The sequence below is a fragment of the Lissotriton vulgaris genome, chromosome 1_1 (assembly GCF_964263255.1).
Source record: "Lissotriton vulgaris chromosome 1_1, aLisVul1.2, whole genome shotgun sequence".
In the NCBI taxonomy this organism is placed as follows: Eukaryota; Metazoa; Chordata; class Amphibia; order Caudata; family Salamandridae; genus Lissotriton; species Lissotriton vulgaris.
Window position 1 is genome coordinate 1582703287 of NC_141685.1, and position 72089 is coordinate 1582775375.

Genomic DNA, 72089 nt, shown 5'->3' on the forward strand with positions numbered 1-72089 from the left:
TGGGCATTAAAGGCTGCTTGTGTTCTACACATCGCCCTGTGGTAGATTTTCATTTTAGCAAGGTAGCAAGCCTTTAGTTCAGGATCAAATGATTTTCTCCATAGCCTTTCAGCCTGCCTACAGGCTCTTTTAAGAGACGCTAAGGCACTGTCATACCAAGGGCTGGGCTCTTTCGAACGACATTTGGACCATACCGAAGGGATCAAAGAATCGAGGGCACGGGAAATCCACTCGCAGAAGGAATCATATCCGCGATCAACATCCGTAAAGGGGCCCAATGGTGCCTCCTCCAGCAAATGGTAGAAGCCCTCCAATTTCAGTTTGTTCCAGTGGCGTTTGAAAACAAATCTGTCCTGGGATATAAAAGGAGGTTCAGCTATGGGTTATATTATTTTCACCAACCTATGGTCTGTCCAGACCATCTGGGTAGGACAGAGTGCTCTGATTCCCTCTAAATTAGTAAAAAAAGGGTCAAGGATATGGCCATCTCTATGAGTGGGGGAAGTGACCAGCTGGGAGAACTGCAAGGCCTCTAAATCAGCCAAAAGGTTCCTGATAAGGGGCGAGGACGGGCAGTCAAAGTGAAGATTAAGGTCTCCGAGAACATTAAAATTAGCACATCCTAGTGCCTCCGTGCTAATTAAATCCGGAAGAGCAGCCCTAAAAGCAGAGTCGCATCCCGGAGGACGATATATTAATAGGCCAGAAAGGGTAAAGTGATGGCTGAACGAAATGTTGAAAAGGGCACTCTCGCATCCTGGGATTTTTAAGGCCTTCCATTCACATGGATAGCACAGCTTAGTGGCCATTGCGATTCCACCCCCCCTAGTAGCACAATTAAGAGTGAAGATAGAATAATCTGGGGGGAAAGTCAGGTTAAGTATGGAGGAATCCGAGTCCTGCAACCAGGTTTCGGTCAAGAAGAGCACGTCAGGTGACTCATCTTTAAGAAGATCAAGTATCTCCTGATGGTGTTTTACCAGTGATCTGACATTCAGATTCAAAAAGGTAAGATCACATATTCCTGCCGAATTTTTACGCAAAGATGGCGAGTCCAACGATCGAATGCGAGAAGGAGTATCTAATGCCCAACCGCAACAGGTACAGCGATAAGGACCACATACCGGGACCATAAGCGGGAGAACACAAGGAGTAATCCGACCCCGAATGGCCAGCAGATCCTCCCTTTGATACCTGATGGTAGGCGGTGTCAAAGTAAAAAGACAGATGCTTAGAGTCCTGCCACGACCTGCGCTTCCTTAGCGCTGACGGGCGCAGACGGGCAGGACTCAGGCACAGGGAAGGCACGCCCGCTGCGCGATCCCGCTGCGCGTTGAAGGGAGCTTTATTTTATTTTATTTATTTATTTATTTATTTTATTTTATATGCTTGTAAAGCGCCAGACTAGACCCCCAAAGGGGTATCTCCGCGCTATAACTGCAGATGGAAATGAGAGTAAAAATGTGTCCAGGGATGGGAAGACAATTAATAGCTGGGAAACAGATGGGTTTTCAGGTTTTTTCTAAACGCCATGTGATTGGTGATTGACCTCAGTTCGAACGGCAGTGAGTTCCATAAGGTAGGTCCGGTGTGGGCCAGTGCACGGCCACCTTGTCTGGTTTTCTTAATTCTAGGTATTTTGAGTAGTTGCTGGTTGCTAGAACGCAGAGAGCGTCCTGGGATGTAGGGCTGAAAGATGTCTATGAAATACTTAGGGCCCATCCCCATTAGACTCTTGTGTATTGTGCACAGAGTCTTGAACTGAACTCGCTTCTTCACAGGAAGCCAGTGAAGCTGAGACAGTAGGGGGCAGGATGGCGTCCTGGGAGGAGCATTCATGACGATCCTTGCGGCAGTATTTTGAATGACCTGCAATTTCTTGATTTGCTCCTCATTGGCTCCGTGGAGCAATCCATTGCAATAGTCGATCCTACTGATAACAAGAGCCTGCACCAGAGTTTTCCTATGGTGATCCGGGAGATAGGGAAAGACACGTCTTAGCATCCCTATAGCCCGGAAGCAGGTGCCGGCTATTTGATTGACGTGGTCCTTGAAAATGAGTTGTTGGTCAAATAATACTCCCAAGTTCTTGACCTTACTTTTGGGGGTGGGAACAGGACCAAGTTCCAGAGGCCACCAGTCTGATGACCAGTGTGTCGTCGCTTGACCGAACAACACAACTTCAGTTTTCCCGACATTGCACTGCAGACAGTTAGATGACATCCAGTCTGCAATGGCTCTCATGCCATCTGCAAAAGATCTTTTTATTGCAGGTGTAAGAGTTTTAAAGGGAAAAAGAAGTTGGGTGTCATCAGCGTACGATACAGGGGTGAACCCGAAAGATCTTGCTAGGTTGGCAAGGGGGGCCACATATATGTTGAAAAGTGTGGGGCTCAGACAGGAGCCCTGTGGCACCCCCTTATTGAGCTCCCTGTGGGTGGACTTGTGGGAGCCTAGCCTAACCTCTTGGGAACGCCCGGACAGGAAACTCTCCAACCATGCCAAAGCCTCTCCCTCTATTCCCACCTCCTTCAGGCGATGGAGAAGCACCTTGTGAGACACCGTATCAAAAGCGGCGGAAAGGTCCAACAGCACCAGAATCATAGAGCAACCATCATCCAGTGCCATTTTGATGTTATTGGTCACTGTTTGAAGTGCTGATTCTGTGCTGTGGTTTGGCCTGAACCCAGATTGGGAATGGTCCAGGCCTTCCGTCGCTTCAAGGTGTTGAGAGAGATAGGTGTTCACGTGCTTCTCCGTGATCTTGCCTAGGTAAGGTAGGAGAGAGATGGGACGTAGGTTGGATAGGTCTGTCCAGGGGGATGATGCCTTCTTTCTTATCGGGTTCACCACTGCCTTTTTCCAATCTGCCGGGACTTGGCCTGTTCTGAGGGAGATGTTTACCATTTCAAGTATATGGGGACCTAATAAAGGGATCAAAGGACCGACCATTCTAGCTGGTACAAGGTCATTGGGGGATCCTGTTTTGATATGGGTACAGAGAGTAAGAAGCTCTGTGTGAGTGATGGAGGGGAAAAACGTCAAGGAAGGTTTATTGTCTAAAGCGGGAGTTGTGGTGGGGCAGATTTTAGTTTGATTTTTGCTGGAATTGTTGGCAGCTAATATTTTTTCATAGATAATGTTGATTTTATCCTCGAAAAACAGCAAGACTTTGTCGCACAAATCCTGTGAAAAGTCATCTGAACTTTCACACGCCGTAGGTTTTATAAAGTTTTGCAGGATATTAAAAAGTTCTTTAGGGCTGTTGCCTGCTTCTGCTATTTGTTGTGTCAATTGTAGTTTCCTCGCTGACTTAATATTTTTGTAGTATTCTGATTGGGCCTTTAGGAAAATCAGTCGATTGTTTTCAGTTTTGGTTTTTCTCCAGGCTTTCTCAATACGTCTACATTTTTGTTTCTCTGCTCTCAGTTCTTTTGTATACCATTTTTCTTGTTTTGACACTGGGTGTTGTTTATGTCTTTTTAGAGGAGCAATGGTGTCAATGGTTTTTTAAATAGATTCATTCAGCTTGGCTAAAGCAGTGTCTGCTGTATCAGATTGCAAAAAAATAGGATCTGTCCATGCCGCTTGAGCCGTATTGACATTAACTTTGTGCCATTGACGTCTCCAAGAGGGGGGGGAGGGGACATTCTTTATGGGTCTCACAGGGGTTGGTAGTGTGAATTCCAACAAAGAGTGGTCAGTCCACGATATGCTTGTAGCCAGGGAACAATTTATTTTAGTAGAGTTAGAGAAAATAAGGTCGAGCATGTGTCCTCCTATATGAGTAGGTCCATGATTTTTTAATTCCAAGCCCAGATTCAATAAATCTGTGATTAAAGCCGTGGATTCGGTCAACATTGGCTGGTCAACGTGTATATTAAAATCACCTAGAAGCAAAAAATCTTCTTTTGATTTTATATGTGGGGCTAAGATTTCTTGAAGAGTGAGTGCAAAATTGGGATCTGCTCCCGGGGGTCGATAAACCAGGGCCCCTTTCCAGGTGAAATGATTAGTTAGGTGAATTTTAAAAAGCAGAGTTTCTAGTTGTGCGTTTGAGTGTTGTTCAATAATTGTACATTGTATATGATCCCTATATATAATTGCTAAACCGCCTCCGGTTTTAATATCTCTGTCAAGGTGTTTAATCTTATACCCAGAGGGAATCCCCATTGCAATGGCTGTGACAGTGTGGGGTTTTAGCCAGGTTTCCACAAGGAAACATATATCCGGTTGGATAGAATGTATTAAGTCCCAGACCTGATGCTGATGTTTAGGTAAGGAACGTACGTTTAATAGAAAGCTTTTCAAACCCTTGACAGAGGTGTGAAGGTCTGGGGGGGACACGTTGTTGTTGGATAGGCGTCGACATTCAGGGCAGGAGTAGGCAGCCTCAATGCGATGCCAGGGTATGACTGTACTACAACATGTGGCAGGTCTAAGACTGCGTAACAAGAGGGATGAGTAGCAAAGGGATAGGGAATCCTTACCGGTGACGATTTGAGGAATAGGACCAGGGTCCATCGCCCCTCGCCCCGTCCTGTCGCGGACGGGCGCAGACGGGCTTTTCTTCGGCGCTTCTTAGGCGCGCTCGAAGGCGCCCCCTGCGCGCAACCGCTGCGCGCTTATGGGAAGGGCGTGGCTAAATAGCCCGGAGTGAGGCAGCCACTAGAGCGCTGACCTCAGCTCCGGGAAGCTCCGGGGAGCTTTAAATAAGCGTCCCTCTACTCATCCGGAGCGCTAGACCGCTCGCCAATGTCACCCACTGACAGTCCACACCACTCCAAGATGGCGCCGAAAAATTCCCCACCCCAAGAACCGGACCCGCTAAACAGCGGTGGAATGCCGATTACAGTGCAAGTGAGGGGATAGAATGAGTCCCAGTTAAAACCAGGGTAAAAACAACTAATAAAAACACAAATAGCAAATAGGTAGCTTTAAAATATAGCAGTGCGGCAATTAAGGCGCAGAGCGCAGTGCAGCGTGCAGGTACCTCATCAAGGCAATCCCCAGGACTGGTCGCCTTAAATAAGCGTCCCTCTACTCATCCGGAGCGCTAGACCGCTCGCCAATGTCACCCACTGACAGTCCACACCACTCCAAGATGGTGCCGAAAAATTCCCCACCCCAAGAGCCGGACCCGCTAAACAGCGGTGGAATGCCAATTACAGTGCGAGTGAGGGGATAGAATGAGTCCCAGTTAAAACCAGGGGAAAATACAACTAATAAAAACACAAATAGCAAATAGGTAGCTTTAAAATATAGCAGCGCGGCAATTAAGGCGCAGAGCGCAGTGCAGCGTGCAGGTACCTCATCCTAGGTCACCCAACTCCAGAAGCATGGCCATATTAATCCCATAGTGTGGCTGAAAATTTGACTGACCTGATCTCAAGAGGATGCATTGATCAGCAATGGCTCTTTACAAAAGAAGATGGAAGAAAATAGTAGTTTTTTCCTGGTACCCCCCTAATTTTTGCTTAGTTTTATTGCTGGTTTTAAGACTTTGCAAACTGGGGCACTGCTGTCCATGTCCTGTGTATGTGCTCTGACCCGACTCCTAAAACATGGAGGGATTAGCTAACCCCTGATTAGCATATTAAGCTTTTCTACAATGTCATAGTTTATGGTGCAGAAATGCACCCATGGCATGACAAGTTAAAAGTCACCTGCGGACTGTAGCATTAAAAACTAGGGCTGCTCCGTTGGCTACTTTGTTGATTTCTGCCCAGAATTTCCTGTTGTTGTTGGATTTACTGGCTTCTATTAGTTGTTGCCAGATTTCTGTTTGATATTTTTTCTTTAGAGTCCATACTTCTTTTTTGTATATTTGCCTTAGATTATGTATTTGCTGCCTGATGTGGTCACCATTCTTGGGGTCTTTTCCTTTGAGTTTTCTAAGTTCCTGATTGAATAACCTTTTTTTTCCCCTATTGCACCCGAGTGAGCTTGTTGTGACTGACAGGGTTTTCTTTTGTTAGTTTGTTTTTGTTGACCAAATTTGTCGGTTAGGAGTGCAGTCATTTTTTCCCAGTTTTCTTGATATGCAAATGGGTTTGTTGCCTCGTCTTCTGCCGACATTAGTTTCACATGAACCATGATTTCACCCGCGTTCTTTCCGTTCCATGCTAATCGCTTAAGATTATAAAGGGTCGGAGTTGTCATCAGGTCTTTTGTTGCTGGGGCCTTGGAGTGTTGCAATCTGAGCTCTATTGCTTGTAGACTGTGATCGCTCTCCAAGTTGTGGATTATTCTGTAGGTATCTACTATTTGGAATACTTCAAAGTCCACCATGGTAAAATCCAGAATTGATTGGGCCTTTTTGACAATTCTAGTCGAGGATGCCGGCTGATCCTGCAAGAAACGGCCATTCAAAGTGATCAGTCCGATATCGGCCAACATTTGGGCACACATCTGGCCGCGTTTGTCTTTTTTCCGATGGTTTGTTATTGTTGGTGGTATTCTTTTCCCGTGCCGCTTTGTACGTTGGATGTCATGAATGGGGTCTTTTTCTAGTAGAAACATGTTTAAATCGCCAGAAACCTCCAAGCCAGCCTGTTGGTAAGTGGCTTGCAATGATTTGAGAAATGCTTTTAGGGACAGAATTTTCTGTAATTTGTTCTTTATTGCCGGATGAATATAGATATTACATATAACCAATGAGCAACACTCTATGGTAACGTGTTGTCCTGAACTGGTGTCAGTCGGGAGATTGATTTTGATGCATTGAATCCATGATTGACCTGACTCAATTGGCTCAACAGACCATGGGATGCTGGTGTTTAGATAAATCGATAGGCCTCCCGCTGCCCTGCCGGTTAAACCTCTTTTGATGGAGTGTTGTTGTATTTCTTTAAAGCCAGTTATGTGGTCCGATGCAATTGACCAAGTCTCTTGGAGTAATATAATGTCGAATTGTTTGAGGAATGCTATTAGTTCAGAGTCATTTGTTTTGCCTGCCAGTCCATTTATATTCCAAGAGCATATCTTCAGGTTCGGCTTTCATGCTTCCTCCCTCTTGATGTCCACTGGGGTTGCCATTGGAGCTAGGACTTTCCGCACCTGGCTGACGACTCCCGTCCCTCCTTGTCGGATGATCCGTAAGTTGGACCATCCTCCCTTGCTGCTGTCCGAACGGCCTACCGCGCCCCGGAGTATTCCACTATTAAACTCTGGGCTTGCGTCTGCCAACATGGATAACGGGCCCGGGTATCTTTCAATTTCGACCGGTCTGATCTCGATTCCCCATTTTGCAAACACTTCCCTCTGTTGCCAGAATTCTTTGGCCTTCAGATGACCATTCCAAGTTACCACTGTCATCTCTCTTCCGTTTGCGTTAGGGATTATTTTGAATTTGATGCTTTCGATCTGGATGGTCTTCAGAGGTTTCAATGTTTCAATTGAATTAATAAGTTTTGAAATGGCGCTCCGGTTAAGAATGTCATGCTTACCCCTGGAGCTGTAGTGTGGGATAAGTTTGTGAGCAAGTACTTCAGCTGGATATGGTACCTCTGGATCTTCTTTTGGCCCCACCCACCTGATTTGGCTGTTTTTTTGGGTGTGCTCTCTATAGCCCTGATATAGAATATTTGTGTGAGCTACTGGTTCGTTTTCAGATCCTGGTTGGAAGGGACTTGATTTATCTACTCCTTCTGTTGGGGTGCTTTGTTTTGACCCTTTATCCAGAGGATTTTCTTTTTGTAACGTGATCATCTTTGTAAAATAATGTGTGATGGTTTTTTGTTCTGTTTGCGGAAAGGGACCAACCACCTGATCCGTTTTTATCTTTTCTTGCACTTGATGAGAAACTTTATGATTACTTTGGATTTTATTTTGGGTTGTTGACTGTGGCGGTGTTTGTGGGGAAGGGTGCAGACATAATACCCCTTGGTCGACCTCTGCATTGGACATTGATTCTTTGCCTTTATTTCCATTCTCTATTAGTTCTGTTTTGTGGTTTTGAATTGTGTTGTTGACCAATGGGGTCTCTTGGTAGTGGTGCCTTTTCAGTAATGTTGCTCCTTTTTTTCCTTGTTGTTTGTTTTGTCTGGCTTTCCTCAAGCGTTTTCGCTCGCGTTTTGTTAAGGGGTTAGTTTGTTTTGGTTGCTCGTTTATTTGAGGCCCTAAGTTTTGGCTGCCTTGATTGGCCGGATTGTCAGTGCCAGTTGAGTAAGCTTGGGAGTTTTTAAAAGTTGCTGTCTCGGTGTGTGCGATGGTGACTGTAATGGTTTCTCCCGATGGATCCTCTGATTTTTTTCTCACTTTTTGGGGTATCCCCCCCGATGATTGCGGAGATAGCTTGGGTGCTTCCTCCCATTTGGGCTGCAGTTGTGTCCTCGCTAGTTGGGGTATCCCTGCTGATGGCACTTGTTGGGGGATGAAGGACGTTTCCTGTACATGGATCTTCACGCATTGTGTGGGGCTTATTCGTGTTTTTTCTAACCTCTGACAAAATGTCTGATAATATATTTTGGCAGTGCTGCAAGATGAACCGTTGTTTCAAGGCACTGGCATTCATGGAACCTTGTGTGCGGGTCTTTCTGCACCCGTTCGATAAGTGAGTTAAACTCGTTAATTTTCCTGTCTATTCCTGCTACATAGGAAGCCTATGTTGTAGTAGCGCTGTTGAAATGGTTTCCATGATGCTTATGAATGGAGGCCATAATGGAGCCTGTTGTGGGGAGAAAAGGTCTGAATGGTTATTGCTGGTTTGAGGACTGTAGCAAGCTTTTACCTCTGGTTTGTTCCGATCGGAATCTAGTAAGACCCTTTCCGGGCCTGGTCCTGGTGTTGGTGCTGGTTTGTATGCTAGTCTCTGGGACTCTGTTCCTTTTGATGAAAATTCTGTATTTTGTGAAATGATAGGGTGAAGGAGATGGACCGCTCCTAATGTTCCTTTTAAAGAAAATGCTGTGTTTTGTGAGATGATGGAATGATGGGGGTAGACATCTCTTGGTGGACTTTTTGGAGGTTTTGCTGTCACCTCGCTGCAAGATACTTGGCTGGTCTCACTAGGGCTGTCAACAGCTGGCGATGATCCGGGGCCTGCTAGGAATGTTGGTGTGTTGTCAAACTTGGTTGGCTCCTTAGTGCGAGTTGTTGGGCTATCCTGTGCCCTGTGATTTACCAAGTTTGTATGGACGTAGCCAGTCGATGGTGCTCCCTCTGACCTTTCTGAAGAATCTGTGCTTGTGATACCCCTGTCCCACAAGTCACTGTTGGCCGTTCCTGTGGGTGTAGGAGGGACGGCCGTGATACTAAATGAAGGACCCTGGTTTGTTGAGCCCTGCTTTACTGACAGGTTTATGGTTTTTTTCTCTGGTGAGACTGAAGTGTCTGTGTGCCTGTACCTTTGGGCGTTGCGGTTGTTTGACGGTTCTCTATTGATTTGGGCTGTTACTGTTATTTTATCAGTTGTTTTTTTGGGGGTAGGGGTAGACCATATGTTTTGGCTGCTGTCTTTTGGAGAGTTACTCTGTGACTGCAGGACTGTCGTTGTGATGCCAACTGCCTGAGAGAGTCTTTTGTTGCTGGTGGTGAGCTTGGGTGTCTGTGTTTGCTGCAAGGAGGAAGTCTGGAGCGTTGAGGATGCTGGGGATGCAGAAAGTGTAGACGGTAGGGAGGATGAAGAGGGAATTAAAAAATCTGTGATCTTGGCGTTTGTGAGGCCAAGGCGTTTTTTTTGGATCTTGTTAGGGGGGGAGAAACAGTCGAATCTAGCCCATCTGTTGGATCCTCATCGAATGGGTCACTAGATCCTTCACTCATATTTCTGTGTTTCTGTTGGCGTCTTTTGTGTTTGATCGGCTCTGTTCGAACTCTGCCCGATCTCATGTTGGGGGGTTGAGTGCGAGGTGAAGCAGGCCTGGCACAGATGGAATCAGGGGTTGTTGGATTGTTGGATTGTTGGATTGAAGTGCCAGCGCCCCCTTCTAGGTTCTCCTTTTTCCTTCCTGCCGCCTCGCTGCCTGGGAGCTGGGTGTCCCCCCTTCCCCCTGGTGCTGCTTGTGTCCTTTTCCTCTAAAGCGCCACCTAGTGCCTCTGCACTCTATGGGCGGTGTGCTGCAGTCTCAGGCACTGGCAAGTAGGGCATTGACAAAGTTCAGGCGTGTGTGAAATAATTGCCTCAAAGTAAAGTAAAGTAATGTGGCCTTTTTTTACTTAGCTGTGGATGTCGATCACTGACCTGACCTGACTCCTCCCGGGCTCTCCTGTGTTCGGCGGTGCGATCCTTTCCTCTACAGGAAGAGCCTTGGGGTAGATGCCGTGGCTCACCGCTCCTCCCCTGCCTCCGCCTTCACCTTCGCTGCTCCCTCCGCCTTGATGCCTCGATGCTTTCCCTTTCGGTGTTTTGTCGAGCAGTCGATCCTCTGAGCCTGAGACTGAGGGGGCTGAGAGGACTGGCAGGGCGGACTCCTCTCTCTGCCGCCGCCGGGATGCCGCAGGGGATGCCTTTTGATTGTTCTGCTCCTTGGTTCGGTTCCGGTATACAGGTGTGGCACGGTGTTGTTTGTCGCTGGAGCAGGGCGACTTGGAGTACTGGGGGGGGGGGCCACTGTGGGTGCAAGCGCGGGAGCAGGCTTCTGCTCTTACAGTCTCATGTCTCAAGTCTGCTCGCAGGCTAGGGCTAGTGCAGCGCTGACCGCTGACTGCTGCAGCTACTGCTGCTCCGCACCTCTCCCCGCACTGCTTGCTGCTAGCTCACTGCTCGTAACGTGACTCCTCCTCCGAATCAGAATACTGCAGGGATCTGTAGCAGTTATTGTACCATTCACTAATGTTACAAACGAAACCATGACTTCCGGTCTACCATTTGAGCCTGACTGCTGGGGTGTAAAACTTTCATTTCGACCTGTAAAACCTCCCTTTAAAATATTAATAAGCCACTTCTATGTATGGCGTGTAGCCGACAAGGTAGTGTGCGTGGTATATAAAAGTTGGACATGCAGCAAATAATGTTACCATGTCCCTACAGTGACAAGCCCCTACAAGATATTTTCCTTCTAGCTGCCCTATGTAGAAAGCCAGAGTACATATTAATATACTAAGAGCATATTTCACAAAGGTAAACGTACACTTTTGTGTACGTCTACAGTTTTTTTAGTATTCGCAAACCACACGTTTAATTTTACAAATAGTCAGTTCAGAGAACTCTGTACATAGACTCCGTGCATAGAAGGAAAGATATACCTATCTTTTTATGTGCTGAGTCTCTGCCGCGAGTGCAGACATTTGCATTCATAGAGTTACTATTAGGAATACCCAAAAAATTGAAAACGTACTCAAAAGTCTATGTTTACCTTTGTTAATCAGGCCCTTTAAGTTGAGGGGGTTGGAAGCCTCATTCAGGGAACAACCACAATTCTTGTCAGGGTGAACCATAAAAGTCACTAAATTAACTTGGGTTAACCCCCTGGTAACTTGGCACAAAGGCAGTCAGTCTTAACGTAAAGGCACTGCGTAAAGTATTCATGCAGCACACAAACAGTAATAAAGTGAAAATACAAAGAAGAAAAATCCCAAGGCAATTAAAAAATATGGTACATATTTTAATAAATAAAATGACATCATAATGAATGAAATACAATCAGTAGAATCAGAGTTACGAGTTTTGAACATTTTGAATAAAATCCAACGCTTAAAAGAGCAAAGTGCCAAAAGTAGGGATCTGGTTGTGCGAGACCGTGGTAAAGTCAAAAGTTAAGACTGATCATAATAAAGCGCCTGTCAGGTAGAAGGGATGGATTGGGTCAGGTCTCAGCTTACCTTCAAACATAGAAACATTTCTTAAGAAAAGTCCAGAACAAGGTAGAGTTAACCAACAGTTTAAAACATCACTACAGGTTTCAATGGCAGGCCTGAGACACATTTTAAAGGGCTACATTAGTGGGTGATACATTGAGTGCCGCAGGCCAACTAGTGGTATTTAATTTACAGACCCTGAGTACATGTGGTGCCATATACTAGGGGCCTACAGGTAAATTTAATGTGCCACTTAAGTGTAGGACAATTTGATCATGTTGTAGGAGATTCACAAGCATTTTAGCACTGGTTAGCAGTGATAAAGTGCATAGAGGTCAAATGCCAACAAAAAACAAATGCATAAAAACGGGAGGGATAGAAGCAATAGGTTTGGGGGGCTATTCCCCAGGGATGTCAGGTCTAACAGGCCCTAAAACTGTATCCCTGAAATGGCAGTAGCTAGAATACATGTAAATAATTTTCTTTTACTTATTAAAAAATCCATTTAAATTGTGTAGTTGGTTTATTAATAAATATTAAGGAAAAATAACTTTTAGAGAGCTACCCTTTACCTGCCTGAACTGTCAGAAGGTTAATTACGATTAGCCTCTGCCAATGCCTGACCTGTGCCCTGCCCAAGGAGAGGGGTGAAATTCCTCCTAGGAGCACAAATAGTATGCCCTGAAGCATCCATCCTCTGAGCTTAAAAAATATGCAGGGTAGGGGCTGTGCCTCTCCAGTTGACCTCACCCTACAATGTCAAATCCTGCAGGACATGTCTGTCTGAAGCACATGAAAATGCTTTCTGCCCTTCAAAGGGAGCAGATAGGATGCTCAGACAAGTCTTAGTTTCCCTTGTTTAGTTGCTGTAGGACCTTGCTTTTGTCCTACCTGACTACTGTCTCTAGGTTTGTTATGGGTGCAGTACCTGCTTTAAACTGGGTTTTAGTGTTAGTTGTGGTGTATGATTTCCATACTGCCCTTGGAATTCCATAGTACATTCTAAACTCACTCACCCAGCCTCTGAGCCTAAATTTAGTGTGGTCGAAGACCTTTGACATCTTAGATTTGCCCTGACACATTGCATTTTGAGTCTGTTCTTGCAGTATATCAACCAAGGACTACTAAAAAAGTGGGTCGGTCAGGGCCAGGTCACCTTTGCTCTATCAGTCAAAAAGGGACTAGAAGTTTCTTAGTGTGTGCCCCACTGGCAGGCAGGTGAACACTACAACGCTGAATCTTTACCCAGCCATACTGAGGATGCTTCTGGACTCGCAAAAAGATACCAGACAGACTGAACCTGTTGCACTTATCATCTGTGACCTGTGAGAAAGACCTGAGGAGGTTGGACCCCCTTCCACTTGAAATCCAAGGACAGAAAGATACCCAAGCATCATAAGGCCGATACCTTGAGTGGCTCCAGGAAGAAGAAGAGGACATTCCTGTGAAGAATCCCAGCTGACCATTAGCAGTTGGACCTGGAATTAGCTTTGCAGTTGTCCTTTGCCTAACAACCCTAGAGACTATAATTGCTCTCCTCAGGTTTGGCCCACATGTAGAAGAAATATTCCTAAGCAAAATGAAAAGGACCTCTTCAAATTGGAACTTAAAAACATTTTTCGAAGTTCCCTATTTCCAGGCCCTAGTGGTGCCAATCCATTGGCTGTATCTAGCATCAAAACACACTTAGGTCCTGGTCTACTGCACCCATTGACTACCATTGGTGGTCTGTGCCTTTTGGCTCTATTTTCACTTAGATCTTTAAAAAATCATATCTTTAGTTCCCTGACTGCATTTTTGCATTTTTATTGCATTGTTTCATTAAACAGTATTCTATTTTTCTCAACTGAAGTGGAATGTTTATTGTGTTGTGTTTTTGACTTTTTAACTGTCTTGGTTCATTTAAATGTTTTACACATTTTTCTTAAATTAAGCCTGTCTACTCCGTAGCAGAGATACCAGGGATTGAGCTCAGATTTAAATTACTGCCCGGACGTAACAGGATAGTGACCTTATTACTTGCAGTGGACACCGACCCACCCCAACCAATAAACTACTTTCTAACAGAATGCTTGTGAAGGGATAAAATACTTAGGATTGAGGACTTATTTTCTACCGTCTTAAATAGGAAATAATGTAGGGGCAATTTTAGTTGCCCCAGAAACTGAGGGGCAGATCTACAAGGAAATGCCGCAGCACGGAAACGCAAGCCCTTTGGCTGCGCCACGCTGAAGCACTTCTGAAGCATAGGAATGCAACATATTTACAATAATATATCGCATTCTGGTGCTCTCCCCTGTTTTGGCGCACAAACTACTGCCATGCGCCGGCGCAGGCACCCTTGCAGCATGGTGCAAGGATGCCTGTGTCATGAGGAGAATGTTTTTGTGCAGGAAGGGGCACCTGCACAAACACAATCACAAATGGCATTTTCCTCTTTTAATTCGCACTGTAGAATGCAGCACGCATAAAAAGAGGAAAAAACGAGGAGAAATGAAAACATTTGCCCTCGCTGCGCCTCACTACGCCTCCCCTTGGGGAGGCGTAGCATTGACACGCATTTCCAGATTTACGATTGCTCATAAATCTGGAAAGGTGTCTCGTTCTATGGGTGTTGCATGGGAACACCCACAGCAACACCCATGGAACACCCCTTCCACACAAATTGTGGCGTGTGAAGGGGCCATATTTACAAGGAGTCGAAAAGTCAGGCAGGGTGGCTTTTCCTCTCCTTGTAAATATGGAGAAGTGAAATACGCCTCCAGTATGTCACAAAATGTGATGTACTGGTGACACAGGGGGCTCCTAAATCTGCCCCTGAGAATCATTGAGATTTAGTAATGACTAACGAGACATTTATCTTCAATAAGTATTGCAGGGACAACTTTAAGCCAGGTGGTAATGTACATACACTTTCTTAATAGATGAATGGAGAAAAGGAAATGACAAAGGTTTATTTTTGTTGATTATTACTTATTTTATTGTTTTATTTTATTGAGGGAATTGATATCTTGTGAATCTAGCACAATGAGGTAGCTGGATTATTTTCATAGCTCAATAGGTACTTGTCCGAATGCGCTGCTTACCAAACCACAGATAGATGTGTACAAAATGCCTCAATGCTTATATTTTACAGGGGAATGCTGCATGGGTGCAAGCATTACAGGATTGAGACACATTTCACTGCTTGTAACACGGGATTAGACCTAAAGGCTTAATGTATCTGTTAATATGGAAATCAATGCATTCATCGATGAAAACAAAGTCTCGTCCTTAATAACAGATTTGCCAGTTGTGAATTCCACATAAACGTTGACTCACAAATATGTAGTCAAGCAGCTCCTGAGACCAAGAGCCTTGATTGCTGATTGATAGCTCACAGTTGGGAGGGTGTGTAGCTGGCAGGCAAATGCTCAGGCAGGAAACGTTTGAGCAATCCCCTAGAAAAGTGCAGTAACATTACAATGGTCAAGGGAGATTGCCCTGATAAAGCACACATTACCAGAGGGGGAATGCATGCTTCTAAAAAAACATAAAAAGTAATGGGCCACATACATTAGGAACACATAGCCAATCAGGACCTAGCATACGCAGTGATCATACTCTCCCCATGCCAGACATCTGGACACATTATACACTGTCCACATTGTGCCCACGCAAGGCCGAGACCCAACTGTGGTAACGATTAGACAATTAGGGGTCCATTAGGATGGCGGGCGGAAACAGTCCGCCCGCCACCCTAACGGCGATCGGGACCGCCCGCCTAAAGGGCGGGGGTCCCGACATTGGCATTAGGATGCGGCCGCCACTGTGGCGGGCGCATTCCTCAAAGTAACATTGTGGCGGGCGGTGCTCACTGCACCGCCCGCCACAATGTTAAAAACAAAAGCACGCATTTGCATACTCGAAGCGGCAGGCACCGCGCGTTGCCTGCCGCTGCGATTATGCAAATGCAGGGGGGTACCACAGGTACCCCCCGTGTGCCACCCCCCTTTGCCCGTCACTCTGGGGGCCCACAGGGGCCCCCCAGAGTGAACACCGCATGCCTTTCCGTGGCGGCATTGCCGCCACGGAAAGGCATTGAGAAATGCCTATTCTAATATGGCTGGCGGTGTCTGATAGACACCGCCACCATGTTATCCCTTTTCCGCCCCGGCCGCTATGCGACCGGGGCGGAAAACAGGCGGGCGGTCTTTCCGACCGCTGCGGTCCCCTCCGCCATCGTAATATGGCGGGGGGGAATGCAGGGAAGGATGGCGGGCGGATTGCCTCCGACAGGGTGGCGGTGGCCACCGCTACCCTGGCGGAGGAAATCCGCCCGACATCCTAATGGAGCCCTTAATGTACGACTCCAAAGGCAGAAACTAACATCCCTCACCATGTTTGGTATGCCGGAATCTTTTATAACGCATCATGTTTTGTATAAAGGAAGAACCCAGACTGATTGTAAATTGAGACAGTCCTCGACCTTGTGCCTGTAACTGTTCATCTGGCTGTAATGTTGAATTAAAGAAACTGGTCCTGCTTTGCCAAACGCCTCTTGTCTTCTTTTATTTAAGGGGTTTCTAACTTAAGAACAGATCAAATTAATCATTTATGGTAGTATTAAAAAAAAATGTTAAATGTATACATACTTATATTTCAAGAAGAACAGCTAAACTCCATTTATCTACCTTTCGCCACAATAACCTGCTTTCAGATTCAGCAAGAATTGTAAATGTTTCTGCTCAAGAATACTAAACGATAGGAAGAGAGCAGTTATAACATCTAGAATATTGACGCTGTTGCCCTCATGCCAGTGGGCATGTTGCTTTAAACATCAGCAGGAATTGACAATGTCTCAAGTCCATGTTTTAAAAAGACCTCTGAGGTGAGTGAATCAGACTAATGGTCTAAAATTACACAAGATGATTAGAGGGCTGGTACACCACATGAAAGAGTCAGAAGAATCTCTTGAGGTAAACATTACAGATATTAACAGTGATATAAAAGAAGGGTTTCACTGTAAGTAAGAGCAATGCTCTCCCATGTATAATGAGAAAAGATTATACTTGAGCTGCGGTTCATCAAACAGTCAAGCACACAAAATGTGGTAAGAGGATGTTTTCAATAATTCTAACCATTGGCAATACTTAGATGAGCTAGCTATGGCATGTGTGGATAATGATAATAATGAAAAGGTAAAATCTTAATTGCTGCTTTTAGTCTAGTAGAGTTCAATTTAGCTATTACCGATCTAGCCATGACCCAAGCCCTGGGTCATATGAGATTTCTTCTGAGTTCTGCAAAGCATATAAGGATATACTCTGTCCTCATCTGTTGATGATGCCCTCAGATGTGTTGGAGTAGGGCACACATGCCCCTTCCTGTCACAAGGCTATTATGATAACTTTACTTAGGCCAGATAAAGATCACTAAGTAATCAGTAATACCGCCCTTCTAAACCTAGACAGCAATAAACTGGCACAAGTGTTTGCTAACCAGCTTACCCCTCTTAATGCATGCTCTGTTGTTCTAGGGCCAGTCTGGGTTTATACCAGGACCAAAATGTCAAAAATCGATTCAGTAGAACCAGAGCTATGCAATTTTACATATTTAGTGAAAATAGTACCCAAAAGCACAAAGCACAAACCATGGTTACCTGATGGTGCCGGACCAGGACAAAGTCACAGGTTCAGGCAACCGTGATGAAGTGCAGGCCGACTACGGGGATCAGTTTAGTCCCACTGAACAAAGTAGCTTAAATCTGGGTTGCTGAGAGTTGAGAAGTCCAATGATGAGGATGTGTCACACTGGTGCGACAGCAAGGTCCTCCGTCCAGGATGCGCCACGCAGTGGCAGTTCTGAGGAGCTGCGATGTAAGTTCCTGCATCGAGAATGGGACATGCAGAAGCAGTTCCAAGGAGGTTTGGGGTTGCGATGCGAGGTCCTGCGTCGAGGATTTGTCGAGCAGCGGCGGTTCCAAGGAGCTGCGGGATCCTACACCGAGGATGCATCATGCTGTGACGGTTCCGATGAAAAGCTGCCAGGTAATATGTTGCCCTGTGTTCGTTCTGCATGAAACCATAATTGGGGCTGGCAGAGCCCCTTCAGGCCCACTTCCAATGGTTTAGGACTAGGGTGGCAAGATTCACATCGAGTAGAGGCCAGATTCTGGTTTCAAGATAATTGGAGCCTGTTCTGTTCCCGAGGTTCTGACCTGGAAGTCAGCCAACCAGTCACTCTGGTAGTCCTAGGATCAAAATGCAAGTCCTGTGCTTTTTCTCAGGCATCATGGTATCAGAGTGGCAGTCCTTCTTGCAGAGCAGTACAGCAGTCATTTGAGTCTTCCACAGGTCCAGATGTACTGTGGAGTTGGGTCTGAGGATCCAATATTTGAACCTGGTGCTAGCATTGCAGTAGGAAGTGTCTGAAGGTCTCCACACACAGAGGTGTCTGGAATTTCTTGCCTTAGACCCCTGGCCGGAGCTTGTCTGGGTTTTGAAAGAGCAGTGTCAAAACCCTTTGTGATAGTGATTAGGCTAAGCCTTTGTGCTGTGCAAGAGTGGCAGATAAAAGCTCCTCCCCATCATCAAGTCGGAGATAGCCCATCCTGCTCCCCACCTATTCCCCTTTGTCTTAATACCTGGGACTAATACACAAAGAACAACTGTCAGCTAAATCTAGTCATGTGACTTAGGATACAGGCTGCGGGCACCAAATAGTTTGGAAAAGAAAATGTCAGTATCCTAAAGGAGGCCTTTTTAGAATTGTGATTTAAAATACAACTCTACCATTGATGAGGGCTTTAAATTACAATTCCATGAACACCGGACTCGACATTCCTACCTGCTCCTGATTTAAAGTTATCACTTAATAAATGTAATAAGTTAACCCATTTTTTTCCTATGGGAGAGGTATGCCTCAAGGTAGAGTAAAACATCAAAATGTGTTTCTCACTACCAGGACATGTGAGACTTAAATGTACACATCCATCTTTTTAAATACACTGTACCCTGCCCTCTGGGCTGTGTAGGGCCTACCCTAGGGGTGCCTTAAATGTATTCAAATAGGAGGTTTTGGCTTGGCAAGAGGCTTATCTTGCCTGGTCAAAATGGGAGAGTAAACCTGCACACACAGGCTCCAATAGCAGGGACAGTTTGGCCTACTTCCCTCCTGTTGGCTTTTAAGACAATGTGCACTTTACCACTGCTAACCAGTGGAAAAGGGATTGTGCTCTCTCCATTAAATATGGTTACATTGGCTTACACTTTATTGGCACATTTAATTTACATGTAAGTAACCCTAGGCATAGTGGGCATAGTGGGGCTACGCGGAGCATCACGAAGTGGGGGGAATCTAAGCACACCCGCACCCTCCGCGTAGCCCCACTATGCGCCGCCCGCCTCTCTCCTGCCATCTTTTAAATGCCCTTACAATCATTAAAATCACCTTTACAATGCTTTTAATGATTGTAAGGGCATTTAAAAGAGGTCGAGAGGGAAGTGAGTGGCGGGCAACTCCGCTCCTCCTTGGGTTGTGCGTAGCTTGCCTACTTCGCAGATTGCAAAGTAGGCAACAATATGCACACTCCGTGGACGGAGCAGATCACTACGCTCACGGTTACATGTAAGTCCTTGGTAAGGTGGCACTACAGACACCCAGGGCTGATCAATTAAATGTTAATAGAGGGCCTGCAGCATATATTTTGCCACCCACTTAGATGAAATGTCTCAGGTCTGCCATTGCAGACTTTACATGCAATTTTAAACTGCCATTTTGACTTGGCAAAATGAGCATTTTGCTAACCCTGCAATTCTATTTGTACTACATACACGTCAGCCCTAGGGTAGACCTTAAATAGTCCATAGAGCAGGGTGCATTGTATTTAAAAGTTGTACTGATATGCTTACATTTTAAACACCCTGGTAGTGGAAAAAATCACAAATTCATTTTTTACTACTGTGAGGCCTGTCTCTCAAACAGGATAACATTGGGTTACCTTATTACATTTAATAAGTGATAACTTTAGTCTGGGATGAAATGACATGTTTGTTGTCTGATAAATTGTAATTTAAAACCCTCTTTAATGGAGAGGTTGGTTTTTAAGTTACAGTTTTGAAAAGGCAGCTTTTTGAAAGCTAAAATTTTCTTGTCCTAACCATTTGGTGCCTGCAGTTGGTTTCCTCACATGACTAGGTGTAGTTTGCGGTTGATCTTTGTTATTCCTCCCAGACAGCCACATAATAGAGGGCCTGGTTGTTGGCAGGATGGGCCATCTACGGCAGGATAGGTGAGTGGAGCCATGCAAAGACCTGCTTGCACTTCAAAGAGACGGTCTCAGCTCACAAGCAAAGAACTTCCTACCAGCCTATTGTGCCTGAAGACAGACTGGGACGTAGTCGGGAAATTCCAGACACCTCTGAGGAAGGAAAACTCCAGAAGCTTCTCCAACTTCAAAGATAGCACAAGGTATGCAAATAGGACACTTCTGGACCCTTGGAGACTCAGAAAAAGGACTACTCTGATGCGCTGCTGCTGGAAGCACTGCCCTGCTGTAAGAAGGACTACCCGAAGTCCAAAAAGTGACAGAACCATAATTAACTCAGCTTGAACCTAGCCTTTTCATGGATCAAACACCTAAATAAGATTATTGGCCTTTTGCAGCATACGGCTTTCATAGAATGCAAGACAGGAAGGGATCAACTTGAGAACATGGAAAGAACTCCCACTTCTGTTAACGGGTGACCTGGGGGTTCGGCATGCAGGAATTATGAAGGGCACCCTAGAACCAGAAATCCACTACTTTACATCAAACCTCTGATCCACCAACTGCACTTTGAAAAGCTGCAGGCTTAATACTTATGGAGATGACTCTCAACTGATAAGTCAACTGGCTGAAACATCAGCTTCACACCTGTAGTTACAAAATCTGAATTACAGCAAATCAACAAAAATGAGACCGAAAAAACTAAGATAGTAATCCTGGAATCAAGATTACTGGTCTCCTGAAATGAGACCCCTTTCCAACACTTAAACACAAATGTTTGGGATTTATTATCAACATCACTATCAGACTGAATCAGCAGGTCAGTGCAGTGGTTTCTAAATGTATGTTCATGCTTGAAACTACTGACGAAAATCACCCCACTCCTTCCTTTTGAAGCTAGGAAACTATCCTGGTGGTGCTAGTCATATTTTAGCCAATTCATGCATGTCTCATATACCTTCTTCCTGATAGGCACATGTCACTCTGCTAATGAGGCAAGTTCATTGCTTTCCTATTAATCTGTTGATCCACTTCAAAACATGTTTCCTAACGTTTAAAGGCCTAAGAAGTCTAGTTTCAAAGTCTATTGCTAAAAAGTTGAATCATTATTCCCCTACGCAAAATTTGAGATCCTTTCATCTGAGCCACCTAGTTGTTCTGAAATTTTGGAAAAGTAAATCTGGTGACAGAGGCTTTGCAGCACAAGCCCCAACAATTTGGAACTCACTCCCATTGAATATTCACCTGGAAACGAATCTGCTTTGTTCAAGTAAAAGCTTAAAGACCTGGGGCCTCATTTATGAAAAGTGACGCATCGCTGCGTGAAAACAGCGATGCGTCACTTTTCACTGCGCACTCCTTGCGACACCAATGATGCGTCATATTTAATGTATGACGCATCATGTCGCAAGGACTTACAGATACGTCAGTATTTCTGACGTATCTGTAAGCGCAAAAGTGACGCATTGCTGGAGTGTGTCACAAAAGTGACGCAACTCCAGCAATGCGTCCTTTCACATGGGACAAGCCCCATGTGAAAGGGCCTGCGTCAGTCTTACGCCTGCTGTGAGGCAGGTGCAAGATTTTGACGCAACAGCATCCTAAAAGTGACGCAGTGAAATCTCATAGATTTCACTGCGTCACTATTACGAGGCTTTTTGCGGGGGAACGCCCCCTCTGCATACATTATACCTGACGCAGGTATAATGTGGCGCAGGGGTTTAAAAAGTGACGCATCTACCTAGATGCGTCACTTTTTAAATATGGCGCAACAAGGCGCATATTTTACACCGCTGGTGCGTCACAAAAAGTGACGCACCGGTGGCGCAAAACTGACGCAAGGCCCCATAAATAAGGGCCCTGGCTTTTTGAATAGACACACTTGTACTAGCCCTCAGTTGCCTACCTCTGCCTGTTTGACTGTTAATCCGGTTGAGCACCAAGTAATCTCTGGGTGATTGCGTGCTCTATAAATATGACTAGTTTTAAAATAAACTTTGAGGAACAAACCAAGAATTATTGACCTGTCATGAGAGGATAGAGCGACTCCAAACTGTGAATTTTTCTTTTTAAAAATCCGAACTGCACAGTAAGGCCAATTTGGTGGAATGGGTAGGCAAGCACAATACAGTGCCAGGCAAGCACTTTTGGGACTGGTAATCCTTTAGGAGGTTAGTTTTCAAGAAGTGGAAAGCATACAGTACCATATTTATTATGTTTCTGCCATAGTGTAAAAAGTTGCAGGATGGGATGTGAGTGATGTTACCAGGGATGACATCATGGATAGTTCTTCTTACACAAGTCATGATAGAACATGAAATGAGGTCAAATCCAAATCTTATAAAAGGCTTAGTGCCAGATGTGCAACCATTCCATTTTGCGAGTCACAAATTGCATCGTTTTGCAACTCGCAATTTGCGACTTGCAAAATGGAATGTACAACAAGGTCTCAGAGACTGTTTGCGATTCCCATTAGGGTCGCGAACGACCTGCCTCATTAATATTCACGAGGCAGGTCGTAATTTGCAACCCCACTGGGAATGGCCAGCACTCACAGGGATGGTGGCCTGCTGGGGTCAGCAGACCACCATGTCTGTGACTGCTTTTCAAACAAAGCAGTTTTTTTTAATGCAGCCCATTTTCTTTAAAGAAAAATGGGATACATTTAAAAAATAAAAATGAAATGTTGGACAACTGCCTGCTCTTAAAAAATATTTGTGCTGACATTTACAAATGGGAAGGGGTCCCATGGTGTCCCCTTCCTGTGTGCGATTGGTTCACCACATTTTTTAAGCAGGTGGTAAAACAATCGCACATAGAAGTGTGACTCACAAGTAGGTAAGCAACAGAGGAGGGAGTGAGACCCTATAACGATCTAGAGCCAAGGCTACACCATACACATTTACAAAAAGCAAAAAACAGCTCTAGCAGGACAAATTGAGAATTTGTTTTATTTCACAGAAGGTCGACTTACTAGTCTTACAGCCTGATTCATCATAGACCCGTTTTGCGAGTCTATAATAGCGATTCATAAGGAATCGCTATTACAGACTCGCAAAACGGGATTCATGTAGGAATCGCAAAAAGAATTGCGATTCCTACACAATCCTTATTTGCGATTAGCAAATTGCTAATCGCAAATAAGGAATACTCCCCATTCATTCCTATGGGCCAAAAGGCCCATAGGAATGAATGGGGAGTATTCCTTATTTGCGATTAGCAATTAGCTAATCGCAAATAAGATAGCGATTTAAAGGGTGCCAGGGGTGTCCAAAGGACACCCTGTAGCACCCCTTAAATGCAAATTGAAGCAGGTGTTGTGCACACACATGTCCAAAGGATATGTGTGTGTGCAACATGCAACTTAGAAAAATGCTTTTAAAAGCATTTTTCTAAGTTTTCGCTATTTACCACGAGGTTTGACCTCGCGGTAAATAGGGGGCCGAAATTGCGAATTCGCAATTTTTAAATGGATGATGAATTGCATTTAAGGAATCTCAAATAGAGATTCCTTAAATGTAATTCCTCGCAAAATTGCGAAATCGCTATTACCGATTTTTGCATTTGGGATGATGAATCCCAAATGCAAAAATAGTGCTCGCAAAGGGCCAGATTCTCAGAATCTGGCCCTTTGCGAGCCGATTTCAGCTTGATGAAGACTCTAGCAGTTGAAAAGTAGAACTCGCCTAGTCTCCACAATAAATGAATCATAAACATGAAAATGTTATGGATCTCTTAGCTGTAATAGGGCATTACGGTACAGCAAGTCACAGCACAGAAATTTCATTGTTTTCTTTTTAATTCTTTTAATATTGTTTTTAATGGCCAAAATCTTTTGACAATACATAACTAGCAGACACAATAAAGTATTGTCCAGATCAGTGGTGGTCATTTGAGTAAAGAAACATTCTTTAATCACAAAATATTACTTAAGATTTCACCATGTAATACAGGCTTTCAATTCAGCTCATCAGTCTAGGAGCTACACCTTTCAATGCCCACCACCTGCTAATGGAGTTCTGTAGTGCTAGTGATCACTGCCGCCCATTCAACGAGACAGCACTAGCTAGGCACATTCACTCAGTCACTCCCAAGGAGTATATGCTCCCAACAGTTGGGTTTAGAGTTTGATCTGTGCGTAATCATATGGATAATGTCTTAAAATATTTAGCAGCCTTAAGCCCATTTCCAGTCTATTTGAGCCCACTTCCTGGTCTCTTGTTTACACTGAGGTCTTATACCTCATGGTTTCGTTTCCTGCTTTTAGTAGCTGGAGTCCTGAGGATTCATTACAGATGTTTGCAGTCATCCCACTCATGCTGTAGCATCTTCAGAGATGTTGGGATGCAGCAATGGCCTTGCTGGGGATTTGAAGACTTTAGGGTGCCCTTGGTGTGGTGGCCTCCACCTGCCCTCTACCCATCTGCTGCAACAAGAACATAATGACGGATGAAATGCTTGAAATAATCTCAGCCAGAGGCAATTGCTTGAGCCACATCCTGTTCCATAATTTTTCACCTCTAAGTACCTTTAGACAGGGAATGGTCATATGCAAATCAGTTTTTACCCTGCTCTTATTGGGATAGACCCTCGCGGGTTGCATGACCAAGCCACCACCAGCTTTTCATCCTTGTAGCTGGGTGCAGAAGGAATGCAAGCTCTGCAGGAGTGGATGTCCCACCAATCATTATCTTACAAATGATTAAGTTCATTCGAGACAGAAATACAAGCAACCCGAGACTGAATTTGAAATACTCATGCCTCATCAGTAAGGTACAGCTTGACTTCTGTAGCACAGTGCACATGGGGCTCAGGTCTCAGCATACCCATTTCACTTATAACATCTGCTGCAACAATATCAAATTAATTGATGGAATGCATGATTTAATGTCAGTATAAGTAAGTTGGGAACCCAATATACCCTTGGAGGCTTGGGCAATCAATTTAATAATGAGTACAGAGATGCCTACAAGGGATTATTTTGAAATGTCTTACTCCAGTATAAGATATATGTAATTACTATAATGTTCAACCCTTGAAAAAAACCTATACATATATTAAACTAATCAAAACATGCACAATCAATGAGTAGAAGGACATTTCAAAAGAACAGGAGAGTAATTTTCCAAAAGTACACCAAGCTTTTTAATAAAAATTGAAAAGGGTACAATCAAGTATAACAATGCCAAGTCAAGTCAAGTCAAATTTGCTTTATTCGAGATAAAAACTCATAAAAGCATGATACATCTAAAACCATTAGATCCACAATAACGGATATAAAATTTGATTACAACCTCCAAAACATTTCCTTTTTTTTATCCATGGTATAAAAAAAAGAAACAATACTAGAACTTTAAAAAATTTTAAATTAAAAAAAATAAAGCATCATGACTTCTATAGTGTTAAGAACCAACAATAAAACATCGAAGTTCGTATAGTTATAAAACCAGTATAAATTCAAAATACAAGGTCAAAAACATTCCTTTTCACTGGTGGAAAAACAGTCTCAACCGACCTACTATTGCACAAGAAATTTCCTTCTAATAGCCCATGCTCATCCCAGGAATTTGGCAGCCGCCACAGAAATGGTTGGCAGAGAGCTGGTGCAAATATTTCTTAAAGCCACCTTGATCTCTCTCTTGCCAAGCTGTTTGCACATCGCCCTCAGCCAGACACGTTGGGAGATTGAGTAGGCAGCACAAACAAAGAGAAGGTGGGAAATGGTCTCGGAGCAGATGTTACAAGCTGGGCAAACATTAAAATTAGCTTCTGCCCATCTTCCTGTCAACGATCTGATTGGGAGCGACCCCACTCTAAGTTGGAAGTAAAGCTTCCTGTCCTGAGGATTCGCTATGATGTCCCAATAGGGCTCCAGGAATGGGGAAGCTTTTACTTCCAAAAAGCGTCCTTCCAAAGAGGAGGGATCTGCATCATTCCAGTTCCTCCGTTCTACCATTTCCCAATACGTTGTTTTTGTGATGCCTTTGGCCGGGAACTGGGCCTGCTCTGGATTCTCCCATAACTCCTTCATGCTCATTATCCCTAGTGTTCTGCACAAATCCTTTAGCCAGCCTATCTTGTGAAATTTATCGGAATTATTACAGACAGGAAGCCCCTCGCGTAATGGGCGAGTTCAGGGGTGACCCAAATACGCCGCCAATATAAAATGGCTCGTAATCTAGCCATATCTGATATGGCTTTCCTGCCTAGCTCGCAGCGCAGTGGCTTCATGGGTGTACTTTTAGGGAGGCCAATGAGGTTTTGCATGAATTTGTTTTCAGCAAGCGTTAATGATGTCAAATTGTCATAGCCCCAAAGCTCTGCGTCGTAAAGCACCAAGCCGACGGCTTCGGCCTCATACACCTGGAGTAATGGCAAGATTGGTTGGTCAAAGACTTTTTGTGTTCAGCACTTCAGCGGAGTTTGAGGGCCGCCATTTCTGTATGTTTCCCCCACTTCCCGCCCTTTGCTATATGGATTCCCAGGTAAACAAAGTCCGAGACCATTTCCACCCTTTAGCCATCCATAAAGAAATTCCCTTTGAAACTGGCATGAGGATTAAATATCATGAGCTTCGTTTTAGCTACGTTTACTTCAAGCCCACGATCAACACAGAAGCCCTCAGAGATATTCAAGGCAAGCTGCAGGCCACTAGGGGTTTTAGATATTATGAGCGTGTCGTCTGCAAATAGTAGGTTTGGCGTTTTCATTCCATCCAGGGTCGGAGCGCATATAGAACTAGACAACATACGCTCAACTACACCATTAATATACAATGAGAAGAGAGTGGGGGCCATGGCACAGTCTTGGCGTGCACCCTGCTCTACCGCAAACTCAGCAGTGACTTGCCCATGCTCCCCCACTGAATTTTTGCGTAGTTTGACTCATGCAGTCTCATTGCTAGCGATAGGATTTCCAGTGGCATACCCATCTTGGCTGGGACTTTCCATAGCAAGGAGCGAGGGATTAAGTCAAAAGCTGCTTGTAAATCAATAAAGGCAGCATAAAGACTGCCCTTCCCCAACTGCACTACCTTCCAGTGCAGCAACGTAAACTGGAATATCTGGTCTGTGGTGCTGGTTAATTTGAGGAAACCGGCTTGATAAGGAGATAGGACATTATTTTCTTTTACCCAGACCATGATTTTCGCTAGGGTCATTTTATCTATAACCTATTGTACCATGTCTATTAGGCTAATGGGCCTGTAATTCCCTGGTGGAGTTTTGTCACCTTTTTTGTACACAGGGATTATTACAGCCCCTAACCAAGACTTTGGTACCGGAGCACCTAACACTACAGCATTAGCCAGCTTCAGAATATACCTGCCCCATCGTGATTTCTCGTGGAGGAAGACATCTGCGGGGACCCCATCGGGTCCGGGAGCTTTCCCCCGAGAGACTGAGTCCAGAGCCACTGCTATGTCAGCATTGTTAAAAGGAGGGGGTGAAAACATAACGGTGACTACAGACTCCCTGGTCTTATCCTCAGGGAGGCACATGTATTGGGGACCAAAATAGTCTAACCAGCTATTCTGAGAGACGTGGTTTGAAGGTGGTTCTGGGAGGCCTCCTTTTCCCCACTTGATGATGTTCCAAAATAATCCGGAATCCTTGGCAGAACTGGCAGCTTTGAGATCTTGCCAGTGCTGCTCATCCCATTGCTTCTTAGCTATGATTACACTGGCCTTGTACTTCTGTCTTGCTTCCCTGACGGCTACTGGATCTTTGTTTTTGATGGCCGTTCCCAGAAAAGTTCTGGCCATCCTACACGCCGCGTTATACCACCCCGCTAAATGTCGGCGATTATTCTTGCCTGACTGCAGGCGAACCACCTTGTAGAAATGACCCTTTATTAAACCGAAAAATTCACAGTGCAAATTGGTGACTTTTTCCAGATCGGATCCACTCCCGGATCCCATATTCAATATTGCTTCCATAGCAGATGTTCTGCTATCCAAGTCTTTGCCAATGCTTTCTAACACCTCATTATTCATTGCAATTTGGGACCACTTTATCCGCCTCATATAATTCGTTGAAACAATCTCCGCTACAGCTTCTTCCACATTATTTTGCCCCCCTAAGTCCCCCCCCACAGGAGATGAGTAATACATAGGGGGTTGTGGTCACTCACCTGTCTACTAACCACCTTCATGTCGCTCATCAAGTGCCAAATTGCCAGGTTGCAGATAACATAATCAATACGGCTTTGCGAGCGACCATTATCGAAGGTGTTGGCCCATTGGCCGTCACTCACTGTCCTTCCATTCAAAGCTCTGAGCCCCCTTTCGCTGCATAGAGCATTTATCTGGATTATACCTGCTGCCCATCTTCTTACAGATTTTAAGTCCAGATTAGAGATCCCCCACTCAGAGTCTACATCCTCTCCCGAGTGCCAGCCGCCTAAGAAAGAGGCTCAAATGTCATATTCAGGTCCCCAGCAATTAATATATTGTTCTCGCTTGGCTGGGTGCCAATCAGATGATCAAGCGCTGCCAGAACCTGGGATTTTCCTCCATCTGGCCCTCTAACGTACAAGCTATAGATGTCTAAGGGCTCCCCCAAAACCATGCTTGTCCTGATCAGCTGGATGTCATTGTTACCAGATGGGAGCTCTACTACTCTGTCAAAGAGTGCCTGCCGGGCCCAGATGGTTAAACCCCCTTCCGGCCTACCCTTGGGGCCCTTGAGGGCTGGTACAGAGAAATTAAGGAAACCCAAGAGGAACAGGGGCTCACAGGCCCACGTCTCTTGGAAGATACAAATGTCAAAGCCATTTATAAAGGACACCCATTCGGGTGAGTGCATTCTAGAACCCAATCCTGCTATATTCCATGAGACTATTCTTTCCCCAGCCCTACTAGATTCACGCCACAGTACTGCGGGGGCTATAGACAGGTCCCTTGGGCCATATGGCCACTGGATGGCCTGAGAATGAGGGCGGACAGGGGAGAATCAGCAATTCTGATTCTGCTTGACCTGTCCGCCGCATTCGATACGGTGAACCACGACATCCTGCTGACTAGGTTGAAAACCTTTGGAGTACAGGGTATGGCACTTGACTGGCTCCGCTCTTATCTGTCAGATAGATGGCAGGCAGTGGCATTGCCCCCGTATCAGTCTGAGTTCGCTATGGTCCCACATGGGGTCCCTCAGGGGTCTGCGATTAGCCCGATCCTTTTTAATGTTTATATGCAGCCCCTGATGGCCATCATCAAGGCTCACGGCATTAGCGTGATCAACTATGCGGATGACACGCAGCTGATGATTTCCCTGGATGGTGCCCATGCAGAATCTCTTGAGACCTTCCACACCTGCATAATGAAAATGGCAACCTGGCTAAAAAGAAATTCACTACAGTTTAACAGCAGCAAAACTGAGATAATGCAATGCAAAGTGGGAAGAATAGCCAGAAACCTGCCTGTTGGCTTTTGGCCTCTAGACTCATGTGAGCCATTGGCACCAGTAAAAACAGTGCGGAATCTGGGGGTCAGTCTCAATGACAACTTTGAGTCTGGAGACCAACGTCAACAGACAGGTGAGCAGCTGCTTCGCCCTAATGCGGGGCCTTCGAAAGCTGCTGCCTTTACTTCCAGCACACACCAGAGCAACCGTGGTCAGAAGTACCATCCTCAGCCGCCTGGATTACTGCAACGCTCTGTTACTGGAATCTCCTGCCTATCTGATTTCCAGACTCCAGAGCATCCAGGCGGCAGCTGCAAAGATGGTGCTTTCTCGAGGACGTAGGTCCTCCACCTCCCTTGCTCTGGCTGAGTTGCACTGGCTGCCCGTTCATCAGAGGATCCGGTTCAAATCCCTGTGCACCGTCTTTAAGGCAGCGAATGGTTTGGGTCCTAAGCCCCTTCAGGCCAAATTCAAGTGGTATGAACCCACACGGACCCTCCGCTCCTCATCCACTAACCTCCTTAGTGTACCTAGGATTAGGAAAGCTACTCATGGTGGCAGAGCTTTTAGCATAGCTGCAGCTCATCTCTGGAATAGCCTTCCCTTGGTAATTAGGAAAACCAACGAACTGTTGCTCTTTCGCAAAAGGATAAAGACTTGGCTTTTCCCCAAAATTACACTTCCCTAGAGCTGTTCCACTCACTTGTCCCTTTGCTGTTCAGTTTTCTTTAGTTGCACTTCTCTCAGCGCCAGGATGCCCGTAGGGTTGCAGTGCGCTTTAGAAATGACATAAATAAATAAATAAATAAATATGCACTTGGGGAATCCTGGCCTCCCGCTACCTCTGTGTTGGAGACACCAGGTTCCAACCCACCATAGACACTGGCTATTTAAAGCTCTGCCAGGGGAGAACCTGCCAAACCTGAATATTCAACCCCCTCTACCCTACTACGTATCGTTCGGTGGTCCCTACCTCTGGGCCCCAGTTGGTCAATAGTCATTTTTCCTGACCCCCTATGAGATAGTCAATCAATGGATTGACTATGTTCTCCAGCTGTTCTTTGAACAATGTCTTTTTGGTGGTGCGGATCAGCTGGTGGTGTTTGCGAGAGGCATTTTTGAGGGCTGTCAGGTTTTCTGTCGTCTGTTTGTGGCGCCAGGTTTTCTCAAGGGTTCGGCATGATTTCTTCGATTCTTTGAGGTGGTTGGTGAACCGTGTGGCTTTCTTGTTGCCGGGCTTGCCTGGAGGGTTCTTCAGTGGTGCAAGGGTGTCGGCACAGTTGATGATCCACTGTGTGAGGTTGCGGGCTGAGTCGTTATTGTCTGTGGTGTTGATTGGTCGGTTCTGGCTCAGTGATGTGGTTCGCTGGTCTGTGGTGACTTTGCTCCAGCATCTCTGGGGGATCTGTTGCGGGTGGTGGTGGGATGTGGTCTTCTTGTAGGTGAAATGGATGCAGCTTTGGTTGGTCCAGTGTAGTCTGGTGGAGTGGCTGAAGGTAACGTGGTCGCTGGCAGAGAAGATGGGGTTGAGCGTGCGGCAGGCGTAGTGGGTGGGGGTGTTCACCAGTTGCTTGAGTCCGAGGTTGGCGAGGTTGTCTAGAAGGGTGGTGGTGTTGTTGCCGTTGTTGTTTTCCAGGTGGAAGTTCAGGTCCCCTAGGAGGATGTAGTCTGATGAGGCAAGGGCATGTGGGCTGATGAGGTCAGCGATGGCTTCTCTGAATTGAGTGCGTGGGCCCGGGGGTCTGTAGAAGAGGGTTCCTCTGAGGGTGGTCTTGGGGTCAGTGCGGATATGGAAGTGTAGGTGTTCAGCAGTGGTGAGGTTGTCTTCGGAGTTGGTCAAGACGCTGATGGTGCTCCTGTGGATGATGGCGATTCCTTCTCCAGTTTGGTTGGCGCGGTTCTTTCGGATGATCTTGTAGCCGTCCGGGATGGCGATGTCGGGTGCTGAGGAGGCGTTCATCCAGGTTTCCGTGAGGAAGGCGACGTCTGGCGCTGTTGTGTCGAGGAGGTCCCATAGTTCCACCGCATGTTTGTGGACGAAGCGGGTGTTGAGCAGGATGCACTTGAGGTGGTTGTTGTTGCCTGGTCCGGATGGTGGCGTGAAGTTTCGGACACAGGTGAATTTGCAGCCTAGGCAGGAGAAGGGTCCGTGGGTGCGCTTCGAGGTGGCTTGGTGGCAGGCAGGTGGTCGTCCGGTGTTGAGTGCATTGAGGGCGGTGGTGTTGTATCTCCATCGGGTTTCCTGGCTTCAGCGGGGGCCAGGGGTTCTGGTGCTGGGCGTGGTCCAGGCACGGACGGGTGCAGATGGGCTTGCCTTTGGCGCGCCCGCTGCGCATGGCCCCTGTGCGGACTCCATATGAGGGGCTGTGGGAGGGAGGAGCAGCTGGGAGATGTGAGTGGGCGGCCAATGGGATACCAGGGGGGTGGGGCCGAAGGGACGCAGCGGCGGGAAGCGTGAGGGAGTGGTTGGGTGACACAGAAGGCAAAAGGGGGCAGGGGGAGAGAGGGCACAAAGTGAAAAACCACAACAGTAAAACCAAGTAAAACAAAAGTGGCAACAAGTAAAAGGCGGAATCAGAGTCACGGAAGCACAAGAAATAACAACAAGCACAGGCAATGCAAGTCGGACCTCGGTGGGGAGAGGCGGTCAGATAACAGCGGGTAGCAGCAGCGGAACAGTGGCACAGGAGGACCGTGTGGCGGCTGGGGGAGCGACTTACCTGGTGACAGGAAAGACTAATAGCAGTTTTCATTGAGTGAATAGATCCTAAAGAACTTTTCAGTGTGTTTCCTTCACAACCCATTCGGTCCAAATTAAATAGTGGACTGATGTCAAAGGACTTTTTAAACAATTGACTTTACGTCCTGAAGATGGTCTGACGAGTAGTTTTCCCACAACAGACTGAAATGTCGACTTTTTCATCTATTTCCCTAACATTTGTTGTACAATAGTGAATGTTTTCTGTATGCCCAGATTCCTCTCTCATCAGACTATGTAGAACAGATGTTTCTGTTCATGATTTGTAGGGAGTTCTACACATCCTCAATCATGATGCATTGTTATACTTGTCTGTACCCTTTTCAATTTCTATTAAAAAGCTTTCTGTACATTTGAAAGACTCTTGCGTGCTTTTGAAATTTCCTTCTACTCATTGATTGTACATGTTTTGAATAGTTTCATATATGTATAGATTTTTTTCAAGGATTCAAAACCATCTGGGTTTGAACATTATAGTAATTACATATATCCGATTTAATTTCAGCCATTGGCAATCTCAGCCAACATCTCTGCCTATTAAATAGGAACAGTCAGTCTGAAGTGCCAGAAACCCTTGAGACAGCAACACAAGCAAGTCCAGACCACTTTCAAACTACTTAGGTCTCATCAGTGAGATATATTTTAGTCATAAGGCACATTGAGCAGAGGACCCATCTCTGGCCATACCCATCACAATGTGTGAGTCTCCTACATGAAAGACCAAAGTGGTGGATGGAATGATTGATTTAATTTTAGCCGCTGTCAATCACATGGGGCTGCTTCCCAGTCTTTTGTCAACTATACTACTAGAGATAGAGATTGGTCAAATGCAAATCAGCCTTTGACTCTGCTCCAATAGGAAGAGCCCAACCCAAATTGTCAAACCAGATCACCTCCAGACAGGAACATAAGCAACCCTAGTGTGATTTTGACCTAGTTAGGTCTCATCAGTGAGGTACAGCCTCAGACTTATGGCACAGTGAGCACTGGATCCACACCTGCACACACCCATTGCATTAGGAGCATCTATTGCAACAGGAATAACGTGACAGATGGAATGCTTGAATTAATCTCAGTTACTAGCAATCATTCAAGGCCATATCCCAGTCCATTGTTTTTTGCTGACTCAGACCGGTCATATGCATATCAGTCATACCTCTGCTCTAGAAGGGATAATCCAGCCCAAACTGTTAGGCCAGTGGCCCTACACATGAAAAGACAAGCATCATCAGTTTCCTATCTTTGGTGGCTGGATGAAAAAGGAACAAGGGCTCTGCAGTTGTGGGCTTCTGGCTAATCGCAGCCTCTTAGACTTTAGCAGTTGTGGACTCCAGACCTATCAGGGTGCCCATCTAAGCATTGCTGGAGCACGAACGCACCAGTTTTTCAGCCATGGTTGGCTTCAAATCTTATATCATTCTTTTTATGGAAGACTTGATACAGTTCACATTTAGAACTGTTTAGAGAGACCGTGTGGCATGCTTCCAGCAGTCTCTCATTCTCTCTGACTATTCCTCATGCCGAGAACACATTTGAGGTCTCCTCCTGGTAAATCTCTCCTCATGCAGGTCCAAACACAGGCCCTGCCTTTGTCTGCAGGCAGGAAGGAAAACTTAAAAGTCCTAGGCAGATCCTCAGCTCTTCCAGAAGAAAGTGCAGACTTCAGATGATGTCCTCTCACTCCTGGAAGTCTGGATATCTTGCAAACACCAGCGCTGGTAGTACACATTTTCCTGAATTACTCGTTCGAGCACCCCCTTCCTCAGCAAGAAAAACTTGTAACATGAACAAAGTGTTTTTTTTATCCTACTTTCATACAAATATTCCAGACAGAAGATTAGGAGTCAATGTCTGAGCTTCCAGAACCAGTATGAGTTGCTTTGCTTTCAAATGTCATTTTCAGGCAGCTCTCCAGGCGGTCTTTCTGCAAAGTGATGGTTCTCACAGCAGGTAGCAAAAGAGCTGGCTCCAATCAGAAGTGTGAAAAAATGGGCTCAATGAATTCCAAATTCTCTGCCTATGGCTGACATAACTTCCCTGAAACAGCAATCAACTGCAGAACAAAGAGTCAGTTCTTAACCCCTTCGATGCTCATGACGGAACGGTTCCGTCATGACCACGCCCGTTTCTATTAGGGGTCAGCACCCGGCGGTAAATCGTACCGCACCGATGTGGTTGATAGAACCTTCCTCACCTTGAACACCAGAAAACACAGTTCCAGCCCTCACCTCAACCATCTAGGAGATTGCAGTGCTCAGGAAGTACTGATTTGCTGTCTTTTGATCACAAAAACCTCTGGTAATTTCGAAATGGACCCCTGTCTCCATCCACCTCAATTCAGTGTCTGGGTCTCCACCCTCCTGCCACAGGAATGCTGGCAATACACTTCTACTGTCTGTGAAAACTACCATCAATTTCCATCTTGTGCCATGCTGAATTAGGGGCATCCAAAATAGCTTCCAGTTCCACTGGCTCCAAAAGAAGACTCATACACTACACAGTGTCCAATGGCCATACACATAATACACACCTACTATACCCACAACTCAACATACACAGAGGCCCACATGCATCATTGTGTCATTTTGCATTTCTTAATTTGCGAAAAATAAGGAATCGCAAATTAAGAAGTGCAAAATGCTATGCATCATTTTTTTCGGTATTTCTTTGTGATTCGGTAAAAATCGCAATTTTTACCGAATCCCAAAGAAATACCGAATTCTTAAGTTAATTTTCGCAATTCCCATTGATTCCTATGGGCCAAAAGGCCCATAGGAGTCAATGCAAATTGCGAGTGGCACTTAGAAAATTTCATGGGTGCAGGGGGGGGGTCCAAAGGACCCCCCCATGCACCCCTGAAATGTATTTTTCGCATCATGTTTAACACACACATGTCCTAAGGACATGTGTGTGTGAAACATGAATGTTGTAAAAAAAACATTTAAAGCATTTTAAACACTTTTTCCAAATTTACCGAGTGGTTCAACCACTCGGTAAATTTGGAACCCTAATTGCGAATTTCCACTTGTCAAAGTAATGATGCATTGCTTTTAAGAAGTCGCACATCTGCGACTTCTTAAAAGCACCCGCAATTTTAGAACTCGCAACAATGTTGCGAATTCTAAAATTGCTTCATGCATCCCAAAAAGCACTTTTGCATTCGCAAACGGCCGATTTTAAGTAATCGCACCGTTTGCGACTACAAAAATGCTTGATGCATGTGGGCCATAGAATGTTAGCGGAAATGTTAGAAATCGTCCTCTAACAGTGATAGCCATCATCACTTGGATAATTATAGCTGGTAAAATGTAAAATGTGCTGCATATTGTCTCTTTAAGGACCAAGTATAGAATTGGACTTAAACATATGTGTCTTAAAATTGTCAAACACAACTGTCAAAATATCATTATTAATTCTCTCAGTAATAATAATTAACAGTTATTGAGAAATTAGAAAAATTGCATGTATTTGTTTTTTATCAAGCAGACTGATAGACTCCTCGATCCTATGAAACTGATGCTATTAAATTGCAAAATAATGGTAACTTTTTGAGGGTGGATAGATTAACTCTGTATGTGATGTGTTATTTGGGAAAGTAATTGTTTTAGCTTCTCTCGTTGAAGGCCATTCGTCAGGTAGTTTTACTGAGAATGCTATTTTTTTTAACAAGCGGTGATGATGATATTTTTAACATATATAGGGCCAGATGAGTGACAGTTTTTTGAGGTCGTAAACAGGAAATCGTCCCCTTTACGACCACAGAAAAGGGTGGTGGTATGTACAAATGCTATTTTTGAGTTGGCGACCTGCAAAATAATGTTGGTGAGGCACTATCAGGAAGTGGCATGCCAAGGGCGTCCCTTCCTAATAGCGAGTCAGAATGGTGTGTACCATTGTTTGGCAACCGCATTTGCGATTGCAAAACACTCACAGTTTATCGCCTACATCAGGTGGGTGGTAAGCCACTCGAAAATGGGTACCCCTTCCCCTTTGTAAATGGATGGAAAAATATTTTTTCAGAGCAGACAGTGGTCCCAGGGATCATTGCGTGCCCTTAAAAAATTAAAAGGAATATGTTCTTTATTTTTTAACACATCACGTTTATCTTTAAGGAAATCGGGCTGCATTTGAAAAAAAAGCTGCTTTATTGAAAAATCAAACAAAGACATGGTGGTCTATTGTTCCCAGCAGTCACCATCCCTGTGTTTACAGGCCATTCCAAATGGGTCGCACATTGTGACCTGCCTCATAAATATTAATGAGGCAGGTGCCTTGTGACTCATTTGAGAATTGCAAACAGTGTCTCAGACACTGCTATACATTCTATTTTGTGAGTCGCAATTTGCGACTTGCAAAATGGAATGGTCAAACATCTAGACCTTAATCTTTCTTCTCAATTTTTCAAAAGTATCGTGATGATTTTTATTAACTCTCAGGAAATATTTTCCTACCTGAATTGCATGTGCATATATCTTTAAAATAACAGCACCATTTTCTTAATGCGCATGTGCCATCATTCATTAATATACCATAGAAATATGGGAAATTCTGAAAAACCAAAAAAAGAGATAACACTTTTTTGTGGGAAGAATTTTTATTATTAGTGGTGTGCTTCACCCCACTAATAACAAAAATTCAAGCTACGAAAAAACTAAATGTCATCCTGATATAATGGGGTCTCGTAATGTGAATGCATAGTGGGACAGGCACACACGTGCCTCCATCTATACACTCAAAGGCACACACACACATATCACATTAACCCATCTACATGCAAACTCACTCACACCCATTCATTTACAAGCCCCCACTCATCCAACTACCATTCACAAGCACATACACACGCATACACCCACATTCACAGCATGCATGCAAAAATACATGTACATTCATACAAACACACATGCATCGAACATTCAACAAGTACTACCCGGGCCATGGAAGTGACAGCGGGTGGCCTTGGAAGTTGCTGGAGGCTTTGCGGAGGGAAGGGACTCATGGAAGATCTCGCCACCTCCTCCTATTGACTAACATTGTCATGAAGACCTTCCCAAATTCGTAACAGAGTAGGGTGGAGTGAGACATGCTGACTCCACCTCACTCTGTGATGAGGTGTTGTTGATAGGCAGTCTGCCCCGGGTTCTTTGGGACTTAAACCTGAAGCACCCATGGCTGACATGACGGAGAGGACCTCACAGACCTTTCCCATGCAGAAGACGTCACTGTCTTCAAGCCTATGAAATCTTCAGTACAATAAAGCTTTGCTCTGGCTTCCAGGCACCAGCACATTACCGCATGTAAATCACCTGGCTACCTGACCCTGACATGGCGACTGTCTGTCAGACTGACCTTTGCTCAGCCTGACAGGCTGTCGTCATCCTTCAAAAAAGGGAGGGAGTGGAGTCCTGGTGCCCATAACAACAGGTCGCTTATGGTCTGACATGCGAAGAGACAGATAAAGGAGGTTCAAAGGGACCAATTTACTAAAACATGTTACCTTTCCATATCAGTAGATTAGAAAAAAGGTATAATTTACAAAGGGAATTTGCTTTAATATAAAAGAAAAGCAGAAAGCATGAGGGCACCCATGCTACCTATTCCGTGCACCTTGTGAGCACTGAAGTGTGCCAGGGAATGTGGCAAGTGCACAATCCAGCACATCCCATATTCACAGAGAGTTACACAGGAATCTATGCGCCGTGTGTTGATTTTGCATACCCCATACTCTCTCCTTTATGAAATGCATTAGCAGTAGCTACAGATTGACATTGCGGTCCACTATTTAGGGGCCAAAATGTAAATCTCTATTTTGAAATGGACATTGTCCTTAAGGGCTATGTATGTCAGTGATACTTGTAGGGGTGACATGGGAATGTAGAGAGAGGCTGCTGACATTACCATGCCCCATTATTATATCCTTGTGGCTAATAGAATGTGGTTCATGTGAACCAATCCGCGTCGGTCGGTCTAGGTGAGCACAGTGGGGCAGTGATGCTGGGCAGGAGGGGGGGAAGTTGACAGACGACAGAATATCAGATACCAGTGTTGTAGGTCCTCTAATTTGTCACACATGGAGGATTGAGCAGAAAATATAAGTACATCTTCTGTGTTCACTATCCAGCTATCCCACTGCCAGGAGTCCTGAGAGTGAATTGGGGCTTGTGGGCCCAGAAACTTCAGCCACACACTTAAGGGGTTCAGTTCTGCCCCGTTAGTGTGTGAACCTAGTATTGTGAATTAGTCACAGTTTTGTGATTCAGAGCTCTGTCAACTTCAGATCTCATCACTGCAGTTCAAAACTGCAAAAAAGAAAAAAAAGAAAATCCGCCCCCAAGTCTGGAGAAAAATAAACAAGCCTCACAGTAGAAAACAGTAGAAGGGCATTTGGGACACTCATACAAAAAGTCAACTTTTTTCAATACAATTGTAGGCAATAAGTTACCATTTTTTTCTAACAAATAAAAATGTTCACCCTGTCTAAAGCGCATTATTGGACAGTCCAACTTGAACTAGCATTTCAATGTCAAGGAGACCTGCATTACAATTTTGACAGGTGAATTGGTATGTAGTAAGCAGACACCCGAGGGGACTAAAAGGTACGAAGGAAATATTATAAGGGGTTTCATCTTATTCCTACATTCTCAAGAGATGTCAATGCTTCAAGAAACTTTACTATCTTGTCCTGAGGGTCAGTGGTGGGATTCTTGCTCCAGGTCGGTTTCTGGGAAGTAACCTTGAAGGCCGCATCCTGTAAGACTGAGAAATCAACAGAAGTTCATTTAAACACAGCAGAGACACAGACAACCTCATTTGAAGAACTCACCTTTATCACGAAGAAAAGCATCAACAATATATCGTGATGCGAATGTCAGATGAGACTTCCCACCCCCAGTCAACTGGTCAGGTGTGACTGTGTCCTCTATTCAGTCCTCCATCTTTAGATGGAGTGGTCTGATATTTGTAAGAAAATTGAAGAACGTGCTGGATTGCTTGTTCTTTCAAGATACATTTTTATAATTAGCAACATTAAATTTAGTGATGGTTATCAAACCATTACAAACATATAACCCAAATGAATCATAGTTCATTAAAAAATCATTACATGTTTAAAATAGTTGGCTCAGTTTGGATTAATGGGTAGAATCCTAAATTGATAATGATTGTTGCCAGGCACAGTGGTCCTTGAATGCAGCCATTAATCACAGTCCCCTGGGGAAATAATTAGGAGAGAACAATATTTTTTCCTAGGCAGGCTTGTCCTGTAAATCATAAAAAGTTGTTTATCACAGTTATCACAGTCGCCGAGAAAATGAATATTAAATAGCCATCGTTATTCCTAAACGCACTGGCTCCAAAGTTGGGAAGAAAGCCACAGCAGTAGTCACGGCCGCCTAAGGAAATGAAACGGAGACAACATCATTGTAGAAATGTGCGAGCTCATTACTAATACCAGCAAACTCAATGGCCTTCAGCCTACATGAAATTCACAAGGAAAGTAATACATCTTCACCTGTAAGGGACGCTCAACTTCCGTTGCCGATTTACTTCTGTTTGAAAACCTCACACAGTTCCAGTGGAACAACTGGGAAGCTACAGTAGGTGCAGGGTTATTGGCATGTGATTTGGAATGTCATTTGCCATCTCTCCCTGGCTCCTATTTCTGCTGTGAGTAACTTTTCATACCATAGAATTACTCACTGTGGGATTGAACCCGCCGTGCAAACGCATGCTTTTTTATATTTTCCTGCACAGGAAAAATAATTTCACTGTGCAGAAAGGTCTTTTCCTAAACCCCACCAACTCTGAGAAGCTATAAGGGGTATATTATCAAGCCTGTGCGCTAAAATTATCGCCGCTTTATCGGCCGAAAACGGCCGATAAAGCGGCGATAATGGGCTTGATAATATGCTCTGTGGAATTCCAATCGAAGCCCATGTTAGATGTCTTCACATCTAACATGTGCTTCGATTGGAATTCCATAGAGCATATTATCAAGCCCATTATCGCCGCTTTATCGGCCGTTTTCGGCCGATAAAGCGGCGATAATTTTAGCGCAAAGGCTTGATAATATGCCCCACAGTTCCTCAAAGGTGGGGGCTACTTCACCTCTTGGCTGCAGCAAATCTATGACTATTTCCTGGTCGAATTTGGGGAAGTTTATGGTCACAAATACCTTTGTAAATGTTGCTCTACTTTATCTCGGATGTATTTCCAAAGGGCACATGATAATACTGCTACTTCGGAAACAAAATGTATTTCCCTTCAGTTTAGAAATACTTTCCAGATCGATCTGAAATATATGCTGCTTAAATCTCTCTCCGGTCACCTATTCAAGTCTGGGATCAAACTTGGAGCATTTAGCCATATTCAACACTGCCCAGATTTACTCATTAGTGTCAAAATGTTGGCCCTAGTTATACATATGTTGCTCCTGTCCCAGTGGCATGAATGCTATAACAGCATAAATGCTCCGCCAGTTCGAGGTTTATTGAATGAATACCTAATTCTATTTATACAAAGGTTAGGACAGTTGATCTATCAGATCTAAAGAGGCGGGGCAAGACTTTCATTGCCAGAGCTCAAAGCTTTCTTGGGAATGGGTGCCCTTAGCCATGGCACCATTTCAAATGAATGCCACCATCATTCATAAAAATACTCTGAACAACAGGAATATAGCCTTATAGCCCGCCGTGGGCTTTAACGGCTATTAAAGGCCCGCTGAATCGTTAAAGGCCCGAGCCGAAGGCGAGGGACTTTAACGAGACAGCTTAATTGCCGGTATAGCCCTGCTACCAAGGGCTATAAGGCTATTAGAACATTCTGCCACTAGAGGGCAGAATGTTCTAACAAATTAAACAAAGGGTTCTCAAAGCTCGAGGGGATATAAATCCCCTCGAGCTTCGAGAAGCCTTTGTAGAACATTGGAATGTTGCTCTGCGTGCCTTTACCGGCCCGTAGAAGCAGGGAGCACTCCATTGTCTGCAATGGAGCTCCCAACATTCCAATGTTCTAATAATGTTTGACTCCTAGATGGGCATCATAAAAAGCTAATGCGGCTACTTGACTAGCAACCCTGTTATGACTGTTTAAAGTGCTCCCAGTTTAGGGAAGATGCGAGTTCAGAGAGCCAAACAGCGGTATATTTGAGTGACTGGCAGGGTGGAGGTACTTTTGTACGAAATCAGTTTGGTTTTCTCCATCCTGTACACCATTACTCATGTTTTAGAGAAGTGAGCTTTCAACTTGATAAATACATTTTATCACTGGGGACCAGCGATCCATTTCTGAACTGAGGCCTTGCAATTCCTAATAACGATTAATTACGCTGTGACCTTTGCTTCTCATGATCGCCTGCCAGTGTCCAGACCTAGGAAGAAGGCCCTGGCCTGCTGAAACCCCAAAACTGTCCAAAGTACTGCCTTGAACGACAGACAGAGTACTCCCACAGTTCTGCTCAGAAAACTGCCGCATACACAACAGTCCATAAAGTGAGTGCACCACACCGCAAAATACAAAGTGGAGGCCATATTGTAGTTGTAAATGCTTCATTGTTTTAGAAAAACAGAGCGAACCATCTTAATACTGGATAAATATGTTCAGATTGGTGGCAAATGTATGTTTGTTTACACACCCTGGCAGACAGCTGCCATGAAGGTTGGAAGTTTTTCATTGGTGTGCTGGCAAATTGATAATATGAAAAGTAACTCGGCCTTGCTGAGAGTTTTTTTTAATTTTGTTTGAGGTATTTACGTAGTTCACCATAACTTCACGGAAATGGAGCACTTTATTGATGGTGATGAAAACTCCTTTTAGCACAAATAAGGAATCAACCCCCTGAAAAACTTCAGATTGAAACTGCATACATTTCGCAGGGCTGACTATATATGGTGTCTCTCGGCGAAGTAGTAAGACTTTAAATCTAATAGCAGAGAACCTTCTGAACAGAAGGAAAACAAAAACCTCAAATCAAGCTTTCTGCTGCTTCACTCCTAGACTCTGCAACTTTGATCCAGAAAACAGGAGAAGAAATCCTAGTCTGCTTGCCCTTCACTAACTTACTCCCTGTTTACTCCCTTTGCCCAATGTTCCTGCTAGTTTCCTAACTTATATGAATACAATTCTAACCCTATAATTGTCTGAAAGACTGTTCTACTATCCTGTCGTGAGGTGGCTGACATATAGGTAGTTCAATTGAATTAAATAAATTCCAATAATTTAAGGCAGGCAGGACATCTACATTTGAATAGATGCAAAGTTGCACGTCTTCACACTCAGTTAAGGACCGGATTCACAGCTTTCTATCCACCTCAGTTGAACGTAGGTGACCAACAGGCTGACCGGAAGTTCACACGCTGATTTACATAGTCATGACTGGTGGGACTGTATGTTAGTAAAATGAATTTACAAATATAGAAATATAAAATTCTACATTCAAAGGTTCAGAGGCCATGGATGTTTTTTTGTTTGTTTCTGGGTGATAAATCCTGCATAAGTTAGCACTCAACGTTGTAAATGTATGGAATTCAGTTAGATCTTCTAGGCAGTTGTATCTTCTGGAAGATTACACAGTTATTCCTCCCAAGTGCTTTTCCATTTTGGCAAATTTAAGGTAAAATGCGAAACCTTGTTTGATGTGAATTCCGAGATAGTGCTTTTTCCATGGGCATAAATAATTTCTGTGGGGAGAAAAGTAAAAATCTTACCCTATTCCAGGGCGTGTTCCATGGGTGGAGTGTGGGTGTTCCAACGCATCCACCCAATTTTGGCACATTCCAATGATTTACCATTACTTTTAGATGTGGAAATGCATCAAAATGCTATGCCTCCCTAGGGGCCCGATGTAGGTCGGTCGGTAACCGCCGAAAATCAGTATTTTCGGCCGTTACCGATCGGTAAATAGGTGAATGGTATGTAGGGGGCATTATTTTACCGAATCGGTAAAATTACCGATTCGGTAATTTTACCGATTCCGTAAAATAAAAAATCGGTACATTTACCGATTCTGAGCCACCCATATGTAGGTGGGACTCTTCAGAGTACCAGGAGCCTTAACGAATCGGTATTTTACCATCAAATCCAATTTGATGGTAAAATACCGATTCCGGTGTGCATGCACATGTGTGCATGCACACCTATGCCATGTGGCAGGCAGACCTGCCCTTAGGGCATGTATGCCTGCCAAATGGCACCCGAGCCTGTTTTGGGGGTGCCAGAGGGTGTCAAAGTGACACCCCCTGCACCCTTGTGTAAATCGGTATTTACCGATTCGGTATAATCGGTAATGCCCATTCAATCCTATGGGCTTCAAAGCCCATATGAATGGGCATTACCGATTCGGTATTTACCGAAATCATCCGATTCGGTATTCCAGCACATCTGGAATACCTACATGTCGACAACATAGATTTACCGATTTTCAATTACCGAATCGGTAAAATTCGGTAATTTAAAATCGGTAAATCTATTCTATCTACATCTAGCCCTAGGTGAGGGCTAACAAGGAGAAATATCTGTGTTTCTCCTCGTTTTTCCTCTTTCTATGTGTCTTGCATTCTACAGCATACATAGAAAGTGGAATATGCCTCAGAGGATTGTTTTTGTGCCGGAAGGAGCCCCTTCCTACACAAAAAGAATCCTGCTCACAACGCAGGCACCCTTGCACCATGGTGCAAGGGTGCCTGCGTTGGTGCTGGGCAGCACATTGTGCGGCAGTGCAAGGAAAACACAGGAATGCGCCTTATAATGTTAAATGCTGTGCATTCCTGCCCTTTCCCCATCACGCAGCGCAGCAACATGTTTTTTGATAAATGTGCCACTAAATGTCTTAATGCATATTACAATGAACATGTTAATTGTTACATCACAAGGTGCAAATTCCACATGGGTACATTTTAGGGAGAATATTTCAGTACAATTTGGGATGTCATGGGTTGCCTTGAGTTTTCCTGCAATACTTTGTGGAATCCCTAAAAACTATGAAATCTGTTCCAAGCACACGAGAAGGTCTAAACGATTAGTGCTGAATCACAGAGCATTTTCACTCTTTTTCATGTCCTGGTGATATGGTAGTGCGTGGTGCAAACACCTTTCACTACTGTATTATGAAAGCAAACTTCTGGAGATGGCAATGTGGGATAAGAATGTACAAATATATTGTGTGGCATGCTGTTGTGATGGGGATGCCTTCTATTGTTTGTGTAATGTTTTTTTCTGCAATATTGCAATGTGATACTGTTGTATGTTACAGTGGTTGCTGTGTTCTGTTTTGTCTGTGATGTTTTTCTCTGTAGTCTTCTAATTGTGATCTTATGTTGTTTTGAGTATGTTACTGAGGTATGTTCAGTTGTTTACTTAAGAGATGTCTGCAAATTCTGCTGAAGTTCAAAGCCAAAAGCAGCGCATGCATTTAATGTTCCAATGACAAGCAACCATTTACCACCATCTAACATGGTAACTACCACAGTGTCAAAGATTTAAGATGCAGCCAAACTGTTGCAGATAATGAGTCTTAAATTATCACCTCCAGAGTTCATTTTATGTGATATGTCAATAGTGTTCATTTAAATATTTCAGGAATGTTCACATGTTCATGTAATCAAGCGCCATCTCTCTACATCAGGGAAACTGGCAATATGCTTAAATAACACAACATGAATGTGAACGTCTATGCATCTGACCATGCAGGCCAGAGATGTACAGTACTTTTATTATTATTACTATAGTAGGGTCTCGTAGCTTACTAGACTAAAGTATCTACTGCAGTGATCTGAATTTGACCCCATGGTCCCAGATTTAAAGCCCAGCAGACTTACTTAAACGTTCACCCTTCTGAAGTTGATGAAATGAGTACCATTGGGTAAAAATAAGGAGTTGCTTATTTGGAGCCAAGAGACCCAGGGATGAACGCGAACTTTGCAAATGCACGTTTTGGCTCAGGCTTAGTATACTACTTGTACAGAGCACTGTGGGATACTTTGAGGCACTATGTTGCTCGATCCAGGAAAATGTGTGCAGGCCAAATCTGCAAACAGTGACACACCTCTGATGTCATAGGTGGTGTCTGAGCACACAAAAAAATGGTTTACCACAATGCTGCACGTTGCACTATGTCACAAGTGCTAGTGAGTGGTACACTGCGAGGGATTTCACTTGGGGTAAATCCTCGAGTGACAGTTTCATCATGAATGCAGTATGCAAGGTTAATCTGGGCAAAATATTTCAGTTCTGCGCAATCGCACCTGTTATGCGCAGGGATTGAAAAGTTACATTCTGCTTGATCTTTGGTCATACCTGTCGTTTGTGTTACAATGTCACATTATTTTAACTGATCTGTATTTTTCTGAAACCTGTGGAACCGTGTAATGTTACCGCTGTGCTATGCTCCCTAGAATAAGGGGGCTGGTACTCAGCAGCGTGGTTTTTATAAGACTGTCGAGCTCAAAAATATAAAAGTCCCTCAGTATTGCTACCAGAATATTGTGAAGATGAGTAAATTAGTATTATAGATTTCTTATTCCTAATCTTACATTTACGTTCTTTGTAGACATATTGTCAAGATACATATACGTGCAGTTATTATATTTAACCTGCACTTACCTTCACAAAATGTTTGCAGATATTGTGGCCATGATACAGTAGCACGGCATGTGAAAGTGGATATTCGTGTAGTGTAGTGTTCTCAACTACACAAAGAGATTGGATCCATGGAAGTACTGTCATGTATGGCCCCTTATTGTATAATATAACCATACAGTGACAAGCGCTTCAGCGCTCCACATAGTTACAGGCGCTAAACAAATACCATACTTTAATACGACAGATTCCCCGTTTAAGGAAAAGTGAAGCATTTAAAATGTTAAAAGTGGGCAGTTCCTTTAGTGCCCAAAGGATGGCAACATTGGCAAACAGATCATAAACGTTTTCAAGGCTACACGTTCCTTGTTTGAATTTCAAGGTTTGTTGTCCATTGCGTTTGTTGAATATTTACAATAAGTATATTATTTCCTTTAACTATCACTTGTATCTGGTTATTCAAGGGTCCATACAGACAGAAACATGTTGTGCTCATTTCCAGTTCAATGAAAGTTTTGCTGGTGAAATATTTATTTAAGAAAAGCCGACGTCCTTCATAATGCCCTTGGTCGATTTGTTTTCTCTGTAAGGGCACGTTATAGCTGATGAATTCACCACTCTAGGGCCTTTTGAATGTAATTACAGATATTCGGCAACGGCCTTGCTCGCTGTCAAGGTTCTCAAAATGTTCTCTGTGTTCCTAATTGTTGCTGTGCGGCAGCCTTGGCCCAAAGCAATATGTGTTTTGTTAAGAAAAAGTGAAATTCAGAATTTCTGTAGCCACAGTTTCATTCTAAACTCATCACATCCTTTGCCCAATCCATATCAAAACTTTACTATATCAAACTCGATTTTAAGAATTTTGTGGTTACATTTTCAGTGAGGCTTGAATGTTCTCAGCAGAAGTGGAGTAAATGATTTAACGAGATGCAACTGACTCATTTCGAGCCATTTACCAATGGGTGCGCACAAGAACCATGCAACAATGGTTTCAAGAAGGGGCATATGTACAGGCCCCTATCGCCAACACAATGTCACTTTTATGGACGGTGTGGGGGGGGGGGCGATAGGGGCTGCGCCTTATGTACAAGGCAGCGTTAAGCCACTTGAAGTGGCTTTACGCTCCCTTGTACATAAGGTACCCTTTCACGCTATGGTTAGCGTGAGAGGGGTGGGCAAATACAATGGGTGTTGCGGTGGAACGCCAACCGCAACACCCATTGTATTTGACGCTACTGCCTATGTACAAGGCAGGCGTACATAGGAGGCAGAGCCAAAATTAAGATCAGGAAAATCCTGGTCTTAAGTTGGCAAAAAGAGGAGGAATGCATTATTTCTCCTTGTTTTTGCTTTTTCCATGTGGCTGCCTTCCTACACATAACCAACCTCCCCTGCACACAGACACCCTTGCACTCTGGTGCAAGGGTGCCTGTGTTGGCGCTAAGTTGTTAAACTTTTCAGAAAAGGGGGTGGTGATGAACAGAGTGTCTGAATTAAGCAGACCACTCTTACCCAGTCCAAAGATCAGGGCTTCATCCATCACCGTTATTTATCTCACTGCCCCATCCCAGCTCAGAACCTGGCTATATGCAAATCAGTCTGTCCCTGGCCCAGTGCATCATGGGAACAGGGCAGACTAAACTACCAAGCCAATTCTTCACCAGAAAGGAGACAAGCTACCGGGGACCGGTTTCTGGCATTTCAGCCGTCTTCGGCCCGGCTTGCTTGAATCCTGATGGAGCAGTGAGAAAGGGACTCATGTCTGAGTATACCCTGCCACACCTATAGTGGCCAAAAACGATTCAGAAAAGGGGGTGGTGATGAACAGAGTGTCTGAATTAAGCAGACCACTCTTACCCAGTCCAAAGATCAGGGCTTCATCCATCACCGTTATTTATCTCACTGCCCCATCCCAGCTCAGAACCTGGCTATATGCAAATCAGTCTGTCCCTGGCCCAGTGCATCATGGGAACAGGGCAGACTAAACTACCAAGCCAATTCTTCACCAGAAAGGAGACAAGCTACCGGGGACCGGTTTCTGGCATTTCAGCCGTCTTCGGCCCGGCTTGCTTGAATCCTGATGGAGCAGTGAGAAAGGGACTCATGTCTGAGTATACCCTGCCACACCTATAGTGGCCAAAAACGATTCAGAAAAGGGGGTGGTGATGAACAGAGTGTCTGAATTAAGCAGACCACTCTTACCCAGTCCAAAGATCAGGGCTTCATCCATCACCGTTATTTATCTCACTGCCCCATCCCAGCTCAGAACCTGGCTATATGCAAATCAGTCTGTCCCTGGCCCAGTGCATCATGGGAACAGGGCAGACTAAACTACCAAGCCAATTCTTCACCAGAAAGGAGACAAGCTACCGGGGACCGGTTTCTGGCATTTCAGCCGTCTTCGGCCCGGCTTGCTTGAATCCTGATGGAGCAGTGAGAAAGGGACTCATGTCTGAGTATACCCTGCCACACCTATAGTGGCCAAAAACGATTCAGAAAAGGGGGTGGTGATGAACAGAGTGTCTGAATTAAGCAGACCACTCTTACCCAGTCCAAAGATCAGGGCTTCATCCATCACCGTTATTTATCTCACTGCCCCATCCCAGCTTTCTGCTTAATTCAGAGACTCTGTCCCTCACCACCCCTTGTTGTAAATATTTTTGTCCACCCTAAGCGTGGAAGGGTATTCTCAGATGTGAGACCCTTGCTCATTGCACCATCAGGATTCAAGCAAACCGGGCCGAAGACGGCTGTAATGCCAGAAACCGGTCCCCGGGAGCTTGTTTCCTTCCCAGTGTAAGAATTGGCTTTTGTAGTTTGGTTTGCCCTGTTCCCATCATGCACTGGGACAGGAACAGACTAATTTGCATACAGCCAGGTTCTGAAACTGGGATGGTGCAGTGAGCTAAAAAACGGTGTTGGATCTAGCCCTGATCTCTTGACTGGGTGAGAGCTTTCTGCTTAATTCAGAGACTCTGTCCCTCACCACCCCTTTTTGTAAATATTTTTGTCCACCCTAAGCGTGGAAGGGTATTCTCAGATGTGAGACCCTTGCTCATTGCACCATCAGGATTCAAGCAAACCGGGCCGAAGACGGCTGTAATGCCAGAAACCGGTCCCCGGGAGCTTGTTTCCTTCCCAGTGTAAGAATTGGCTTTTGTAGTTTGGTTTGCCCTGTTCCCATCATGCACTGGGACAGGAACAGACTAATTTGCATACAGCCAGGTTCTGAAACTGGGATGGTGCAGTGAGCTAAAAAACGGTGTTGGATCTAGCCCTGATCTCTTGACTGGGTGAGAGCTTTCTGCTTAATTCAGAGACTCTGTCCCTCACCACCCCTTTTTGTAAATATTTTTGTCCACCCTAAGCGTGGAAGGGTTTTCTCAGATGTGAGACCCTTGCTCATTGCACCATCAGGATTCAAGCAAACCGGGCCGAAGACGGCTGTAATGCCAGAAACCGGTCCCCGGGAGCTTGTTTCCTTCCCAGTGTAAGAATTGGCTTTTGTAGTTTGGTTTGCCCTGTTCCCATCATGCACTGGGACAGGAACAGACTAATTTGCATACAGCCAGGTTCTGAAACTGGGATGGTGCAGTGAGCTAAAAAACGGTGTTGGATCTAGCCCTGATCTCTTGACTGGGTGAGAGCTTTCTGCTTAATTCAGAGACTCTGTCCCTCACCACCCCTTTTTGTAAATATTTTTGTCCACCCTAAGCGTGGAAGGGTATTCTCAGATGTGAGACCCTTGCTCATTGCACCATCAGGATTCAAGCAAACCGGGCCGAAGACGGCTGTTATGCCAGAAACCGGTCCCCGGGAGCTTGTTTCCTTCCCAGTGTAAGAATTGGTTTTTGTAGTTTGGTTTGCCCTGTTCCCATCATGCACTGGGACAGGAACAGACTAATTTGCATACAGCCAGGTTCTGAAACTGGGATGGTGCAGTGAGCTAAAAAACGGTGTTGGATCTAGCCCTGATCTCTTGACTGGGTGAGAGCTTTCTGCTTAATTCAGAGACTCTGTCCCTCACCACCCCTTTTTGTAAATATTTTTGTCCACCCTAAGCGTGGAAGGGTATTCTCAGATGTGAGACCCTTGCTCATTGCACCATCAGGATTCAAGCAAACCGGGCCGAAGACGGCTGTAATGCCAGAAACCGGTCCCCGGGAGCTTGTTTCCTTCCCAGTGTAAGAATTGGCTTTTGTAGTTTGGTTTGCCCTGTTCCCATCATGCACTGGGACAGGAACAGACTAATTTGCATACAGCCAGGTTCTGAAACTGGGATGGTGCAGTGAGCTAAAAAACGGTGTTGGATCTAGCCCTGATCTCTTGACTGGGTGAGAGCTTTCTGCTTAATTCAGAGACTCTGTCCCTCACCACCCCTTTTTGTAAATAAGTTGTTAAACTTAGCGCCATCACAGGGGGAAAAGCAAGCTGCACCACATTCTTGTAAATATGGTGCAACCTTGCGTTTTCGAAGTGGCAGAGTGTGTTGTTAAGCCAAGGAGGCTAACGACACACTCCGCCACTTCCTAGTACATATCCCCCTTAGTCTACAGTAAATTAATAGACACCTGTATCATCACTGGATTTATATTAATTATCCAAGTATAAACATGTGTTAATTTATTGTAGAACGAGCCCACTTAGAACCGATGTTACCTGCTTTTAGTCATGTGACCTAGTCATGACTGTTTCATGCTGCATAAGCATTTCCATTTGGATGAAGTATACATAGCATAATAGCATAAACCTCGGGCACTCCTAGCAAAGATCACCGCGTGGATGGAGGAGAAAAATAATCTATCCTCGTTCCAGGCAGGGTTCAGAAGGAGGATTAGCACTATCGATCAGGTCTTCCTTTTTAGGTTTCGCCTGGCGTCCACTACGAAGCATTGTTCCCGCAGGCGAAATCTTATGTTAGACAGTACGGGGCTTTGTCCCGCCTCTCTCTTCCATTGTCTAGCTCCATAAATGGAGGCGAGCCATTGGAAGAGATGGTTGTCAATCACTCTTTCCCCCGTCACAACATGATTCGTGGGCGTTTCTGTCTCTTTTTTTAAGTCCCGCTCCGCACACCCTCCCTCTCGCTGAGGAGTTATCCCACCCTCCTCCAGCCATCAGCGATCCATTTGTTCCCGTCTTCTCCCTGTTGTCCATGTTTTCTATCCTCCCATTTCCGTTGTTGTGCCTTGTTTATCCCCTGCCCTCCCTCCCGTTGTCCGTGCCTTCTCCCTCCCGCCTGCCCACTGTCCGTGCCTCCTCCCTCCCACCCGCCCACTGTCCGTGGCCTTGTTTTTTTCCTACGTTGTTCGTGGTGTCCCCCCTCCAACCAATGTGGTTGGCAATCCCGACTGGTGAACAATCTCCTCCCTGCCCAGACACTTGCTCCAGCTTGGTGCGAGCTGGGAGGCGCGAGCCACTCCTGGGCAGTCAAAGGGATCTAAGGGGGTGCTCGAGAGAAGAGGCGGAGCACTAGAGCGTCCGAGCAGGGGGCAGTGTAGATACCGCTCATTGAATGGGCCTCCTGCACTATCTGTGCAGTACAGGTGGGAGTGCCTGGTTCTGGAAGGGAGGCAGGGCAGCCACAGCTGTAACAGCCCCTATTGGGTCTGAACTGACGTGTTGAATGGGGCTGCGCGTATGAGAGAGGCTGGGGCCCAGTTTCTCCACAAAAAGAGGGGAGGGGTGCAGCAATAGCTGTGTACCTTCTTATCAGCCCATGTCGGATCCGACATTATGAATGGGGCTGCGTGGGTGGAAGAGCCAGGACCCGGTTAATGTCCCATGAGCCTTAGGAAAATGGGTGACTTCGTATCTGACATGTGGCTGTCCGTCCCCCAACCCCGCCCCTTCATTGTGAAATATTTACTCGCCATTGTCCAGCTCGTAGCCTCCCTACAGCATGTCGTGCTGGTCGCCGCCCTGAGACACCGCCCCCCGGCGTACCTTTACCGCGGCGGCTATATTAAATGAAGCGAGCTGATCGCACGTGTTAACGTAAAGTCTTGTCCAGGCTTCACGTTTTACTCCAAGCTTCTAGAAGTCGCGTGACTTTTCCATTCCATGTCTGCTACTGCTGTGTTGAGCACGTCTTGAACACCTCGTCCAGTACTATCGGGTGTGCTGCAGGGAACTAGTGCACCATATTGCAGCAGCTGAACAGGACGTGATCTCACCAAATGCGTCTCTCTCTCTCCCGAGTGACTTTTCCATTCCATGTCTGCTACTGCTGTGTTGAGCACGTCTTGAACACCTCATCCAGTACTATCGGGTGTGCTGCAGGGAACTAGTGCACCATATTGCAGCAGCTGAACAGGACGTGCTCTCACCAAATGCGTCTCTCTCTCTCTCTCCCTTGCTTGCCTGCCCAAAGAGTACTTCGCAAGCCCTATTCCATAATTTGATTTTATGTAGGAGAACGAGCAGGGGAAAATTGTAAAGCCACAGTCCTGCAAGGTCACTGGGCTTACATGGAGGGTTTGATTCGGATCTGTGTGGCGTGTAGGATTTGCGATAAGACATCTGTTTACGCTACGCGGGGCGATGTCTAACTTCCATTTCGGTGTCCTTGTGCCCCTCTGGTTTTGATGACACCCACACACACCTCTCTGAATAGAAGACATCTGTCGCCTGCGTCACTCGCATACGCCAAGTGTCAGCAGGCCTTTAACTCCACAAGAATGCTGACCAGATAAATGAGCAACCTTGTCGGTCTCGAGGACAGGGTTGACGTGCAGTGGCTGTGGTAAGAGAGCATGTACCGGAAAACTTCAGGGCCCATGAAGAAATCCACAGAGTACTCCAAAGGGAATTTGAGGCGCTGTCTAGAATAGACTGTGTACTTGCTATGTTTGTATATTGAATTACCGTGGCCAGGTGGAATTTAGAGAATATTGCCCATGAAGGAATAACATTGTGGAGACTGCGACACCCAGTGCTTGCTTAACGCCCCTTGTATAACTAAGGTGACTCGTTATTCTGGATGGTTATGTCCCATACTGGGAGCAGGGCAAGACAGTTGGCTGTAGCAAACTACTTACTGGGAAGTTTCACAGTTATCGTTCTGCCAAATTTGCTTGTTGGATGTGATCTTTAGGGTACAGGCAAATTATTGCAATTTTTTTTTATTCTTACTATATATAGTTTGTACTGCAATTGAGGGACTGAATCAGGGCCCGTATTGCAACCCCTGCACCGGAGACCCGCTCAGGGTCCACCGCAAACATGACGTCTCCTAGGACTCCGCTGGCCACCGTGAGAGAGAAGGATACCCCCGAGCAGGTGAGCTGGGAGCGAGATTGACTTCCAGGCAGGAAAGGGTGCACCTTCCGACCTGCCCCCCCTTGTGCTCTCTGCCTCTTTTTGTACCTCAGCCCTGACGAACCTTATGATTGTCAGTCCCCCTTCAAATCCCGGGTTTTGACCAGTTGTGTACCTACCTGCCTCTTCAGACCTCCTCCCTTGACAGTGGTGTCACTATTTGCAGATTTTACAGTGTGTGTGTGGGGGGGGCTCTGTGTGGGGGGGCTCTGTGTGGGGGGGCTCCGTGTGTGTGTGGGGGGGCTGTGTGTGTGAGGGGGGCTGTGTGTGTGGGGGGGGCTCTGTGTGTGTGGGGGCTCTGTGTGTGTGGGGGGCTCTGTGTGTGGGGGGGCTCTGTGTGTGGGGGGGCTCTGTGTGTATGGGGTGGCTCTGTGTGTGTGGGTGGGCTCTGTGTGTGTGTGTGAGTGGGCTCTGTGTGTGTGTGAAGGGGCTCTGTGTGTGTGTGTGGGAGATCTCTGTGTGTGTGGGGGGGCTCTGTGTGTGTGAGTGGACTCTGTGTGGGGGGCTCTGTGTGTGTGGGGGGGCTCTGTGTGTGTGGGGGGCTCTGTGTGTGGGGGGGCTCTGTGTGTGGGGGGGCTCTGTGTGTGTGGGGGGCTCTGTGTGGGGGGCTCTGTGTGTGTGGCTCTCTGTGTGTGGCTCTCTGTGTGTGTGTGTGTGGGTGCAAATGCAATAGGTCTCTAATTTGCGAGAGATTAAGCTATTGACATTGTAAATGACAATGCCATTTATTTATCTGTTTTCAAAACCAACACATAAATAAAAATGGTGTCATTTACAATGCCAATAGCTCTAACTTTGGCAAAGGCGAGACTGTTGCATTGTAAATGCTTGTTTAGCTTATTGGCCTGGAAAACTGTGAGTATTGAAAAGGGGAGCCTGTGCATTGTATTCATTGATCTAAAGTCAGATTTTGATCTCATCCCCAGGAGAACGTTTTGGCATGTTCTGCAGGAGTTGGGTCTTACCCCTGATATCCTGTTGTTGGTTGTCCGCCTTCATGAGGACAACTATGCTAAGGTCTGCTGGGAAGAACAGGGTCAGTTGACAGACCCGATCAGTGTGGACAGGGGTGTCAGACAGGGTTGTGTCTCAACCGACGAACGCCACGACCGAACCACCGCCCCCCACCACCACCCTCCACGCCTGGACTCCGATCAGCACCGAAGACACCGTCCCCACGATGAACTCCATCCACTCCGGATCTCCGACCGATCCCTGCCCTCACCACGTCTTCAACAAGGCCGACGCTGTCATCGCACCCCACCTGCGGGACATCATCAACACCTCCTTCGACACCGCTACCTTCCCGGAGAGCTGGAAGCACGCCAAACTCAACGCCCTACTCAAGAAGCCATCGGCCGACCCCACTGACCTCAAGAACTACCGCCCCATCTCGCTGCTCCCGTTTCCTGCAAAAGTCATCGAGAAGACCGTCAACAAGCAGCTGGCCGCTTTCCTCGAGACGAATGGATCCCTCGACCCCTTGCAGTCTGGCTTCCGGGCCAACCACAGCACCGAGACCGCCCTGATCGCAGCCACACATGACATCCGAGCGCTGCTCGACAACGGAGAAACAGCGGCCCTCATCCTCCTCGACCTCTCCGCGGTCTTCGACACTGTCTGCCACCGTACCCTAGTACAACGCCTCAGCAACGTTGGAGTCCAGGAGAAGGCACTGGAGTGGATCATCTCCTTCCTCGCCGGAAGGACACAGAGAGTCCGCCTCCCTCCGTTCAGATCTGAAGCCACCGAAGTCATCTGCGGCGTTCCTCAAGGCACCTCGCTCAGTCCAATCCTCTTCAACGTCTACATGAGCCCCCTCGCAGACATCGCACGCCAGCGCAACCTCAACATCATCTCCTACGCCGACGACATCCAGCTGATCCTCTCCCTCACCAACGACCCCGCCACCGCCAGAGCCAACCTTCACGAAGGGATGAAAGAGGTAGCCGAATGGATGAAGAACAGCCGCCTGAAACTGAACTCGGACAAGACGGAAGTCCTCATCCTGGGATCCTCACCCGCCGCTTGGGACGACTCCTGGTGGCCCCCCGCCCTAGGCAGCGCACCCAAACCAACAGACCACGCACGCAACCTAGGCTTCATCCTGGACTCCTCCCACTCCATGACCAGACAAGTCAACGCCGTCACCTCGTCGTGCTTCAACATCCTGCGCATGCTACGTAAGATCTTCCGGTGGATCCCCACCGAGACCAGGAAGACGGTCACCCAGGCCCTCGTCACCAGCCGTCTGGACTACGGCAACTCCCTCTACGCCAGAACCACCGCCAAACTCCAGAAGAGACTCCAGCGGATCCAGAACGCCTCAGCACGACTCATCCTGGACATCCCCCGTCGCAGCCATATCTCCGGACACCTGAGAGACCTGCACTGGCACCCGGTCAACAAGAGAATCACCTTCCGTCTCCTCACCCACGCACACAAAGCCCTACACAACCAAGGCCCAGGATACCTCAACAGCTGCCTCAACTTCTACGCTCCCAAACGCCAGCTTCGATCGACCAGCCACGCCCTCGCCGCCGTCCCCCGCATCCGAAGAGCCACCACAGGGGGACGGTCCTTCTCCTACCTCGCCGCCAAGACATGGAACTCCCTCCCCACCCACCTCCGCCTGACCCAGGACCACTTCGCCTTCAGGAAGCAACTCAAGACCTGGCTGTTCGAGCAGTAGCGGACCCCCCTCCCCCAGCGCCTTGAGACCCTCTGGGTGAGTAGTGCGCTATATAAATGTGATGATTGATTGATTGATTGTGTGTTGGCCCCCACTTTATTCTCTTTATTCATCAACGGTGTCTTCCAACACTTAGCGGAGGTGCCAGCTGACACCCTTGTGCTGGGGGAAGTCAAAGTAACAACTCTATTGTTTGCAGACAACATTGATAGTTTCCAAAATGCCCAGTTGTTTGCAATTGCTCTTGAATCGCTTCATGGTTTTTTGTGATCAAAGAGGTCTCGAGGTTAATACCTCAAAAACGAAACTTCTGTTAATGAACCCACATAGAAGGCTCAAAGGCAAAATGCTGCTGGGGGGGGATCCCGCTTGAGAGAGTGGTTATCTTTGATTATTTGGCTGTTACCCTATCCGAGAAATCAATATGGAAAGATTACATTATGAAGCAGAATCTTCAGCATAGGCAGACCATTGGGCATTGATTAAGGAGCATAACACTTCCCAAACTGAGCCAATTTCTGCCCCTCTGCAGATCTATGACCGCAAGGTTGCGCTTTCCTCTCTGTTTGGGGCTGAACTCTGGGGATTCGAAAACACTGAAAGTCTGGTAATTACAGAAAAGAAAATGTTAAGATCTTAATGTTCACTTCCCCAGAGCACACCGCTCCAACCACTCTGGCTAGATATGGGTAGACATTCAATTATGGACAAAGCTAGGCTGTGCCCGCTACTATTTTGGTTGCGCCTTAGGCTAATCCTGAGCTCTCCCATTATGCAGCAGCACTTGATGGGTTTTCCAAGCTTGACTGTTTTAAAAAGATTGGGTAATTCAACAAGATTAGATCACTACTAATAGTGATAGGGCTGGGAAGTTCTTGGGAAATTAAAGATGTTGGCCAACCGCCAAGCAAAGAAGTGGTTAAAAAACAATATTGGAGCTGGGTAGCACAGACTTTTGTTGCTCAATCATCTGTGGGCCACCTCATGCTAGAATTCATGGGTTTCAAATTACAATGCATATTTGAAGAGTATATGGAGCTTATTACCACCCTGCCGGAAAGGTAACTTTACATCCAATGTAGATTTGAATCCGTTCCTGTGAACTCCTTCACAGCTGCTTGGCAGCAGCCCTTGACCATCATGCAGCACTGTCCGGGCTGCCTCACAATGATTGCAACAATTGGCCACATTTTCTTTGCTTGCCCTCTGTATAGCTTCCCGAGACATAAGTGGCTAGCACCTGCTTTCAGGCTATTGGGAGCTCCTTGCCACCAGGAAGCACTCTGCATCCTAAAATCAGATTGTGGTCCATTTGTAGCATGTGGAGTTCCAAAGTTCCTTTGGAAAATGTGGACTATCAGAAAGTATGCGTCAAAAATGCAAAAGTCTGCATCCTGCAACTGTCCCAAATAAGTATTTCCTGGCTTTCAATCAATCAATCATAGCATTTGTAAAGCACACCACCTACCCGTGAGGGTCTCAAGGCACTAGGGGTGGGGGAAGCTGCTACTGTTCAAAGAGCCAAGTCTTGAGAATTCTTCTGAAGGTCAGAAGGTCTTTGGTCTGCAGTAGGCAGATGGGGAGGGTGTTCCATGTATTGGCGGTGAGGTGGGAGAATGATCTGCCGCCGCTGGTCACTCTTCCGATGCGGGGGACGGTGGCGAGTGCGCGGTCTGTTGAGTGGAGCTGGCGGGTGGGGGTGTAGAGGCTGAGTCGGCTGTAGAGGTACGCTGGTCCGGTGTTGTGGAGTGCCCTGTGTGAGGAGTTTGAAGGTTATCCTCTTGTTGACAGGGAGCCATTACAGGCCTCTCAGGTGAGGTGTGATGTGGCTGCGGTGAGGGATGTTGAGGATCAGACACACGGAGGCGTTCTGGAGGTGTTGAAGCCGTTTCAGTAGTTTGGCCGAGGCTCCTGCGTAGAGGGCATTCCTGTAGCCTAGTCTACTGCTGACGAGGGCCTGGGTGACCTTCCTTCTCATTTCGGTGGGGATCCACTTGAAGATCCTGAAAAGCATGCGGAGGCACAGGTATTTTTTTTCGTGACCTGGAAGGAGGAATGGAGAATAGGTCCCCGACATCTGGATCAAACAACTGGTTGTGAAAGGTCTGACATCACTTGCTGGGATACTCTAGGACCATGTCGCCCTCATACACTGCCTTTACGATACTTATTGTTCTTTATTCCCGAACACGTGTGGTAATAGTGTCACTTTCTACCCGTTGTGACTTGTGTCTCTAAGAAAAGGTAGACTATGTTGGTGAAAGGCGCACTCTGGTAATAAGATAATTCAATATTGTTCGATATGTGTGCTGTGTTGGAATTATGCTTACTGAGCATATACGTGTACACAAGTGAAAGTGGCCTATCCCAGTGGTGGCAGCTAGGACTCCAACATGCACGCAGTTGTAATTTTATTGCAGATTAATAGGCAAGCTCCCAAGACCACGTCTGATTTGTTTTATATCGAGAAATACATTGCCCGTTTTTTAACAGAACTGCATAAGCATTTATTAAGCAGGTATGTGAGAGTTGTAGAATTGTGTCATACTCTGATTACACATGATGACATAAGACCAAGTCATCCTAATTGTCCTTATTTTGTTTAGTGGTGATGTTTGTAGATTGTGGCAGCATTTGTTTACAAGAATTCAGTAAGTGTTTTCGGATCTGTGCACATTTCCTCATTACACCCTGGTGAAGGTAGCACGATTTACTGGAGAATCACAAGTGTTTTCTAGATACTGACAGGCTGGTCCTACCCCTCATACGCAACTTCTGAAAATGTTTCCTTTTCCATTTTCTACAGAAAACCCCTGACGAAGGGACCGAGTGTCCCGAAATGCATTGGGTACCAAGATTTTTGTAAAAAAGTCTGCCATTATGTTATTGTGTTTTAATTTGTATCCATTTGTTTGTTGTTATGCAACTAATCAGATGTTATGATTAGACAAACTTCATGAATATGATGTTTACCATTTTTCGAAGAAGATTCTAATTAAATTTACGTTGAATGAGTATACCGTCTAACTGTTGGTGAGTGTTGGAGTCCTAGCTGCCACCACGGGGCTAGGCCACTTTCATTTGTTTCTAAGAAAAGGTTGCCATGAACGGAGTTCTAACTTCATCCAAATTATTTTTGCACACAAACAAAGCTCTACACAACATTAGCCCGACGTACCTCAACAGCAACATAAACTTCCTCCGCACCTCCGAACACCTGAACTCCTATTCGCACTTAACCCCTGCATACACAGAACAACAACAACAGTGATCATGTCTTCTCCTACCTCAATTCTAAAGCCTAAAACGACCTCCCTGTGTTCATCAGAGCTGCCTCCTCAGTTCTTGAATTCAATAAGAAACTGAAGATCTGGGACATCACCTAGCTCGACCTTGTCTTGGCCCATACATCTCCTGCTTCAGCGCCAGCATACCGTCCAGGGTGAGTTATGCACTATAAAAGTAAACAGAATATCCTGGGTAATGGGGGGAGGTTAAGATGACATGGTGATATTAATAGAGTGGGTGAGGGTCTTCCAAAGAACGCAACAGTTCTTCTCAGGTATCATTTCCTCGCCATTGGGGTAAATGAATGAGGGTTATAGGATACCTTATGTGTTTATGTTTATTTAATAGCAATGAAAGACATAATGCTCTGTTGACCCTATCAGGCCCCCATTTCTGTGAAGAAATAAATCATAGTGAGATGGAATTTGTGATCTACCTCATCAATTTGCATGAGGTAGGTTGGATCTTGACTAATTACTATTCAGTTTTGTAGAACATGACCTATTAATACATAGGTCAGTTCCTAAAAATCTTTAATGGTTGCAAAAATACTAATGCCCAATTGAAACCGACAACCAACTATTAGTAGATATCGACCCAAGTCATTGTTCATCATTAGGTTGTTAATATATATCAAACAAACGACCTAAATTGTTATTTTGTTGTCTCACAATAGAGAGGTTTGGCAGTCACTTGAAGCAGCATTTTATCTAACACTTCAACATTTACTTATGGCGGGCTTTGAGCTTGGCTCAGAGGTTATCATTGGATGAGTTTTTTGTCTATCTCAAACTGCTTCTGATTTGATTGCTTTCCTCCCTATTCTGTGTTGGTCCTATCTCTAGAGCATAGCTCTACGGCCATGATTTATGATTGGTTGTGTTAAATGCTCTCAATGCAGACGTGAGGAAACTATTATTTCCTTGTGTAGCTTTCTATATCATTTATTTTTTTAGCGCTCCAAGGGAGTGCATGGCTGTCACAGTTCTGTCTTCCTTCTTCCACTTTACAGCATTGTTTTCCACTTCACTTCCCTATTCTTTAACTGTCCTTCTCTGAAGTTTCAAAGTGTGCTTTCCTTTTTCCTTCAGAACATTTAGCGTTGCATCTTTGCATCTACCTCACTCTGTTTCTCCGTTGTATGTAATTTGTTTGCTCTTTGCCCTTGTCTGCCTGCATCTTGCTACTCCCTCATATACCTCCATCTCTATCTCTCCCATGTGTCTCCTTCGATGTTGCTCCTGGCCGTACTCCCTCTTCCTGCAGTTCTTCAAGTCCCTGCCTCTCTTATCCTGCTTTCCCTGTTAGTTTGGCTGCTGCAAGCAAGAACTTGCGGAACGTCCTGCTTGTTTAGAAAAAAAAGTCAAGCTATTTAGTAATATCTAGTTATTAGTGACACTACACAGTAACCCTCGCCTATTGCAAAACGGTCAGCATTGCCTTCACCTCAGCTTCTCATTGAAGGTTGGTCTTCACTTTCAAAGAGCTCAGGTTCACTTTGAAGACTGCCCTCGCTTTCAAAGATCACAATTGTTCCCCTAATGCAGAGGTCTTCAAACTGTGGCGCATGCACCCCTGGGGGTGAAAATGCCTCAATAAGAACTTGTAAATGAAAATGTCATGGAAGCACAAATTGACCATGTTTCGAGGCTGTCTTCATTTACAAGCAGCAGCTGAAGTGGATGGCAGGATCAAAGACATGATTAAAAAGAACAAATTATTATTTGAAATATGTTGCTCTATTTTTTCACCTGCAGGTAATTGCAGATAAAATAATGCATGCCTTAAATGAAAAATAATTTCAAGTTAATGCTTATGAATTCACAGTTGGTGAATGCAATTACGGGAGATGTCTGTGTGTGTGGCCAAAGAGTTACAGAATTTGATCCTGGTGGGCGCAGTGGGTAAAAAGGGGCTTGTGTGTATATATAGATGTACAAAGTCCCAGCCTGTAACAGACAGCACTGTCGTAATTTTAAAACTGTATTACACCCAGTATAGGATAGGCTGATGCAACATGTTTTAATCAGAGCCACTGGATTATGCGACAGGGGAGGACCAAATTATGCAGCAGGGTTGACAAAATTATGCAAAAAGAAAAGGCCAATTATATGGAAAATATGGCATACCTTCTGATAGTATTGCTTCATTGTTTTGTACTTTTTACACGTGGTAATTCTGTTTGAGCAAAGGTTTAACTCGTTAATACCAGTTTAACAACCAAATACAGAAATAAGCAAATGAAAGGTGACTACTTAACCTTTGCTTTGTGAAGAGCCTTCCACTGCTTGGGCACATGAGTCTGTTTGAGTTCAAAATAATGTGTTCCTAGAATCTTCAGTTTATGTACCGGATGCTGGATTATGAGGCAAATGTGGCAGAACCAATTAATGCAAAAACTCTTTCAGGAGCTCAACACCCTTTTGTCCCTTTTTGATCCACAAATCGCAATATTGCAATGCCTCTGGGTTTAGTGTGTAGGATAAAACAAGTGCTTTCAAAGCTAAAGTTTAGTAATAGGTAATCAGACTGTAGCTAGTGTAAGTATTTTTATGAGTATCCATTAAAATGACACTTTCCAGAACTCAACACCCTTATGTCACTTGTCATCATGAAACATGCAGTGACTCCATCAATTAAGGCTTTTACTAGGTGACTACTGAACCTTTGCTTTGTGAAGAGCCTTCCACTGCTTGGAAACATGTCACTAGTCTGTTTGAGCTAGAAATATTTTTTTTCAGAAAATCTTAAGCTTATGTACAAGATCCTGGATTATGTGGCAAATGTGGCAGATCCAAATTTATGCGAAAACACGTTCCAGAACTCAACACCCTTATGTAACTTGTCATCATGAAACCTCCAGTGACTCGATCAATTAAGGCTTAAACTAGGTCCCAAGCAACCCTTACATTTGGTGACTAATCAATTGCACACATTACATTTCATTCAGGTAGAAGGCACCTTGGTGAGAACACATATTCCTTCTTTACCCCTCTTTTTTCTGCCTTCTGCCCTCTGAACACATGGGTGCCTCACCCCTCCCCTCTCATCCAAAGGACCGCAACATGCACATTAACCATTCAGGAAAGGCTGTTTCTTTTTTAACAAAAAGTATTGGAACTGGTTTTGTGAGATGAAAAAAGCATTTCACATCGGTCCCCACAAATCCTGCCTTCATCAACATGCAGATGCCCTTTGAGGTAAGTTAAATGACAGCCTACAGGGTAGCTTTAGGAAACATGTCCCTAATTATCCTGAATCTAGGGATTCAGAGTAATGACCCAGGGAGAAGAGGAAAAGTGAGAGATCCTTGGATAACATCAAAGACATGGCGCAGAATAGAGGTGCTATCAGGGGGCTACTTTTTCCATCTGCAAATGGACAGACATATGGGCAATGTTAGAACTGGGGGTCTCTAGTTGGCAGAGGTAGGTACCGCTGTCCAAATAGGGACCCTTGCTTGTAGGCAGTGTAAGAAGGATACACTCTTTAGATAACCCCTGCTCACCCCTTTGGTAGCTTGGCATGAGCAGTCAGGCTTATCAAAGGCAATCTGCTATGTATTTGTACCAACACTCACAGTAACACAGTGAAAACCGCACAAACTGACTCCGCAACAGTTTAGAAAAATAAAGGTAATTAATCTAAACTACACAAGACCAAAACGACAAAAATCAACACACAGTTCAAGAATATGGTTTCCAATGATTTCTTAAGGTTGCGTTAAAATAATCCACAGTTGCGTCACATTTTAGCCAACAGTACCTTTAGATGCGACAAAAGTTCCAAGTGAAAAGCTGTAGCGTTGAAAAGCAAGCGATGCGTCACTCCTGAGACCCTGGGCAGGCGATGCAACAACCCTCTGGACGCAGCAGCCGTGTTGCGATGACTCAGGTCTGTATCGGGAGGGATGCGATACCTTGCGTGGATTCCGGTGCACAGGTTTCGGTGTAAACGGCTCGCAAAAAAACTATGCGATGATCTTCGCGGTGGCGACGATCTCTGGTGCAGCGATGATGCGCGGCTCAGCAAGGATCTTCTGCTCTTGCAGCCCCTCGATGCGATGGCTCTGCGATGACTCTTGCAGCGACGTGATGCGGCCTGCAAGCTAGCGGTGCGACGATCTCACCCAGTGATGACAGGCTCTGCGACAATACTCTCAGCGATCCTAATCTTCCCGCACCGGACTGGTGTTTCACAAGCAAAGGATGCGATGACTCTCCAGCGGCAACAGGCGCTGTGATGACCTCGGCCTTTGCGGCGGCGGGAATTTCCTCGCACTGAAGGGGATGCGCTCCGCAAGTGAGCGATGCGTTAAACTTTGCAGAAAGTTCTTAAAATCTTAGATTCCAGCTTCCCAACACCGGTACCACTTCCAGAGGCACCACAACTGGCCCAAGCACTCTAGGAAGGACAGAACTCTCTCAGCAGAGTTCAGGGAAGCGGGGTGTGAAGTCCTTTTGTTCCTGGGACTTCTTAACAGGGAGCCAGCTCTTTTTCAGGCCCTTGGAGATTCCTTAAAGCAAGGGGACACAGCACAAAGCAAAGTCCTTCCTCTCTCCTTCTTCAGTCTTCCAGCTTTCTCCTTGGCAGAGGTTCCTTCTTGATTCCAGGATGATCTAATTTTCTGTAGTCTGGGGTCCTGTACTTGTACTTTCTAAAACTGCTGTTCTCAAACACAGGATTTAAAAAACACCTTTCCTAAAAGATGTGTTATTACATTCTGAGTTCAGGGATACTAGACTTTTAGGTCCTATCTTGCTCCTATGGGAAGATATGCAGGTAGCCACTGTAGCCAGCATTCCCCATGATAGCCTATGGGCAAGATAGCCTTACAATAGTGAAAAACTAAAATGGCTTTAATTCACTACCAGAGCATGTCACCTGCACTAGTACATACTCTACCTTTCACATACACTGCACCCTGCCCAAGGGGATTACTTGGGCCTTCCATAGGGAGTGACCTATATGCACAGAAAGGGAAGGGTTAGGCCTGGTCAGTGAGGACACTGACCAGGAGTACATGGCAGTTCACAGACTACACACAGGCACTGCGGTGGCAGGCCTGAGACACCATTTTAGGGCTACTCATGTGGGTGGCACAATCAGAGCTTCAGGCCCACTAGTAGCATTATTATCACCAGCCCTGGCACACTCAGTGCACTTTACTAGGGACTTCTTGGTGATACAAATATGCCTATAATGGATAACCAAGTACAATAACAATTTGCTCAGAGAGCCTATGCCCTTAAGCACTGGTCAGCAGTGGTAAAGTATCCTGAGTCCTATTGCCAACAACCCCAGGTCAGGAAAAACAAGGGAGGAAGAGGCAAAAGGTTTGGGGATAACCCTGCAAAAAGGGCAATTTCCAACAGGCAACATAGGGGGGATGTTTTTTTTAAATGAAGGCCAGCACTACCCTTAATGTATCAGGTGCAGTGGCACTGGGACCAAGAGTGTGAGGGGGCACTGCACCCCAATCATGACTCTTACTATCAAACAGTGGAGTGGAGGCCCATTTTATTTACTAGTATTAGTGCTCAGGTCCCCCTTGTTGCACAGGTCACAGGGCCTTAACATCAAGAGTGGGAAGGGGGCGAGGTGTGGGTCTTTGTTCCATTTTTTTATTACACAAAGGAGCAGATAGCGTATGCTGAGCCTCAGGACTAGGAGTAATAGCTCTGTGTAGTGGACAGAGGCCAAAGCTTGTTTCAAAGAGCTGTAGGTATCATTGGTGCTGCATGTGCAATGGCACTGAGGAGTAGTGGTGTGAAGGGCCAACTAAACCCCAAATATGGCTGTTTTAATATCCATCCTGGTTTGCATTAGGGCCCAGTACACCCTTGCTGTACTCATATTTTTGGACTCATACCAATGGTGCATGGTAGGAGAATTTTGAAGCAGAGGAGACAGCTTAGCTTGGGAACCAGAGAGATGAGCAGAAGGGGTAAGGTGCAAGATTGGCTCTCATGTTTTAACAAAGAGCACAGGAGGGTGTGCGTTTTGCAAGGCAATAGCTATCATTAGTGAAACCAGTAAAGGGGCACTGGATCCTAGGGAGTTGAGGGGCCCACTGCATCAGAATCATGACTGTCTTACTCTCCAAATGAAGCATGGGGCCCTGCTAGGATTAAGACACCTGGGTGGAGACTAAGCACATGGCTTCAGATCCTGAAGGAGTTTCCAGCCAGCCCATTCCATCCAATCCAAGTGCTTCTCTCATGCTGGCTAAAAGCATAAGAGCAGCATCTGGAATGGTTAGGGCGCTCTTCATTCACCGGAAAAGGGGAAGAACACCCATAGGTAAGTGACATTTTATTTTATTTTACTTGATGTGTGCAATGCATGTTAGTGGAGTAGTGTTTTATTTTGTAGTTAGTGTTATGTTTTCATTTAGTCTTTTGGGGGGAGGGGGCATTTTTTTGGGGGGGATGAGTGGTTTACTTTGGGGTTTTGGATGTAGGGGGTGTAGTTTTTTGGGTTTTGTTGTGCTCACTCCTCTAAAACATGGTTAAATTGGCTTATACCCCATTGGCATTTATTTATAAGTCCATTGAGGAGTGGTATACAATATGCCCAGGAAAGTAAATTAAATGCTACCAGTGGACGTGCAGCAGTTATTGTGCCACCTACTTAAGTAGCACCTTAAAACATGCTCCAGGCCTGCCACTGCAGCCTGAATGCAGTTTTAAACTGCCATGTCGATGTGGCCGTAAAATCCTCTTGCCAAGCCCTAAACCCCCTTTTCATTGGACATGTCAGCCCTGAGGAAGGCCCTATCTATCCCATTGCGCAGGGTTCCTTGTAATTGATAGATTGCACATGCACTTTTTAGTTTTACAAGTCCTAGTCCTTAATCTGTTTTTCACTACTGTGAGGCCCACTCTTCCTATGGGATAACATTGGAGATTCATTACTACATTTAATAAGCTGGAATTTCCAATTGAGAGCAGGTAACTATCTCATGTTTGGACTCTTTGGAATTGTAATGGAAAAAAGCTATTTACAATTTTGAAAATGTCACTTTTAGAAAGTTAGCTTTTCTCTGCTACTAGTCGAGTTAGCAGAGTTATGAACATGTGCTGGATGTCAGGTATAGCTTCCGTTTTCTTTGAGCAGGAAGCACTTGTGGTGTTCTTGACCTGTTAACTGTGGCAGGCAAACCATGTACTCATCACAAAAATACAGCTCAACCACTACTGGAGACTCTAGTAGTTACTTTCTATGGGCTGGTAGACTGTCCACCTGGAAACAGGAAGGAGAATGATGCAAGAAAATACATTTCAAAATGTGATACCTGCTCTCTCTGGCATCGGACAGCCACTATTCCTAAGATGCACAGGGGAGCTGAGGGCAAATGGAGTGGCAGGTACACTGGAGACTCGGAAGTGAGAGGGCAAAGTAGATGAGGAATGGGGGCCAGGAGTGTTCTAGGGTTGTTGGGGGAGGTATGTTTACCACGGAAGAGAGGAGGGACATAGTGGCTGAATCCTCTCTTCCATGGCAAAGTATAAGGATGTGGCGTTATCTGACTTTGGACCTCGGCAACCGGGTTAGGGTCCCAGCAGCAGCTCAACATCCTGTGATTCTGGGCAAATAACTGAATATCCACTTACCTAAAAAAGAAAATATTGAATGTAACTGGACCTCATGTTAAGCACACAAAACGTGTCGAGTTTGCGCTACATAAAGTTGCAAAAAATAAATAAAGTTTCAAGGAACAGCAGGTCCCAGTAAACAATGGGCAGGGGTCTAACAGCACAGGAGGAGGGCCCTTTGCAATTCAAAGGCGGATGACAGAGGACCTTAACACATCTGTCTCCTGCTAACCTGCTGCTTACCCTCCTTTTATTGGTCTAACACAGAGTAGAGCCGATAAAAGGCGTAACAGCCTCAATTTGTTTACAATGTCAATTTTTGCAGGCACCTTTGTATATATCATAGGATTTTACAAAAGTTGCCGATTTCCCATTTTGTTTAGCTGATCATGAAATCACAATATCCTTGGGGGTCTGTATATAGTTGCATTTGTTAAGGACCCCCCCCTTAAGAGCAGACTCGGTGCTTTACCAACACAGGTGTCTCTTCACTTTTCACTAAGCAGTATAAACTCCTTTTTCTAGCAAATCTGTCCTTATCTGTTTCTTTATTTTTAAATATTGCAATACTTTAACTACGTTGCCTGTCTCCTACATTCATATTTCAAACGCGATGAGACGACCACTACTTTGATTAATGGTCTGGAGATTTAAGGCATTTAAAGTGGAGTCTAAATTGTCAATTATGTATAATTATTTATTTTAACAAAGTGGTCTTATTTTCCTGCCAGATTTATTATGTAGTCAGATTGGTAGTTTCACTTTTCCAATTATGGGTGTGTGCTAAAACATTCTAGGATGTCATGTGTAGTGGGCAAAACATGCCTTTACTTTACACCAAGCCAAGACCGATTGACTGGTGCAAAGAAATAAAAACATGAAAATCTTCCAGATGCGGCACGCTTCTCCGGGGATGTGAGAAGCTCTCAGTTTGATGTGTGGACTGGAAGGGCCACACCCTTGTTCAGAAGTGCGACGGCAACAGCTTCAGCTGCGACACTCTTCTCCCACATTTGCGTAAAGCTTCCGCACAATGCGACAACTACAGCGGCGTCATCCTTGTTCAGTAACGCGACAGCAGCAGCTCCGACGGCGGCGTGCTTCTCGGGGATGCGAGGCACTTTTCTCGATGCAGTGCAATGCGACAGTTCCAGCGGCGACACCCTTGTTCAGAAGTGCGATGGCAGCAATAGCGATGGCGACACACTTCTTCCTAGCTGCATGACTCTTTTCACAATGCGGTGCAGTGCGACAACTCCAGCAGCGACACCCTTGTTCAGAAGTGCGACAGCAGGCAGCAGTGATGGTGACACGTTCCTCTTCGTTGCTAGATGCTTCTCTGGATGCGGTGCAGTGCGAAAACTCCAGCGGCAACACCTTTGTTCAGAAGTGCGACGGCAGCAGCAACGACGACTCGCTTCTTCCTCGTTGAGTCGCGTTTCCAGCTCCTTGCGACACGCAGTCCCTCAGAAGGTCCAAAACAGCAGCAGGCACTTCCAAAAAAATCTTGGGAGCTGGGGGGGGTGAAGTCTGTTGCCCCTGGAACTTCAGCAGGAAGCAAGCTCTTTTCCAAGCCCTTGGAGATTCTTCACAAGTTGAAAGCAAAGTACACAAAGTTCTTTCTCCTCTCTTTGGCAGTAAAGCAACTATTGCAGGCCAATCCCCTAAGCAACACTTCTTGTTTGTCCAAAAGTGATCTAATTTCATGGGATCAGGGTCCCAATATTTATACCCCCAAATCCTTTGTTCTCTAAGGGGAGAGGGGCCTTTGCCCAGTCCAAACCAGTTCTGAAGCTCTCTGTTTACAAGACTCGTTCTGTCCTTTCACAGTGAAGGGTAGAATAATGCAACTGAAGACGCCCCACAGGTGGAGCCAGCATTGTGGAGAGAAAGCACAGCCCTGGAGCATTTGAAGACATCATTCATTCTCTTCTGTCACAGTGCAGGGCAGACATCTGACACACCACAGGAGGTGGAGCCAACACTGTGGGGGGCAGGCACAGTCCTATTCAGGTCCCAGCTGCAACTCCTCCCTCCCATCTAGATGCAGATCTCTTTATTCACCACTGGGCGGACCCATCCTGTCTCTTGGAATCTCCCAGCCCTGTCACTCAAACTCCAGACAAGGAAGACATAACCTAGCAGAGGCAGGCTTTGTATAGTTAGACAAGAAAATACCTACTTTCTAAAAGTGGTATTTTCAAACACAGAATGTTAAAACCAACTTCAATAAAAGATGTATTTTATCATTCTGAGTTCAGGCATACTAAACTCAAATTTCTACCGTGTTCCCTTAGTCAGTTAGGATTATAGAATGTAATAATCTTACTGCCCATTCTGGCCTATGGAGAACAGGTAGCATTGCAATAGTGAAAAACGAAAATGGCTGTAATTCACTATTATGACATGCCACAAACATCAGGGCTTGTCCTACCTTATACTTACAATGCACCCTCCCCTTGGGCCTACCATAGGGGTGTCTGATATGAAGAAAAGGGAAGGTTTAGGCACAGGCAAGTAGGTGCACTTGCCCAGTCAGTATGACAGTACCAGACTGCACGAAAGCTCTGCAATGGTAAATTTTAGAAGGCTGCCTCTGTGGGTGGCACAACCAGTACTGCAAGCCCACCAGCAGCATTTGAATATTCAAGCCCTGGGCACACTCACTGCACTATACTAAGGTCTGACAAGTAAACCAAACAAGCTAATCATGAAATCACTGATCCATATATCAATTTACAATAGGGAGAGGATATGCACTTTAGCACTGATCAGCAGTGGTAAAGTGCCCAGAGTCATAAAACAGTCAACAACAGGTCAGAAAAAATCGAGGAGGAGGAAGGCATAAAGTTCAGGGATGACCCTGCAAAAGGGGCCAACTCCAACACAACCCTCTTCCAGCCAAAACACCGAGTAGACCAATCACTACCTTGGTGGGCTTCCCTGCTTTGGGCGATAGAACATGGACCTGGCCCACAACAGCAGGGGCATATTCCAGTTCTGCACCAATCTGAATCCATTTCACTTCCTCTATCCATACTCTCAGTGCCCACCAAGCTAAACCATGTGGAACCCTTTGCCTCATCTGTGGACACCATCTGTGCAGCATCTAACCTTAACTTGCTCAAAGGTGTGTCCCAACAGGCAGAGAGCAAGCCACAGTGGCCACTGACAGTAGGCAGGGATGAGAGCCAGGCCTTATGCCTCTCAGGGCTCTCAGACCTCTGTGGCATCAGAGAGCGGGGGTAGTAGCCCCAGGTGCTTGGCACCCTTTGTTTACTCTCACTCCTGTCAGGTCAGGTATGACATCCCGACACTGAACCACCAGCCCCAGGCCTGTACCCGGTGGCAGAACAAGAGACTGGGGTGGGCTCTCCCACATCCAGGCCTCCTCCTTGGGGCTTTGTACCCTCCCACCTGGAGTGGCACCCCCTCCCAGAATTGTCATGGAGTCTGTAGCAGGTGCCCTGCACAATTCACCCACCAGTTCAGGGGTTCTACCCTGCAACTGGGCTTCCAGGTCAGGGGGGACACCTGGCTCTCAAACCTAGTGTCTAAACACTTGGGCTGCACCGAGGTCAGAGGCGAGGACTCCCTCCTTCTGCATCCCCTTCCAGAGCACTGCACCCTCCCAACTGGAGTGGTACCCCTAGAAGCTACCTCGGTCAGGACGCTGATTACATTTGCCCCTTCCTCCAGGTTAGACAACACCTGAACCTGGCTTCCCAACCCAGGAACCAAATCCATGTGGTTGAACACCTGCCTGGCAACCCAGGACTTCCTTGGGAGCACATATGCTCCCCCCAAGGGTGACACATAACCCATGTGTCATGTGACAGTCTGCCTGGCACAGATCTCCCGACCCCTGTCCATCTGACAGGGCGAGAAGATCCCCAGGACAGAAGTGGTGTCACCATGGTGATTTATTGGTGATGCAGCCCTTCTGCCTGGTTCCAGACCCACTGGTTCCCCCACTGGGGACTCTTTCCCCCTCTCACCCCTCAGTCTGGACTTCTGTACCCTTCACTTAGGAGCGGCATTGCCAGACACCAGAACTAATGGAGGCCTGCTTACAGACATTCTCAATTCACCAGACAATAGGGGATCCCCCTCAACGGCGGCCCATCAGAACAGCCTAGGCTCCCCACCTGGTGTTCCCTTAAAGAACCATCCAGGCTCTGAGACTGCGTTTCGGGCACCTTGGGACACGCAGCCCCACACTCACTCCTTCTCCACTGAGACAGGGCGTGAGCCCCTACACTGCTCCCACTACAATGGGACCTAGCTGGGCTACTCTGACCCATGTCCATCACTCCGGTTTGGAAGATACCTGAGCCACTCCCCACAGGGTCACTCCCCAATGCCACACCAGACCCTCCGGAATCCACCAAAAGATCTGTCTCCAATGTGAGCTCCCTGGGGTCAGAGAACTCACTCTCCAACAGGTGCTGGCATAGTTCTGGAAAACAGGGACTTACAATATGCTCTCCCACAATTGGATCACACAGCCCCCTATAGGGGTTAACCAAACTATCCTTCACCTCACCATCCAGTGCCTTGCACACGTACTCCACACCACTCTCCTGATATTGGTAAGACAGTATCTGACTGTCTTTGTCATTCAACCCACACTCTTATGGGCGGTCTTCACACTCACATACCAGGACTTCAACCTTGGGGGCATCCCTCTCCTTACACCTCTCATCTAGAGTCAGCAGAGTGTCCCTCCCACTGCTAGGACCATGAACCCCTGCGTCAGTTTCCCCATTCTCCTCAAAGACACAGCGCACCACTGGAGCACCTCATGTCCTTGAACCTCCAGGTGTATGTTAACCCCCTACAAGTCAGATGCCACATATCTAGGTGTGTGCACTACTCCCTCAGCGCTAGAAATTTCAATTTTGCTGCCACCATCTGAGATGAACTCCACCTCCAACTCAGCAAAGCTCACTTTCTGAGCTACACACTTTTTCTTTTCAGCTATGGCTCGCTCAATTTCCTTGCACTTCCGGTCTAGCAGTTTCAGCCTTCGGTCACGAGCAAAAATCTGATTCCTCTCTTTACGAGCCAACATTTCCCAAAATGTTTCCTCCTCATGCTGGGGATCCTCCTCCTCGGATTCTTCCTCAGAGTCATCTGTTAGTGTTGCTTCCCAACGTAGCACCTGATAGCGATACAGGAATGCCTCAAGGTCCCGCCTTGTGGATCTCCTCTTCACAGGCAGCCCCCGATCCTTGCAAAATACTTTTAGCTCCTCTATCTTGTAGATGTACAGGTGAGAAAAGTTGACTTCCATTTTGACAAGCTCCAACAGGTGCAACAACTAACCAGAGTCCAAAAAAACAAATTCCAAAGGGAAACAGGAGAAAATAGTACGAGGTTGCATTATGGTCTGCACTCACTAAGTACTGTTCACCAATCACTGTACATGAGTCACAAATGCAAGTCCAGAATCCTCACCGCTGACCACCAA